General features: G+C 49.5%; 1 protein-coding gene across 5 annotated transcripts; it reads right to left on the bottom strand.

Annotated features, from left to right (window-relative positions):
- Positions 1 to 21252: 21252 nt before the first annotated feature.
- Positions 21253 to 31283, bottom strand: LOC109759622 (uncharacterized). Of its 5 annotated transcripts, none has more exons than XR_012188976.1 (8): positions 31018 to 31283; positions 29710 to 30862; positions 28979 to 29338; positions 28298 to 28891; positions 27865 to 28135; positions 27276 to 27519; positions 22772 to 22918; positions 21253 to 22093 (listed from the first exon to the last, which is right to left on the bottom strand). XR_012188976.1 is itself a non-coding variant. In XM_073503410.1 (7 exons), the coding sequence occupies exons 5-7, from the start codon at positions 27948 to 27950 to the stop codon at positions 23295 to 23297; spliced, it is 408 nt and encodes a 135-aa protein (XP_073359511.1). In that variant the 5' UTR covers positions 27951 to 28135; positions 28298 to 28891; positions 28979 to 29338; positions 29710 to 30862; positions 31018 to 31273; the 3' UTR covers positions 23019 to 23294. The 5 variants fall into 5 exon arrangements, 1 of the variants encoding a protein (XP_073359511.1); XR_012188977.1 differs by having other exon boundaries at positions 21254 to 22093; positions 28382 to 28891; XR_006667172.2 differs by lacking the exon at positions 28298 to 28891 and having other exon boundaries at positions 21258 to 22093; positions 29092 to 29338; positions 31018 to 31282.
- Between the last annotated feature and the right edge of the window lie 40806 nt (positions 31284 to 72089).

Here is a 72089-nt window from a genome sequence, read left to right as displayed (position 1 = left end):
CTATGCACTTATGATTGGAACTATTAGCAAGCATCCACAACTACTAACTTTCATTAAGGTAAAACACAACCATAGCATTAAGATATATTGGTCCCCCTTCAATCCCGTATGCATCAATTTCTATGCTAGGTTGAAGCTTCTGTCACTCTTTCCCTCCAATACATAGTCCTATCAACATACAACTAACCCTATCGTGTGATCCACGCGCGCGCTCATATGATGGGCACCAAAGGATAGCAACATGACCACAAGCAAATTATATCAATCATAGCAATTCACCAATTACCGATCGGACAATGAAAATCTACTCACACATCATAGGATGGCAACACATCATTGGATAATAATATGAAGCATAAAGCACCATGTTCAAGTAGAGGGTACAGCGGGTTGCGGGAGAGTGGACCACTATAGATAGACGGGGGAAGGTGGTGAAGATGTTGGTGAAGATGATGGAGGTGTTGGTGTAGATCGCGGTGATGATGATGGCCCCCGGTGGCACTCCGGTGCCACCGGAAGCGAGAGGGAGAGAGCCCCCCTCCTTCTTCTTCCTTGACCTTCTCCCTAGGTGGGAGAAGGGTTTCCCCTCTGGTCCATGGTCTCTATGGCGTGGGAGGGGCGAGAGCCCCTCGGAGATTGGATATGTCTCTCTGTCTCTCTTTGTTTCTGCGTTCTAGATTCTGGCCTTTCACCGTTTCTTTTATAACCGGAGATCAGTAACTCCGATTGGGCTGAATTTTGGACACGATCTATATCCGGATAGTAGCTTTCTTACGCGAAAGAAGGGCTCCAACCGCCTTACGGGGTGGCCACGAGGGTCCAGGGCGCGACTGACCCCCTGGGGCGCGCCCCCCTGCCTCGTGGCCCCCTCGGGCATCGTCTCGCGTTGATTCTTCTTCCCAAAAATCATAAATATTCCAAAAAAATCTCCTTCAGTTTTTATCCCGTTTGGACTCCGTTCGATATGGGTTTTCTTTGAAACAAAAAACATGCAACAAACAGGAACTGGCACTGGGCACTGGATCAATATGTTAGTCCCAAAAATAGTATAACAAGTTGCCAAAAGTATATGAAAGTTGTAGAATATTGGCATGGAACAATCAAAAATTATAGATACGACGGAGACATATCAGCATCCCCAAGCTTAATTCCTACTCGTCCTCGAGTAGGTAAATGATAAAAAAGATAATTTTTGATGTGGAATGCTACTAGCATAATCTTGATCACATAATCTAATCATGGCATGAATATTAAGACACGAGTGATTCAAAGCAATAGTCTATGATTTGACATTAAGACAATGCATACTAACCAAGCAATTATGTCCTCTCAAAATAACATAGCCAAAGAAAGCTTATCCCTTCAAAATCATATAGTTTGGCCATGCTTCATTTTCATCACACAAAATGCTCCCATCATGCACAACCCCGATGACAAGCCGAGCAATTGGTTCATACTTTTTAACGCGCTTCAGCCTTTTCAACCCTCACGCTATACATGAGCGCAAGCCATGGGCATAGCACTATGGGTGGAATAGAATATGATGATGAAGGTTGTGTGGAGAAGACAAAAAGGAGAAAGTCTCACATTGACGCGACTAATCAACGGGCTATGGAGATGCCCATCAATTGATGTCAATGCGAGGAGTAGGGATTGCCATGCAACGGATGCACTAAGAGCTGTAAGTGTATGAAAGCTCAAACTGGAAACTAAGTGGGTGTGCATCCAACTTGCTTGCTCATGAAGACCTCGGGCATTTGAGGAAGCCCATCATCGGAATATACAAGCCAAGTTCTATAATGAAAATTCCCACTAGTATATGAAAGTGATAACTCAAGAGACTCTCTAATGAAGAACATGGTGCTAATTTGAAGCACAAGTGTGGTAAAAGGATAGTAACATTGCCCCTTCTCTCTTTTTCTCTTTTTTTGTTTTCTCTTTTTTTTCTTTTTTCTTTTTTATGGGCTTCTTTGGCCTCTTTTTTTATTTGGGCTTCTTTGGCCTCTTTTATTTTGATAACCTCACATGGGACAATGTTCTAATAATGATGGTCATCACACTTTTATTTACTTACAACTCGATGTCTAGAGCAAAGTATGACTCTATATGAATGCCTCCGGCGGTGTACCGGGATGTGCAATGATCTAGCGTAGCAATGACATCAAAAAACGGACAAGCCATGAAAACATCATGCTAGCTATCTTACGATCATGCAAAGCAATATGACAATAAATGCTCAAGTCATGTATATGATGATGATGGAAGTTGCATGGCAATATATCTCGGAATGGCTATGGAAATGCCATGATAGGTAGGTATGGTGGCTGTTTTGAGGAAGATATAAGGAGGTTTATGTGTGATAGAGCGTATCGTATCACGGGGTTTGGATGCACCGACGAAGTTTGCCCCAACTCTCGAGGTGAGAAAGGGCAATGCACGGTACCGAAGAGGCTAGCAATGATGGAAGGGTGAGAGTACGTATAATCCATGGACTCAAATTAGTCATAAAGAACTCATATACTTATTGCAAAAGTTTATTATCCCTCGAAGGAAAGTACTACTACGCATGCCCCTAGGGGGATAGATTGGTAGGAAAAGACCATCGCTCGTCCCCGACCGCCACTCATAAAGAAAGCAATCAAAGAACACCCCATGCTTCAAATTTGTCACACAACGTTTACCATACGTGCATGCTACGGGACTTGCAAACCTCAGCACAAGTATTTCTCAATTTCACAATTACTCAACTAGCACGACTCTAATATCACCACCTTTATATCGCAAAACTATTGCAAGGAATCAAACATATCATATTCAGTGATCTACAAGTTTTATGTAGGATTTTATGACTAACCATGTGAATGACTAATTCCTGTCATCTCTCTAAATAGATATAAGTGAAGCAAGAGAGTTTAATTCTTTCTACAAAAGATATGCCCATGCTCTAACAAATATAAGTGAAGCAAAAGAGCATTCTACAAATGACGGTTTTCTATGTGAAGAGAAACAGGCAATCCAAACTTCAAATGATATAAGTGAAGCACATGAAGCATTATATAAAGCCATACTCAAAATATATAAGTGAAGTGCAATGAGCATTCTATAAATCAACCGAGGACTATCTCATACCAGCATGGTGCATAAAAGAAAGGTGAAAACTAAATGCAAAAGACGCTCCAAGATTTGCACATATCGCATGAACAAAACGAATCCAAAAACATACCGATACTTGTTGAAGAAAGATGGGATGCCTTCCGGGGCATCCCCAAGCTTACACTACAAAAAAAAGACACATCCATGACATTTTGGGCTGAACGAAATTTTTTTCTGTCATACATATGACACTTCTATGACGATAATTGTGACAAAACCCGGTATCATCATAGATGTGGTGGGCTCCTACTTCTATGACAAAAAATCATGACAGAAAATGGGCTTTTCGTCCTGGGCGGGCCGGAGACGTAGCTGCATGACATTCTTTGGGCTGTCCATGACGGAAAAAACCGTGGTAGAAGCGAGGGGGAGGAAAATTTCGTGGAGTTCCCGGTTACGGTGGGAGGTCGGGGGCCGAGCGATGCACGTTCCTCTCATACACGTACGCGTGTGTGTGCGAGGCGTTGGCTCTAACTGAACCCGAGCGAGGCATTGGGCTCTAACTGAACCCGAGCGATTGCACTGCAGGCTACGCGTTACTGAACCCGAGCGATCGATCGATGGCTGTTAACTGAACCCGATCGAGCGATTCCTTCGCTACTGCTGCTAACTGAAGCCGATCGATTGGATGAACAGTGAGCGTTGCGGGGGGGGGGTTGGATGAACAGTGAGCGGTGGCGTTGCCTCTGGATGAACAGGACCCCGTGGTGTGGTGGAGGGCTGGATGAACAGTAGACGGTGGAGGGGTGCCCGTGGAGGGGTGGTTGAACAGGACCCCGTGGTGTGGAGGGCTGGATGAACAGTAGACGGTGGAGGGGTGCCCGTGGAGGGGTGGTTGAACAGTAGCCGGTGGAGTAGCGCGCGGTGGAGGCTGGATGAACAGGAGCCCGTGGAGGCTGGATGAGGTCGACGGTAGCCCGTGGAGGCTGGAGGAGGTCGACGGTGGAGATGAACAGTATCCCGTGGAGTCCCGTTTTGCGGTACGCCACACCCCTCCCGATGAATAGGACCCCCGTTTCGACCGTAGGAGGTCCATTTCGTCCATTTTGCGGTACGCCACACCCCTCCCGATCAACAGGACCCCCGTTTCGACCGTAGGAGGTCCGTTTCGTCTGTTTTGCGGTACGCCACACCCCTCCCGATCAACAGGACCCCCGTTTCGACCGTAGGAGGTCCGTTTCCTCCGTTTTGCGGTACGACGCACCCCTCCCGATCAACAGGACCCCCGTTTTGACCATAGAAGGTCCGTTTCCTCCGTTTTGCGGTACGCCACACTCCTCCCGATCAAGAGGACCCCCGTTTCGACCGTAGGAGGTCCGTTTCATCTGTTTTTTGGTACGCCACACCCCTCCCCATGAACACGACGCATTCCGTTGCCTCCCCATGAACACGACGCATTCCGTTGCCTCCCCATGAACACGACGACGACGTTGTTTCTCCGTTCCGACCCAACCATGTACACGAGCCCTCGCTGTACGTATGCGCGAGTAGGCGTTCGAGACCCTGCCCGTATGTATGTACGTGGCCGTATTTTCTTTCTTGCACCCTGGCCGTTGTATGTACGTGTACATGCTACGTGCGCGCCTCTACTACGACACGTACGCGCCTCTACTACAACACGTGCGCGCCTCTACATCGACCAGTATATATGTACGTACACGTTCGCGACCAGAATGACAATGCTACGTATGCTTCGACCAGGTGGGTCCCAACTGTCAGGCACTTCCTTGCCTGCGAAGATGTAGCTGGTGGGTCCCAGCAGTCAGGGGGCGAATCGTTTTGGTTTTTTTGCCCGGACGCACTTCCTTGCGTGCGAAGATGTAGCTGGTGGGTCCCAGCAGTCAGGGGGGCGAATTTTTTTTTGCCCGGACGCACTTCCTTGCGTGCGAAGGTGTAGCTGGTGGGTCCCAGCAGTCAGGGGGGAAACGTTTTTTTTTTCCGCGAAATACGGTGGCCCGTCCGGTGGGTCCCTGCTGTCAGGTGGAGGAATCATTATTTTCCGCGTAATAAGGAGGCACTTCCTTGCTGCCGCCGTGGACCCAGCTGCCAGCCTCTCCACGTACAGTCCACGTTCGATGGAAGTCGTTCCTTGACCACGTTGACCACGCCGCGCCGAGAGCACCAGGGCGGTGGACGACGGCGAGGCCTAGGAAGGGGACGACGCGGAGCCGGTGAAGACGCGACAGTGGATGCCCACGCGGAGAGGAGTATGAGGGTTCACTCGTTCGGCTGCGGTGTGAGGCTGCCGTCGCCGCAGGGCCTGGCCAGCGGTGGGAATAGTAGGGGGCGGTGAGGCCTCCGCGGCAGCACAGCCGGCCACGGGAGGCAGGAGCAGGCGGCACGACCGGCGCTGCTTTGGGCGGCTGGAGCAAGAAGACCAGAGGTTGAAGAAGCACTACGGCCATTGGATGGACATCGTACGGTCACTGGAGCTAGAATCATTCATATTGACTAAGTTGACAAAGCCCTCCGTCCCCGTCAACTTAGTAGGCCCACAAGTCAGCCTCCCACCAAGGTGGGTCCCAGCTAGCAGGGGGAGTATTCATTTTTTGTGCGTAATAAGGAGGCACTTTCGGTGGGTCCGAGCTGACAGCGGGGGGAACGTTTTTTTCGCGAAATACGGTGGCCCGTCCGGTGGGTCCCAGCAGTCAGGGGGGAAACATTTTTTCGTGAAATAAGGTGGCCCGTCCGGTGGGTCCCCGCTGTCAGGTGGAGGAATAATTATTTTGCGCGTAATAAGGAAGCACTTCCTTGCGGCTGCCGTGGACCCAACTGTCAGCCTCTCCACGTACAGTACTCTTCCGATGGAAGTCGGTCATTGACCACGTTGACCACGCCACGCCGAGAGCACCAGGGCGGTGGACGACGGCGAGGCCTAGGAAGGGGACGACGCGGAGCCGGCGAAGACGCAGCAGTGGAAGCCCGCGCGGAGAGGAGTACGAGGGTTCACTGGTTCGGCTGTGGTGTGAGGCTGTCGTCGCCGCAGAATAACAGGGGGTGTGGTGTAACGCCCGGATAATCAAGCTACAGTAATCCCACGCTAATGGTGACACGTCACCACAGTTACTGTTGCTAATCTACCGTTAGGTCCAACCGTTTCAAAATTTAAATTTAAATTAATGTCGACAATAAAAGTTTTTCAAAATTTAAAACAAAAATGTTCGGGAGATGCCAAATAAGGCATAGTTAATTATGGTGTAGTAAACACATTTTTATAAAATGCCTAAATACTTTTAAATGAACTAAAACAGAAAAGAAATAATGAAAGAAAATACAAAGGGGAGAAACAAACTGAAAAAAAAAGAAAAAAAAGAGAAAACCCTCCCCCCACTGGGCCGACTGGCCCAGCTGGCCACCAGGCCGCCCGACCGGCCCACCCCTGCCTCAACCCTCGGGCCGGCCCACCCCGCGCCCCCACTCCCTTATCCCCCCACTCCCCCAGTACCCACCGACACTTCCCCACTCCCCCCACGAAAATATCCCCCCTCTCCCCCGATTTGGATCGAGATCGAGGAGACCATCGTGCCTCGCCGTCGCCCGTCGTCACAGGAGACCACGCCGCCACGCCGGAGCTCCTCCGCCGGCCTGCTTCCTCCTCCCCACCGGCCTACTTCCTCCTCCCCCGCCGGCCTGCTTCCCCCACATCAACGGCCTGCCTCCTCGTCGCCCGGTCGTCGCCGTCAACCACCTCGCGCCCCGCTACCAATCCCCTACGGCCCCAGTGAGCCCCGCCTCGCTCCCTCCCTCTCCCTCGTGCGCTCGCGCTCGTCGCCGCTGTCCCCGCCGATCTCGCTCGCGGTTGACGCGCTCCGGCCGCGTCCGATGCGCGCTCACCACGCCGTGCCCGCGCCCGCACCACGCCCGTCCGCCACCGTCGCCGTCCTCGCCATGCCCATCGCTGCGCGTCCGCGGCCACCCGACTGGACCACGCTCGCCGTGCCTCCCCCGCTCCACACCACCTCGCCTTCGCCCCCGCCGCGCTCGCCCGCGCCCCTCCGCCTCCGCCGACCGCTCCGGCGCCAGGCCGCGCCCACCCCGTGGCCGCTCTCCTAGCCGCTCCCCGCCGCCGCCCTCGCCGGCCATGCGCGCGCTCGCCCCTGCCGCTCCCCGCCGTCCAGCCGCTGCCCCGCGGCGACGCCCGGGTTCGGCGGCCCCCGGGGCTCCTTTCGCCCGCACCCGAATGCCCGTGCCCGTTAAGGCCCATAGGGCCAATGACATGTGGGGCCCAGCCCACAGAACGAATTAAAAAGAAAAAATAATAATAAAAATAATAATAAATTAATTAATAAAAATTAATAAATAAATAAAGAAAGAAAATAAAAATAAAAACAAAAATAATTAATTAAGTTAATTAATCCTGTTTAAATTAATCTAATTAGTTAGTTAATTTAATTAAACATTAGTTAATTAGCTAACAGCCCTGACAGGTGGGACCCACCTGTCAGGTTGACCAGGTCAACGGTCAACGTTGACGGCTGACGTCAGCATGACATCATGCTGATGTCATAAATCCAAATTTCGAATTAAATTAAATAATTAATTAAATTCCAGAAATTATTAAAATCTTTAGAAAATCATATCTTTTAATCCGTAACTCGGATGGAAATACTTTGTACATGAAAGTTGTTCAGAATGACGAGACGAATCCGGATACGTAGCCCGTTCGTCCACCACACATCCCTAACCTATCGAACCTGCAACTTTTCACCTCCGGTTCATCTGTCCGAAGACGCGAAACACCGGGGATACTTTCCCGGATGTTCCCCCCTTCGCCGGTACCACCTACTGTCGCGTTAGGACACACCTAGCACCGCTCATTGTCATGTCACGCATCATCATGCTTATGTTTGCATTGTATTTACTGTTTCTTCCCCCCTCTTCTCTCCGGTAGACTACGAGACCGACACTGCTGCTGCCCAGTTCGACTACGGAGTTGACGACCCCTCCTACTTGCCAGAGCAACCAGGCAAGCCCCCCCTTTGATCACCAGATATCGCCTATTCTCCTCTATACTGCTTGCATCAGAGTAGTGTAGCATGTTACTGCTTTCCTATAATCCTATACTGATGCATAGCCTATCCTTGCTACTACTGTTGTTACCTTTACCTGCAATCCTACATGCTTAGTATAGGATGCTAGTTTTCCATCAGTGGCCCTACATTCTTGTCCGTCTGCTATGCTATACTATCGGGCCGTGATCACCTGGGCGGTGATCACGGGTATATACTTATATACTATATACATGACACATGTGATGACTACAGTCGGGTCGGCTCGTAGGAGTACCCGCAAGTGGATCTTTGTGGCGGAGCGACAGGGCAGGTTCAGACCACCTAGGCGAAAGGTGGGCCTGGCCCTGGACGGCATCCGCGGTTACTTCGACATAACACGCATAACGATTTCTTGGTATTTGATCTGAGTCTGGCCATTTGGTCTAGACGCACTAGCCATCTACGCGGGAGTAGTTATGGGTATCCCGGCGTCGTGGTATCAGCCGAAGCCTTCGTGACGTCAGCGACTGAGTGGCGTGCGCCGGATTGGACTGGAACGCCACTAGGCTAGGTCTGCTTCCGGCCGCGTACGCAACGTGCAGGTGTGCATAGGGCGATGGGCCCAGACCCCTGCGCGCATAGGGTTAGACCGGCGTGCTGACCTCTCTGTTGTGCTTAGGTGGGGCTGCGACGTGTTGATCTTCCGAGGCCGGGTATGACCCAGAAAAGTGTGTCCGGCCAAATGGGATCGAGCGTGTTGGGTTATGTGGTGCACCCCTGCAGGGAAGTTTATCTATTCGAATAGCCGTGTCCCTCGGTAAAAGGACGACCCGGAGTTGTACCTTGACCTTATGACAACTAGAACCGGATACTGAATAAAATACACCCTTCCAAGTGCCAGATACAACCCGGTGATCGCTCTCTAACAGGGCGACGAGGAGGGGATCGCCGGGTAGGATTATGCTATGCGATGCTACTTGGAGGACTTCAATCTACCCTCTTCTACATGCTGCAAGATGGAGATGGCCAGAAGCGTAGTCTTCGACAGGACTAGCTATCCCCCTTTTATTCTGGCATTCTGCAGTTCAGTCCACTGATATGCCCCTTTACACATATACCCATGCATATGTAGTGTAGCTCCTTGCTTGCGAGTACTTTGGATGAGTACTCACGGTTGCTTCTCTCCCTCTTTTCCCCTTTTCCTTTCTATCTGGTTGTCGCAACCAGATGCTGGAGTCCAGGAGCCAGACGCCACCGTCGACGACGACACCTACGACACTGGAGGTGCCTACTACTACGTGCAGCCCACTGACGACGACCAGGAGTAGTTAGGAGGATCCCAGGCAGGAGGCCTGCGCCTCTTTCGATTTGTATCCCAGTTTGTGCTAGCCTTCTTAAGGCAAACTTGTTTAACTTATGTCTGTACTCAAGTATTGTTGTTTCCGCTGACTCGTCTATGATCGAGCACTTGTATTCGGGCCCTCGAGGCCCCTGGCTTGTATTATGATGCTTGTATGACTTATTTATGTTTTAGAGTTGTGTTGTGATATCTTCCCATGAGTCCCTGATCTTGATCGTACACATTTGCGTGCATGATTAGTGTACGGTTAAATCGGGGGCGTCACAAGTTGGTATCAGAGCCGACTGCCTGTAGGAATCCCCCTTTCCACACTCCTTGGCCGAAGTCGAGTCTAGACATTACAAAACTTTTACTAACATGGCTGTGTGGCTTACGGGCCCACGTCGCCATTGGGTGGTACTAGGATCTTTTACTCCTCGACCTTTACTCTGGGACACTGAACTCTCTTCTACTCGGGTTAAACGAATTTACTAACTCTAACACTAGGATCCCGTGACCGCATTCACCCCAAAGTTGGATAAGCCATAGTTGTTTCTTAGAATAGTATTTTGAACAATTCACACACTGTCATTTGACTCCTTTAAAACGTCTTTGCTTTCAGATGGAACCCACGAGGCAGGTCGTGCACCACACGACGGCCATGGGTGCCTCGGGATCACCGGCTGTGCTAGCTGAGATGATGACCTATCTGGGTTATCGCTGGCACCCTGAGTACACCGTCTACGAGGAGTACCAGGACTTTAACCAGGAGCAGTACCGTGCCATCGTCCACCTCTACTCGCGGGAGTATGACTCCACTACTGTGCCGCACACCGCACATGGTGTTGGTGTGACCATCGATATATCTGTCCACGATGCTGCCTATGCTGCTCTGACACGTCTTCGTGGAGAGTATCGGGAGTTGGACACCTCCCCTTTCAGGCACATTGCTATCGCATCTGATGTTGGTGCGGAGGGATACTATACTGCTGCCTACTCCACTGTCACCCGAGAGCCCTTCTACCATCAGAACCTGGTTCTGCATGCTGATGGGCTGGATCGAGCTAACCGAGCTCTTCGCCACGAGATGTACACCACCCGTCAGCACCTTTACCGTGCTCTGACGCTGCTGCACCCCTTTGTCCGATCTGGACAGCTATCGCGTACTGCGATCTACCCAGCCAGGACCGTGATGCCCCACGGTGTCGGTTGGCCAGAGGTGGGAGGCTACTCTCCCGCACTTGGTCCTCTTCTGCCACCTGAGCGTCGGGCTCTACACCTGAGTATCCGCGGCCCCCAGTCTGCTGACGTGGAGGGCTATCCGTTGCCTCACTACCAGCTGTCGGGCTACGATTACCTCCACAGTACCTCTTGGGACTGATGTAGGCTTGCTTGTAGTGTTAGATGCATTCGCCGCGAGCCTGTGTGTCGCCTATGATGTTTTAGTCTATGTACTGAACTCTGTGTACTGAACTCTGTGTACTGAACTCTATGCATGACCCCTTTTGTAAGTTATGCCGACTACTATGTAGTAGCTATCGTGCTCCTTTCATTATGCATGTTTCATCATGAATGATCCTTGTCTTTGCAAATTTCTCAATGCTGAACCCCTGTTATATATTAGCAGGATGGTTAGACCAGGTGATCGTGGTAGTGGTGGCAATGCCCCACCACCACCTGAGTACATGGCTGGTATGATCCAACAGTTCGAACTGAACCGCCAATTCATGGAAAATATGATGGCTCAGTTTCCTCGCCCCAATATGGACCAGCAACCAACCCCGGTAACTCTGCAGGAATTCATGCGCCTCAATCCAACTGTGTACCGCAGCTCAACTCAGCCTCTGGATGCTGATGACTGGCTCCGTGACATCACCTATGAGATGGAGTCTGCCAATGTAGCCCCTGCCAGCTACGTCAACTTTGCTTCCTTCTTTCTGAAGGGACCCGCAGCTCAATGGTGGGACAGCCACAGGCGTACTCTGCCAGCTGGAACAATCATCACCTGGCCAGACTTCCAAGCTGCTTTCCGTGCCCGCTTCATTCCTCAAGGAGTCATGGACCGGAAGAAGCGTGAGTTCCGCAACCTCACCCAAGGCAACAAAACTGTTGAAGCTTATCAGCGGGAGTTTGTGGACTTGTCTCGCTATGCTGAGGAGGACATTGCAACTGATGCACGCAGACAGGAGAAGTTCCGTGATGGCCTTCAAGCTGACATCAAGCTCGCACTTCTAGTGCATGACTTTGCTGATTTCGCCACCTTGGTGAACAAGGCCATCAATGTCGAAACTGGTCTGCAGGAATACCAGAGCTCTCACAGGCGCAACCGTGACACGGGCTCATCTTCGGGCTCGCCCTCACAGAAGCGTAAGATATGGATCCCGAATAGCATGTACCGTCCAAATGCATCTGCCCCAAGGCAGACCTATGCTGCACCTCGTCTGCCTCCACCACCATCTAGGCAGTCAAGACTTCCAGCTCCACCGTCCCAAGCCCCTGTTCCCACTCCCAATAATGGCTTGTGCTTCAGGTGCGGTCAACCAGGACACCGTGCTAGAGAATGCAACCAGAACCAGAATCAACTGGCCCTTCCAGCAACTGGCCGTGGTAACAACCAGCCCCGCAACAACAATGCTAAGTCTTATGGTCGTGCTCATGCCAACCACGTTGATCTCAACGAAGCTCAAGACCAGCCTGCTACTGTGATGGGTACACTCCTCGTAAATTTAGTACCAGCATCCGTTTTATTTGATACAGGTGCATCGCATTCATTCATGTCAGAAGATTTTGCATACAAGCACGACGTTAAATGTGAGGAGATGAACACCTCGGTATTGGTCAAAACCCCCGTGGGACAGTGTCAAACCTCCCTGGTTGGCATCGATGTCCCCGTGGAAATCGAAGGGCTGGAATTCTATGCCTCCCCCATTATCCTGAAGTCGTCTAACATCGACCTCATTTTGGGGATGGATTGGTTGAAAGCGCATACTGCTTCTATAGTTTGCGCCACTAAGACCGTCCATCTACTTCACCCTTCCGATGAAATAGTTGCTTACCAAGCTCATCTGGTGCAAAATGCCGAGGCCATGCTCTATGCATTGAACGCTGCACCACTCGAGGGCATTGAAAACATTCCCGTCGTGCGTGAATTCCTCGACGTCTTTCCTGAAGAACTTCCAGGGATTCCCCCCTGCTAGAGCTGTCGAATTCATCATCGACTTGAAACCAGGCACCACTCCTATAGCCAAGCGACCCTACAAGATGCCGCCGCATGAACTCCTTGAGCTTAAGGAGGAAATCGACAATTCTCTTCGCAAAGGATTCATTCGCCCAAGTTGCTCTCCTTGGGGAGCACCTTCTCTCTTTGTCAAGAAGAAGGATGGGACAAAACGATTAGTTCAAGACTACTGTCCTATAAACCAAGCTACCATTCAGAATAAGTATCCTCTTCCTCGGATCAATGATTTGTATGATCAACTGGCTGGTTCATCGGTGTTCTCTAAGCTCGACTTGAGGCTGGGTTACCACCAGATCCGTGTTCGCGAAGAGGATATCCCAAAGACCGCCTTCGTGACTCGCTATGGTTCATACGAGTACACCGTCATGTCTTTCGGTTTAACCAATGCTCCAGCCACCTTCTCTCGTCTGATGAACTATATATTCATGGATTACCTCGACAAGTTCGTCGTGGTTTATCTGGATGATATCCTGGTATTTTCCAAGAACGAAGAAGAACATGCTGAACATCTTCGACTTGTGCTGGAAAAGCTACGAGAGCATCAACTATATGCCAAGTTCTCCAAATGTGAATTCTGGCTACCCGAAGTAACCTATCTTGGGCATGTCACCACTAAGGATGGTATTGCCGTCAACCCTGAACGAGTCCAGGCTATCCTTGATTGGACTCCTCCCAAGAACGTTAAGCAAGTCAGAAGTTTTCTCGGTCTCGCCAGCTATTGCCGTCGATTCGTCGAGAACTTCTCCAAGATTGCCAGGCCTCTGACTAACCTATTGCATAAGGGCGTCAAGTTCCATTGGACAGACAAATGTCAGGAAAGTTTCCAGGCACTCAAAGACAAGTTGACTTCTGCCCCAGTTCTAGCTCCACCTGATAATAAGAAGGACTTCGTCATTTACTGCGACGCTTCCCGTCAAGGATTAGGCTGTGTCCTAATGCAAGACCGCAAAGTGATTGCTTATGCCTCTCGGCAATTGCGCCCTCACGAAGAGAACTACCCAGTTCACGACCTCGAACTTGCTGCTGTCATTCATGCACTGAAGCAGTGGCGACATTACCTTCTCGGTAATCGCTGCGAGATCTTCACTGACCACCAAAGTCTGAAGTATCTGTTTACTCAGCCATACCTGAACCTCCGTCAGCAGAGATGGATGGAGCTTGTTGCAGACTTTGACTTGGGTATTTCCTATACGCCAGGCAAGGCTAATGTAATGGCTGATGCCTTGAGCCGCAAGTCTTACTGCAACCACCTCCAGGTTCACAAAGTTCAGCCCTCGCTTGTTGAAGAATTCAGGAAGCTGAACCTCCATATTGTTCCTCCGGGTGCACTCGCTCCCCCTCCTAAGGAGTTTGGCAAGGTGAACCTCCACGTTGTTACCCAGGGTTCCCTCAATACCCTAGTTGCTAACCAGATCTCGTGGACAGCATCAAAAGGCTACAGAAGTATGACTCTGAAGCCCACAAGATTAAGCGCTACCTCGCAGAAGGAAAGCCCTCATTCTTCACTATTGCTGAAGATGGCACCTTATACTTCAAGGGCCGCCTAGTGGTGCCATGTGCAAAGAAAAACCTAGATATGACACAGGAAGTTATGAAAGAAGCTCATGATACGCCTCTATGTATCCATCCTGGTAGTACAAAGATGTACCAAGACATCCGTCAGAGATTCTGGTGGTCTAATATGAAGCAAGACATTGCTCGTTATGTCGCTGAGTGTGACGTTTGCCGTCGTATCAAAGCAGAACATCAAATGCCTGCTGGAACTCTGCAACCTATCTCTATTCCTGAATGGAAATGGGACCATGTTGAGATGGACTTCGTCACTGGATTTCCCAAATCACAGAAAGGTAATGATGCTATTCTTGTCGTCATTGACCGGCTTTCCAAAGTTGCACATTTTCTGGCGGTCAAGGAAACGATCACTGCTAGTCAACTGGCAACGCTCTATATGTCCAGGATTGTTTCACTCCACGGTATTCCATTGGTTATCAGCTTAGACCGTGGCAGCTTATTCACTTCAAGATTCTGGGCAAGTTTTCAAGAAGCTATGGGAACTCATCTGTCATTCAGTACTGCATTTCATCCTCAGTCGCAAGGGCAAGTTGAACGCGTCAACCAAGTTCTCGAAGACATGCTTCGAGCTTGTGTTATTTCCTTCAGCAAGAAATGGGAGGAATCTCTCCCGTATGCTGAGTTCTCTTATAATAATAGCTATCAAGCTAGTCTGAAGATGGCCCCCTTCGAAGTGTTATATGGACGAAAGTGCCGAACCCCTCTGAACTGGTCAGAAACTGGGGAACGTCCACTCTTTGGTCCGGATATTATCCAAGATGCCGAAGAACAAGTCCGCATTATTCGTGAGAATCTCAAGACTGCTCAGTCACGTCAGAAGAGTCAGTATGACCGTCATCATAAAGACATGGTCTATCAACCTGGCGAAAAGGCTTATCTTCGAGTCACACCTATGAAGGGTGCTCACCGCTTCGGGATCAAGGGCAAACTAGCTCTTCGCTATATTGGCCCATTCACTATTCTGGAAAGGCGTGGAAAAGTGGCATACCAACTGGAGCTACCGCCGAACCTTTCTCAGGTTCACGATGTGTTCCATGTGTCACAGCTCCGCCGTTGCTTCAAGGACCCAATCCGAGCAGTGGATCATGAAGTGCTCGAATTGCAGCAGGACCTCTCCTATAAGGAGCATCCGGTCCGCATTCTCGACCAAGCTGAACACCGCACACGTCAGAAGGTGATCAAGTTCCTCAAAGTCCAGTGGTTGCACCATTCTGAAGATGAAGCCACTTGGGAACGAGAGGATCGTCTGCGCGAAGAATACCCCGCATTTTTTCCTTCTACCTCCTAAATCTCGGGACGAGATTTCTTGTAGTGGAGGAGATTTGTAACGCCCGGATAATCAAGCTACAGTAATCCCACGCTAATGGTGACACGTCACCACAGTTACTGTTGCTAATCTACCGTTAGGTCCAACCGTTTCAAAATTCAAATTTCAATTAATGTCGACAATAAAAGTTTTTCAAAATTTAAAACAAAAATGTTCGGGAGATGCCAAATAAGGCATAGTTAATTATGGTGTAGTAAACACATTTTTATAAAATGCCTAAATACTTTTAAATGAATTAAAACAGAAAAGAAATAATGAAAGAAAATACAAAGGGGAGAAACAAACTGAAAAAAAGAAAAAAAAAAAGAGAAAACCCTCCCCCCCCACTGGGCCGACTGGCCTAGCTGGCCACCAGGCCGCCCGACCGGCCCACCCCTGCCTCAACCCTCGGGCCGGCCCACCCCCCGCCCCCACTCCCTTATCCCCCCACTCCCCCAGTACCCACCGACACTTCCCCACTCCCCCCACGAAAATATCCCCCCCTCTCCCTCGATTTGGATCGGGATCGAGGAGACCACCGTGCCTCACCATCGCCCGTCGTCGCAGGAGACCACGCCGCCACGCCGGAGCTCCTCCGCCGGCCTGCTTCCTCCTCCCCACCGGCCTACTTCCTCCTCCCCCGCCGGCCTGCTTCCCCCACCTCAACGGCCTGCCTCCTCGTCGCCCGGTCGTCACCGTCAACCACTTCGCGCCCCGCTGCCAATCCCCCTACGGCCCCAGTGAGCCCCGCCTCGCTCCCTCCCTCTCCCTCGTGCGCTCGCGCTCGTCGCCGCGGTCCCCGCCGATCTCGCCCGCGGTTGACGCGCTCCGGCCGCGTCCGATGCGCGCTCACCGCGCCGTGCCCGCGCCCGCACCACGCACGTCCGCCACCGTCGCCGTCCTCGCCATGCCCATCGCTGCGCGTCCGCGGCCACCTGACTGGACCACGCTCGCCGTGCCCCCCCCGCTCCACACCACCTCGCCTTCGCCCCCGCCGCGCTCGCCCGCGCCCCTCCGCCTCCGCCGACCGCTCCGGCGCCAGGCCGCGCCCACCCCGTGGCCGCTCTCCTAGCCGCTCCCCGCCGCCGCCCTCGCCGGCCATGCGCGCGCTCGCCGCTGCCGCTCCCCGCCGTCCAGCCGCTGCCCCGCGGCGACGCCCGGGTTCGGTCGCCCCGGGGCTCCTTTCGCCCGCACCCGAATGCCCGTGCCCGTTAAGGCCCATAGGGCCAATGACATGTGGGGCCCAGCCCACAGAACGAATTAAAAAGAAAAAATAATAAAAATAATAAATTAATTAATAAAAATAAATAAATAAATAAATAAAATAAAATAAAAATAAATTTAATTAACTAATTAAGTTAATTAATCCGGTTTAAATTAATCTAATTAGTTAGTTAATTTAATTAAACAGTAGTTAATTAGCTAACAGCCCTGACAGGTGGGACCCACCTGTCAGGTTGAGCAAGTCAACGGTCAACGTTGACTGCTGACGTCATTATGACATCATGCTGATGTCATAAATCCAAATTTCGAATTAAATTAAATAATTAGTTAAATTCCAGAAATTATTAAAATCTTTAGAAAATCATATCTTTTAATCCGTAACTCGGATGGAAATACTTTGTACATGAAAGTTGCTCAGAACGACGAGACGAATCCGGATACGTAGCCCGTTCGTCCACCACACATCCCTAACCTATCGAACCTGCAACTTTTCACCTCCGGTTCATCTGTCCGAAGACGCGAAACACCGGGGATACTTTCCCGGATGTTTCCCCCTTCGCCGGTACCACCCACTTTCGCGTTAGGACACACCTAGCACCGCTCATTGTCATGTCACGCATCATCATGCTTGTGTTTGCATTGTATTTACTGTTTCTTCCCCCCTCTTCTCTCCGGTAGACTACGAGACCGACACTGCTGCTGCCCAGTTCGACTACGGAGTTGACGACCCCTCCTACTTGCCAGAGCAACCAGGCAAGCCCCCCCTTTGATCATCAGATATCGCCTATTCTCCTCTATACTGCTTGCATTAGAGTAGTGTAGCATGTTACTGCTTTCCTATAATCCTATACTGATGCATAGCCTATCCTTGCTACTACTGTTGTTACCTTTACCTGCAATCCTACATGCTTAGTATAGGATGCTAGTTTTCCATCAGTGGCCCTACATTCTTGTCCGTCTGCTGTGCTATACTATCGGGCCGTGATCACCTGGGCGGTGATCACGGGTATATACTTATATACTATATACATGACACATGTGATGACTACAGTCGGGTCGGCTCGTAGGAGTACCCGCAAGTGGATCTTTGTGGCGGAGCGACAGGGCAGGTTGAGACCACCTAGGCGAAAGGTGGGCCTGGCCCTGGACGGCATCCGCGGTTACTTCGACATAACACGCATAACGAGTTCTTGGTATTTGATCTGAGTCTGGCCATTTGGTCTAGACGCACTAGCCATCTACGCGGGAGTAGTTATGGGTATCCCGGCGTCGTGGTATCAGCCGAAGCCTTCGTGACGTCAGCGACTGAGTGGCGTGCGCCGGATTGGACTGGAACGCCACTAGGCTAGGTCTGCTTCCGGCCGCGTACGCAACGTGCAGGTGTGCATAGGGCGATGGGCCCAGACCCCTGCGCGCATAGGGTTAGACCGGCGTGCTGACCTCTCTGTTGTGCTTAGGTGGGGCTGCGACGTGTTGATCTTCCGAGGCCGGGTATGACCCAGAAAAGTGTGTCCGGCCAAATGGGATCGAGCGTGTTGGGTTATGTGGTGCACCCCTGCAGGGAAGTTTATCTATTCGAATAGCCGTGTCCCTCGGTAAAAGGACGACCCGGAGTTGTACCTTGACATTATGACAACTAGAACCGGATACTGAATAAAATACACCCTTCCAAGTGCCAGATACAACCCGGTGATCGCTCTCTAACAGGGCGACGAGGAGGGGATCGCCGGGTAGGATTATGCTATGCGATGCTACTTGGAGGACTTCAATCTACCCTCTTCTACATGCTGCAAGATGGAGATGGCCAGAAGCGTAGTCTTCGACAGGACTAGCTATCCCCCTTTTATTCTGGCATTCTGCAGTTCAGTCCACTGATATGCCCCTTTACACATATACCCATGCATATGTAGTGTAGCTCCTTGCTTGCGAGTACTTTGGATGAGTACTCACGGTTGCTTCTCTCCCTCTTTTCCCCTTTTCCTTTCTATCTAGTTGTCGCAACCAGATGCTGGAGTCCAGGAGCCAGACGCCACCGTCGACGACGACACCTACGACACTGGAGGTGCCTACTACTACGTGCAGCCCGCTGACAACGACCAGGAGTAGTTAGGAGGATCCCAGGCAGGAGGCCTGCGCCTCTTTCGATTTGTATCCCAGTTTGTGCTAGCCTTCTTAAGGCAAACTTGTTTAACTTATGTCTGTACTCAGATATTGTTGTTTCCACTGACTCGTCTATGATCGAGCACTTGTATTCGGGCCCTCGAGGCCCCTAGCTTGTATTATGATGCTTGTATGACTTATTTATGTTTTAGAGTTGTGTTGTGATATCTTCCCGTGAGTCCCTGATCTTGATCGTACACATTTGCGTGCATGATTAGTGTACGGTCAAATCGGGGGCGTCACATGTGGGTGAGTGGAGGGATGGCCTGGCCAGCGGTGGGAGTAGTATGGGGGCGGTGAGGCCTCCGCGGCAGCACAGCCGGCCACGGGAGGCAGGAGCAGGCGGCACGACCGGCGCTGCTTTGGGCGTCTAGACCAAGAAGACCAGAGGTTGAAGAAGCACTATGGCCGTTGGATGGCAGTCACTGAAGCTAGAATCGTTTATATTGACTAAGTTGACAAAGCCCTTGGTGCGCTCCAACTTAGTAGGCCCACAGGTCAGCCTCCGAAACGGTGCGCCCCAGCTGTCAGGGGGAGGAATCATTTTTTGGGCGACCGAAGCTAAGAATATCCGAGATTGAAGAAGAAGCACGACATCCGTTGGATAGACATCCAACGGCCACTGCTGCTAGAACCATGTGTTGACTATAATAAGTTGACAAAGCCTTGCATACGCGTCAACTTATTTTTTTTAGGGGACGCATCACTTAGTAGGCCCACAAGTGTGTGGCAGAGATCTTATAGCCCATTTGTGTTTTGTAAGAATGTACAACCCATTTTTGAATTCTAATGGAATTTACAACAACCCATTTATAGTTTGTTAAAAGTATAGCCCATTTTCTAGCTAGGACAACGATTAATAATTTCAACCAACCGTTGAAGACAAAATTCAATAAAATTTCCCACATTTTGATGGGATCCGAAATATTTTTATCCCGAAATTTCTAGTCAGATTAAATATAAATTTGTATTTCGTAAAAATCCAACGAAACATTGCGCGCGCAACAATGAAAATTTAAGATTTTAAAAATCCATAAATAATATTTTATAAACTAATTTCGTGTTTGGTGCATTTTTTTATAGTTACTGCCCAGTTTTTATAATTACATCCCATTTATTATTTTTAAAGCCCATTTTCCTGTTAAGCCTAATGCATCCCTCCTAGGAAAGATTTGCAGCCCAGCGGGGCGGAGAATAACAAGTTGACCTTGCCTGGGTATTCCTCAAAAAGACGTATAGCTGGGCTAGCCATTTTCATCTTGAAAAAAATAGTATCTGGGCTGGATATCAGGCCTGGGCTAGATGGGCCACAGCCCGCCCAGTTAATACCCTGCTCTCCTCTGAACAACAACGAAATCATCGCCAAGAAAAACTCTGCAGTGCTCACGCCTCAAAAACACAAATACTGCTCGAGCTGCTTGGTCCCAGCTGTCGGCCGCACCTTGAGCAATTCTCTCGTTTATATTGACTACATAGGTTGACAATGGTGTGGGACCGTGATGTCAGGAAACCAGGAGAAAGCAAAAAAAATAGTTGTACATAATAAGGAGGCACTTGCGTACGTACGGCTATGGCCCTAGTGGGTCCCTAGTGTCATCCAGTCAAAATAAAGTCATCTCCTGAATCCTCATGTTCGTTGACGATGTTAACAATGCTCGGCGCCACGGCGAGCGCAACAACTCGAAGGACAACGGAGAGGGCCTCGCGGGCCCTACGGATGGTCTGATACAGCGCCCGCTGCTCATTCAGGAAGCCAGGATCATCGGACACCTATGAGCACCTTCGAGAAACTGAGACGGCATGAAACGGTAAGGCCGCGCTTGGGAGCGCTGGTTTATTTCAAACCTGTATTAACATACAAGTGTAATTTACTCGTCATCAGAAACAACGCGTAAAATACAGGCGTAATGAAGCTGAGGGCCCGAGGTCTGTAAGTACAACTGGCGGGTTACGCGTGTAATTTGAGAGACCAGTGTATATTTTACGAGCACTGCTATATGGACGACATTACCAGACGATACATGCACGACGTGCATATGATGCCATCCATGGGCAAGGCTGAAACAACAGCTAATGGCTGGATTAGCAATCGTTCGAGTGTCGTTCAGCGTTTTTATCTTGTGTGAAGTACTTCCGATATTTTACTAGTCGAAATCGACCAACCAAGCGCCTTCGCCCGAGACCATCTGCTTTAATTTACAAGCGTCAGTTTTACAAGCGGTTTTGGTTGGAAAACGACGATCCAATCACGGCCTAATATCATGAGTTGGTTGGAAGATCATATGGTTTCACGTCTAACCTACCCGACTTGTCGTATAGGCTATGAATGAAACATCAGATGATGAACTTCTTAAGCACGGAAACAACAGAAGAGGATGATCTTCTTAACAAGCAAATCACTGGCATTAGATCGACATGCAAAACAATACGAAACATTATTCTCAGGAGGCACGGTGAACAGCTCGTGATGCCGCATGCCACAACATTCCAAGCTCAACTTTGCAATCAAACACAAGGCCTGGCATTACATAGACAATATTCAGAACAAACTCTTAACACAGGAATATCTCAGCAGAGTAACTATTTACTTCTAAACTGAACACAGGAATAGGAAAAAACACTCGACGGTGCTCATAGCAAGGGCGTCCCACTCAAAAATATCAAATGCATGTCTTCTGGCTAACATCAATGAGCAAATTTTGACAAGGTTTTTCAATTCCAATATATTAAACTAACGTCTTCTTGCTAACATCAATGATTAAACTTTGACAAGCTTTTCCCATTCAAAATATGTAATGCCTATGATCGCGGAGTCCTGCCGTAGCTTCTTGTACTTGTTTGGGCACTTTTTGCCCAGGGCACTCCACGTGTTGTTAAATTGCCAACGGTCTCTGCAGACTAGTCATGTCACCGGTGTCTAATAATACTCTGTAAAGCTTCTCGGTCATTCCTTCTGTAATGTAGCGCAAACAGTGACTGCTTCTTTCTGCAAAGTGGAACGACCAACTGGACCCAGTAATGCAGCAGTTTGCCTTGGACATATTGGCTCCATTTGTGCAGTTCAACTAAAATCGAAGTCGGAATAAAACCGAGCTTTAATTTTGATATCCCTGTAAGCAACAATAGGTATAAGGGAAACAATTACTGAGAAATAACGGTTGATGACTTGTACTCCCAGAAAAAAAGCATCTACTGATCTACTTTATCTTAATGGGAAACAAAGCAGGAGAGTAGCAATTCTCCATCAGTGTGATTCATTCATATTGACTGAGACATTATCTTAACAATGCCTTGTTTCAACATGTATAAAGAACGACAAAGCAGAAAAGTACCATTCCTAAAACAATGCAACTGATTCATTTTAACAGAGTCATTATCTTAACAATACCTTGGTTAAACATGTAGAAAGAACTACAAAGCAGGATAGTACCATTCCTAACAAGTGTTGCAGTTTGAACTAAGATTCAGTAGTTAATTAATTCTGAGAGTGGCATTGCTTAATTTTACCAGCGGCATTAGATTAACGAAAAGCATAAACAGTTCCAGGGGAGAGTGGGCGCAACAACAGTATGTGCTTCCATCTACTTATAAAGGGGGTGATGCAGAGTTTGTTGTAACAAAGCAACAAGCATCATGTATGGGTTGGTCCCATTTTTGTTCACTACTTAATGGGAAAAGACAGCAATACAATAGCTTCAATTCAACATTTATTTAAAACAGTACCAATACAAGTAGCACAACATCTCAAAGCACACTGCACAATCATGTGGATGAAGGCCTGTACTGACCTTTCATGAGACGGACAAGATAAAATACGAATCTGCCAACACGAATAGGAAATCCAATCTCGTTTTGTGCAGTTGCACTGAAATCAAGCAAAGTGTTTCGCGTAGCGAAGCAAAATGTCGCAATAGCAACAAGTTGAATAGATATCCCTGTTTAAACAGAGGCAAAAAAGGAATCAATTACTGGCTAATAAAGGAGGATGAAACATGCGGCCACAAAAATGGTAATCCCGCCAATCCCTAACAAGTGTTGCAGTTTTGAAATAAGATTCAGTAGTTAATTCTGAGAGTGGCATCAATTACTGGCTTATAAAGAGGGTGATGCTGAATTTGTTGTAACAAAGAAACAAGCATCATGTCTGGGTTGGTCCCATTTTTGTTCACTACTTAATGGGAAAAGACAGCAATACAATAGCTTCAATTCAATATTTATTTAAAACAGTACCAAAACAAGTAGCACAACATCTCAAAGCACACTGCACATCATGTGGTTGAGACCAAGATTTGAAACAACTCGCCACGAAGACTAGAAACAAATCTCGATCTCCTTTTGTGCAGTTCCACCAAAATTAAGCAAAGTCACCGGTGTGACATTCAAGTTGAACTGCACAAAACACTCTTAAAACGTAAGTGTTTCGAGTAGAGAAGCAAAATGTCGCAATAGCAACAAGTTGAATCGATAGCCCTGTTTAACAGAGGCAAAAAAGGAAACAATTACTTGCCGATAAAGGAGGATGAAACAAACGGTGACAGAAAGAAGCATCTAACTTATCTTGGATGGAAAACAAAGTAGGACAGTAGCATTTCTAAAACGGTTGCATTGATTCATATTAACAGAGACATTCTCTTGAAACAACATTCGTTAAAAAATGTAATTTACTTTTAACAGTGTCATTGCTTCAATTGGCGGCATTCTTAGATTAACAACAGCAAAATAGTTGTATCGGACATGCCAGCACCATGTGCGTCCACACGTATAAATGGGTGATGCAGAGTATGTAGCCAAGCAGCATATATGCGCTGGTCCCATATTTGTTCTCTTTGAACCTTCTTCCTATGTGAGGGCAACAAATCTAGTCCTGCACAAACTACCCGACCCCCAGTTTCTTTCCCTTTTCAACAAACAGATCGGTTCCTTACAGATGTGTGTACTGGGTTACCCCCTTTTTCCCTTTTCGACCTACAAAGCGGCTCGATAGCCAGTCTATACTACTTTCCGCCCCTCCTTTCCTCATTGAACCACGTCCTAGATTCTTGCTCCAGCCCACCGCACCCTTCTTTCCTCTTTGAACCAAGACCTAGATTCGACTACAGATCGAAAAAGATCCACATGCAGCTAGAGCAACGACGGTTTCAAAGAAACTTATACCTTAGGGTCGTCGGGATGTGGCAAGGCATGCGGCGGGAGGCCGGATCTGCCCACACTACGTACGGCAGCGAGGAAGAAGGGGTCGGTGGCCCTCCCGCACAGGCGATGGGTGAAAGAGAACAGCGCAGCCGGCAGTGGATTGCCACCCTCGCCGAAGGCGATAGAGTGAACGCTGCACCTCCTCCCATTCCCGATGCGACGGGATACGGACGCCTCCTTCACCAGCTGTGAGGGGGGAGAGAGAGACAAGAGGCCAACGCAGTCTTGTTTAGATCTGGTGAAGAGAGGGTGAGAGACTGTGAATATAGCAAACCCTAGCAAATGAATGCTGAGCCTCCAGCGTGTAACATATATGGAGAGGGTGAGAGAGCGAGACGCGAGAAACTCTATCAAACAAGAGGCTATAATGGAGTAAAAAAATCTCTCCATAGCAGTGGTTTTAAATAGAATACGCGCGTTCCCGGAAAAAGGAAACGAAAACTGGCGGACAATTTTTTAAGGGTCTGTCTAGGACACATCTAGATGTGACATAGTTATGTCACATCTAAGTTGATGTCCACTCTGTTTGTGGTCTATTTTTTTCCTAGTTTTTTTTGTTTCTTGTTGCTACATTATATACTTGTGGGAGCTTAGATGTGATATCCTTAAATAACACTAGCAAGATGCCCGTGCGTTGCACAGAACATCAAGATCTTGTGGGAGAAAAGGATGAACGAGGGAAGGCCTTATCTACAAATGTGGAGAGGAGTGCGGGTAAATTGTCATAGTTTCCTTCCTATCCGTTAGATATAGATCGGACGACCTATATTGCAGGATGGCAGACACACCATCATCACCAACTCTACTTTTTATAAGAGTGGATAGATATGGAATGATGATTTGTTTTTGTGTGTATAAACTTAGAAGGTTTGAACCGAGACAAAGCTAACATGCGAAGTAAATAAACACGTAGGGTCTACATACACAATTTATCTTAGGCACTCCAATGGTACGTCCACTAAACATTCACGCATTTCACATCTTTCTACATCTACGGGAACCTACGAAAGGGTTAACATAAATTGCCTCTCTCTCTCCTCCCTGATTTTGATGGTGGTGGGCCCCTCCCTCCCCCCAATCTACAATCAACAGCTCACACGTTTCACATTATGTTAACTAGTCATCAACCCGTGCATCTGCACGGGCTAGCACTTCTAATATTAAATACGAAAAAGTGGGTACCTATTACATTGGTTGGACAATAATATTAAAATGTTATAATTGATTGTTATTATTGTATTAGTAGACAACATGGTTACGAATTCAGTTGTTGGATGTATCATGTATTTGTTACATTTAAGTTTATAATTATATAATCAAGTTCCCTATTGTAGCATATATGCTCATTTCACTTTGCTGCCTGAAAAACATACATCTTCATTTTTGCCTCCCCTGGGAACATTGGATTGCACCTAGTTTTGTTTAATTATAAAAGAATTTGTTTCTATAGACAACGATGAAACAATGGACATACACGGTTTTCTATCAACATGTGAAACTGTAGCAAAAAATATACATAAGAGATTCTATTCTCTCATACCTTTATGAGACATACATTATTCAGATGTTAAGTTGTTGTCTTAACCAATAAATTCTTACAAAATTTCTTTTATGAATAATAGAGTAGTGAAATTGTGTGATAGATTATTCGGATTAAAGTGGTGCATACCCAAAAATCTTAAAAAATTTATTATATGATTATTCTTTTTTATATACTTTCTATTCCTACTATACACACATATATCATATATGTAATCATGTGTCTATATGAGATCTTCGTGGCGAATGATATATCAAGATTTTTTTGTTACTGTAGTAACTACGGAGTTTTAAAGATGTTTTAACATGTATAATTAGCTATCACTGATAAAGGCCAAAATAAAGACGTGCATAGATGTACTATATACGCAAGTAATAGGTAGTAAAAATCCACGCCATGCGAAAAATATTATGTGAATGGGTCTAATTCAAGAATTGCATGCGTGCTATTCAAAGTAGTATGTCTGCATGCATAATAATAACTAGTAAGCAGCACGTGCAACGCACGTCTTCATCAACGCACGTCTTTTGTTTGCCAGGCCAGGGTGTTGTATCAATGGACATTGTACGAGTAGTTCTCTCCTTGATGAACTGAACCTTGGCACTGTTGACTGTTGTCGCCGAATTGCTTGATAGAAAAACAATTGTTCAATTGTTCTTTAGATTGCACCATTAAATTAGTGGTGCTATTTCACAATTAATTTGCATCCAGTTTCTTGATATTTAATTTGTAGAAGATATGTATTATTCAATTTAGGAAATATACCATATCAAAATATAGCTATATCTACTTAGAAAAAAAAATAGGATATCACCCTACCATGGTAAACAACGGACTACACAGCTAGCAAGTTCTAGGTTGTCATAGGCGAAATATTTCCTTCTTCAAAATTCTCGCAAGGCACCATAAGTGAAATCATGCTGGAAAAACTTGGCTTGAGAGCTCAACTAATTGCGCCTTTGATAAAGTGCAAAACATAGAGATACAAAGGGCAATTTGAGAAACATTATGTCCTTTCTTTGCACACAACTCCATAGTTCTTTTTTAGATCGTAACTCCATAATTTTTTTAGATCATACCTCCATAATCCCATAACAACATAAACACAATTCCCATAGTAGGCAAGTTGTGTATTAAGATACTAAGACTACCACTCAGTTTACCGCCCAGTCTTTTGACAAATTTCAACCAGGGGTTCGCTCTGACAGGCCCATCAGTTTGTCATACGTATGCTGGCATCGACTTGCTTTGTACTCCCTCCATTCCAAAATAGATGACTCAACTTTGTATTAACTTTAGTACAAAGTTAGTATAAAGTTGGGTCATCTATTTTGGAACGGAGGGAGTAGTTAACAGGGCCCAGACTTTGGTTTCTTGATCCCGATGGGTGCCTGTCTGTACGTATTCTACTTCTGGGGGCATGAAACCTTCTCCTTGGGGCAAGGAAGTATAAGCTCAATGCAAATAAACAAAGCTCAGGGTTTGCATATTAAGCTGCAGTGCATTGGGCAACAGACAAGCAATTGGGTATTATTAATTGATGAGACTGTAGTATGTACCTCAGGTGTAGCATGGGCAGAAGAAGTTCCGATAGACGGTGGAGCACGGACAGATAGATTTCCAGCAAAGTCGATGGTGTATAAGCACGCGATGTTGGTAACTTGCGGCACGATTATATTGGGCAAGCAACTTGCGATGTGATCTATTTGCTTCCGGTCGAGGGGTTCCATAGAACCAAGAAACACGCCGGACTTCTCTTTTGGTGTCATATAAATCCCCATACATACTGAAGAAGGAAGTTTCCTAAAGAGAAGTAAGTTTATTTCAGAAAGAATGTGTAGCAAAAGCTGTTCGCTCTTTATAAGCAAGTGGCCAAGTGCAATGTGTGCCTCGGTTCTTCAATACTTGTATGCCACACATGAATATATTGGATGTTTGACTGAAAGTTAAGACTTGCAGGTCAATACATCTCATTAAAATCTCTAAGATTTATGTTATAACCTACTGGTAGATTTTGAGATTAAAGGTGAGATTAAGAGCATATGCCCTTCTGTTTCAATACCACTAAATTGTGTCTCAGTCTTTTGTGGGTAGCATCGAGAGTAAAAGACCAACGAGTGCAAGAATTGGAACATAGAAGAATCTTACCTGGGCATGATGCCATCAGGTTCTATGCCAAGATCGAGGTAGTAGAGCTCCCTCAATCTCTCTTGCCAAGCCCTCCCGTTGACCATCAATAGAACAGTCGCTCTCGCTTGCCCTGCTTTTGAAATCTCCTTCTGCACCGCTGCAGATCAGTTGGCAGCATAGGCCGAGCTCTCCCATCTATCATCACGTTGAGCGCATCTATGCTTACTTCCCTTGTATCATCACAACGGATGCTATAAATTTGCTTGTGTCCTTGTCATAAATCTGAGTTCTGCACAATATGAAAAAGAAAGAAAGTCTGTTAATACAACATAATGATAGTTCCAAGGAAACATGTACTACGCCGAAACTGGCCATGATAGTACGGATGTCATGTGGATGGACGTAATTGTGCAGGAATAACCGGACGAGTACTCGGATATCGAAAACCCACCGGAGAGATCAGTGCACCCTACTTTAAACGTAGTTTCCTGGTGTCGCCACGGTGGTTGATGTTACAGCAGTACCTGAGTCTTACCTCGAACTCCAAAGAACATGGCGCCGCCGACAACGCCCGAGGATGTAGGGAGAGCACGGAGACCGCTCGGCCAAACGGGTTCAATGCCACGTTCAGCAGGAACAGGTACTGCCGGCATTGGGCACGGGCCGAGAAGGCGTTGAAGCCGTCACAAAGCTGGACCTCGACGCACGCCCAGGCCCAAGCTCGGTCATGCACGGCCACCCGTGCGTGTCGGCAAAGTGGTCCAGGAGTGCCGCCGTGGAGCTAGCGAAACCGCAGTCTGCCTGCGGGCAATAGCACGGCGTCGTGAGGGCACGCCTTGAGGTGGTCGGGGTGGTCATAGTAGGCCGGCGTGGCAGTGCAGCCGTGGGCGGCGTTGGCGCACGGCACCCGGATGGACTCTGTTAGCCTCTCCAGTGTGATGTTCCAGCGATAGCTACCGGTCAACCGGATGTGACACACACGGCACCTCCTTGCCGCCACCATCTTGTCGCGGCACCGCAAGGATATGGTATGACCGACGCCACACTGCACCCGAGCAGAAATGATGTTCCAGTGTTATTGGTACACAAACTTGTAATGGATCGGCCTAGGATGGACGACGAGCGTACGCACCTGGAAGACTGGTGGCTTGAGAGGGAGGTAGCTGATGCCGCAGTTGAGGGTATCGTCGCCATCCACTATCATGTTTGCGAGCGCCATGCGCTTCGCCGCCGGCTCCATCGTACCTGGAACCCGAGATTGCCGTCGTTGTTCTTGTTCTTCTTCTCTTGTTTTTTTCCTATGGAAATACTAACATCGTCTCCTCCCTCGTAGGAGGTCTCGGGCCAACACCTTGAATCCGCGGGCACTCCTCGTGATGCCACAAACCCTCGCCGCCGACTGCCTCACACGGATGGCCGTCCCATCCCGCATCCTGACCTTGTACCGCACTGCCGACACCAGCACCACCGATCACCGTTCCAGGCCCCATCGCTGCCATCACAAATTAAATAGGTACATAAATGCTTTCATCGTGAGGTTTATTTGTCATGATAGGTATATGCACGTGTGTTGCACCGGAAGTTGATTTTTTTAAGCAACAGGGGAACATATGGGCACACATCATGATGCAAATCAAATAACAAAAAGGAGATTATGTTTTGGTTATGAACCATAGAACTTCTGACAACTTTGTCCTGAGATATACTAAAGCCAAAGAATATCATAGAGGGAAATCAAATTATCTGAATGACATGATGTTATTTCACAAAATAAGTTAAATTTACATTTAAATTTTAAAATTACCAATTGGTCATCTTTACATGTAAATAAAAAGGTGGGAGTCAATATTACAATACGCTTACCAAAAATGTTCCTCTACAAAAAATTATCATGAAGAATCACCTGCCAAGAATAAAAACTGAGAGCAAGTCTGCAAAATAACAAATTGTTAACAATACATTCAGTAATATAAATCTCACTGTTCTTGCACACCCTTCAGAGCATACCAATTTTTCCCTTCAGAGTATACTCTCGTCTATGAACAGAAAAAGAAAACCATAGAAACTAAGTTCAAGTCTGCAGAATAACACAAAGAATCACTAACAGTTCAGTACCATGTGAATGGAGACATACCATACCATCCTTTTTACCTTCTGACTGCACTTCTATTTGTGAGAATTCCAGTAAGTAGATGGCAATTTAGCAAAATACAACCATTGGAATATGGGAAGCCGTATAAACTGAATTATGTAGATAATATCACATGTGAATTATTGGCCTCTAAGATGGAACAAAACTGAATACTACCCAAAACAACACACAAATCTGACTAACAATTTTAAAATTTCATATCTCTCCTATACTACCTAATAAATTCAAGTTGTATACACCTTTTTCAATTGCACAAAAATCTAATTCAGTTTCTAAAGTCTGCAATACCCCCATAATTCTAAACAGTCTGCAATACCCCCATTACTAACTATAGTTCAGCAAATCCCTGAGGAAGAGTCATTGGTGAGGATGGGCTAACTCCGCTATATACCATAACTATTCTCAACTACCATATCCAGAAAAAGTATTGTCAATTTGTGAGGATACCGAAATTGAGTTACAAATAGAAATAACAAAAGTAGAATGTCAAGCATAAGTAGTCTATTCAGAGGAATCATTCCCAAAAGAAATTCTGAGCTGAACACCAGAGCACAGCGAGTTGTGACAACTCACATCCCAAATGATAGCAGATTTATTTAAACTGCCAGTAGCATCACAATACAGACGTTAAAACCAGTAGCATTATAGGAACACTGTACAGTCAGTTCCTGCATGCATACCTGCCGGTAACCTTGGTACCATCACCGCTCACACTCCTCTGTGTGTCCTTCATCGTCATCTTTCCTTCGTCAAACAAATCCAGCAAACGCACACAATCGAATCACCTAATGCTTCGGCAACTCCAACAGCACGTTGTTGCTCCAAGCAATCAGTGAACACCACGGAGAGGGGCGTACTTGGATCCTAAACTTCAAGCAAACAATTAATTAAGATCCCTTGCACACACACACACACACACACCGAGAGAGAGAGAGAGAGAGAGAGAGAGAGAGAGAGAGAGAGAGAGAGAGAGAGAGAGAGATCAGGGTATCCCAGGGTGAGGGATGAGAGGAGCTGACCTACGGAGTGCGGCGCCAGCAGGTTTGGGGATCGCGAGCAGGCGGCCTCCATCCGCGGCTGCGTGCGTGGGCGAGCAGGGGATCGGCGTTGTTTTCCGGAGGGGATCGGCGGCGGCGGCGATCCAGAACTGACGACGAGGGCGAGATCCGGCGGGGTCTTCTCGAGTCGTCCGCCAGCGGCGAGATCCGACGGGGCCGATGGGGTAGGAGTGGTTCGGGCGTGCGATCGGGCGGCGGCGGAGATCGATCTGCTGTGTCGGGCGGCGGCGGGAGTCGTCGCGCACACACTTCCATGCCGCGAGAGTCGTCGCGCACACACACATAGACATAGACATGCATATCCGTGTTTACGTAAAATTCCATTTCCATCTCCATCTCCAATCATATTTGTCCAACTGGCACATTATTTACGTTGTTAATTATATATGCAGCAATATTAACGTACAACATCTCTTGTTTGCGCACGTCCGGACCGTTGCCACGGCCGGTCCTGACCAACCCGAACCCTCTTCATCACCCGCGCGTGCTTCCCGCCCGAAACGGTCAGTGCCGCATTCATGCCCGGCCAGAGCGGACGCGACCTCTCACTGGCGCCGGCATTAAAGCGGCGCGCCGGCCGAGAGAGCGTCGCCCGCGCCGCTTCCGGGTGCACGCGGCTGCTCCGCGTTCAAAGGTCGCAATAGCCGGCTACAACATGCATGTAAAAAGTTCTTGGGAGTCCGTGCTACAGCTAGCTGTCCTCCCCTAACTCGTCAATCTCTTCCAGTAGTGCTAGTACTCCATGGCGCGATCCATCGACAAGCAGGCGGGAAAGTTATCGTATACTCGGTTTGCGGTGAGTGGCATGCCGAGCGACCGTGTGGGGTCGAGCCGTGGAGGAGGGTGAGACACGAACACGACAGACGTGATTTAAATGTTGGTTTTGCTCGATGGCGCGATCCAACGAAACGAAACGTTGGTTTCTCTCCGTTTCAATTTTTTCTCCGGAAAAACGGAAACTTTCCTATTCATTTTCATTCCTATTCCAAGGTTGCCCCGTTACAACATTCCATCAAATACAAAGGAAAACTAACACGCATGCTGATGCATCTCAATGATTCACAGATCATAGCCAATATTTACTTCACAACTAAAGAAAAAAGTTGTGAGAGCGTGTACGAAAGAAAAACTACTGATGGGGTCACTACGACTTAAACCCTAAACCCTAAACATGATTTAATTTCCTGGTGAGGTAGAATCTATCGAAGGAAAGACGGCTGGCACCCTCGGATCATACAATGCTTTTGTGCAGTTCCACTAAAATCGACCTGAGCATCCCTGATGGCAAAGATATTGAAGAAGTGTGATTAGAATAATAGTACTGGCACTAGTTCATGAGACATAAACTCATCACAAGTAGAAGCCGGTAGAAGTAGAGAAAGATCGACATGGAGATGGAGCTACGGCAGTGGAGCAAGCCGGCTCCAAAAGGAAGATGGACTACCTGGGACGTCGGGCTGTAGCTAGAAGGGCGGTTGGGACGCGGCATCGGCCCATACCGCGGTGACCCCCGATTGGGACGCACCGACTGTGGGTTTTCTCCCTTGCCGATGTCGACCGCGTCTACGCAGAACATTGTTCCCTTCCCCAGCTGCGGGATCAGGCCCGTCGTTCTATGCTTGTGAAGAAAGCAACCTAAGCAAGTAGGCTTGTAGCTTAGGCTCCTTCTAGTGTATATATAGTGGTTTTCTTTTTCTCTCCATATCAACCATTTTATATTGCGTACATGTCATTCAAGAGTGAAATGATGGTTGCTTCTTCCGACTAACTTACTATGTGATTTCACTGCTCCTTAGTGGCCCCTACACGTACTCCCCCTACGTGTATGCAACAGTCACACGTGCACATGGACGCAAAAACGCGCGCGATGCCCTAATGCATGCATGTCCGAGCACACGACGGAACACACACGGTCACGCTCGAGTGCTCAACCTACACGTGCATGCACACACATACTCAGTCAGGGTGAGCTAGTGACCGTATAAACACCGGAAAATATATATATTGAGCGCAATGAGCGTATTATGAAGTCCACTGACCGTATTTTTATAAATATACAGTGACAGACAGTGTATTTATCTCGTTTGAAATTAAGCCATATTAACCGGAGAGGAGGCAGTATGGACTAGCATTACTTTGTTGTGTCCCGTCAACTTGCCTAACAAGGAGAAGGTTGCAGGACGGGAGAAGCTTGCGCGCGGTGGCTCGCAGGACAAGGAGGAACTTTTGACTAATGCAAGCTCTTCCTCGCTCAGGCAGTGGACGTGCAACAGTTAATTCGGTGTCAGATTGCCAGAAGCATACACTATACTACTAGTGCTATTATTGTTCGACTTCCCGAATAGGTGAACAGTCAAGCGCAAAGTTTACTAGTACTACTACTATAGTCTATAAAGGTACGTACTATACTAGTACTAGGAACCGGATGGAGGAGCGTTTGCACTCTTATTATAATTTTAAAATGTGATAAAGCTATCTTCAACACATTTGGTTCTCTTGGAGGGTTCTCGCATGTGATAATGGAAGTTGATTGCATGGAACACTCGCTACAATTCTCGCTTAATTCTGGCTCATATCCTGTTACAAATAGTAGCGCTCGGTAATATTTCCTCTTTGTTTGTTATTCAGCATGTAAACAGGTCAGCAAACCTTGCGGCGCATCTTCGTGCGAACCGTGCTTGCTGCACTTTGAATGTGGCCGAGAGCTGGCTTGATGAAACACCTCGCTTCCTACTTCTTTTTTTGCGGGGTACCTCGCTTCCTAGTGACCAGTGTCTTGGCTGATCGTCCTAAGAATGCTTATATATGAATAAAGCTCTCTCATTTACCCGCAAAAAAGATTAAGCCATATTAACCGGAAAGGAGGGAGTATGGACTAGCACTACTTTTTGGTGTGTCCCATCAACTCACAGAACGAGGAGAAGCTTGCAGGACAAGGTGAAGCTCGCTTACGCCTTTTGACTAATGCAACCTACCCTCGGTGGACATGCATCAGTCCATTCGGTGTCAGATTGTCAGAGGCATACACTGTAGTACCCAACATGCGGAATACCATCATCGTTCGACTTCACGAAGAGGCGAAGAGCCAAGCGCAGTAGTACGAGTAGTACTACTACTAGAACCGCATGGTGGAGCGTCTGTACTCTTATTTTTTTATCTCTGATAAAGTACACTTTATTCCGGAGAAGGGCGGAAAATGGCAGCCAACATGTAATGAATGATATCGATCAACCAACCATGCTCGAATATATCTTGGCCTCCGTGCGAGCCCGTCTGTGTGTTCTCGCTCCTCGTCTCTCTCAAGGAACGGCGGGTTGGATCTTAGCCGTCAATTGAGATCGGTTTGCTCACACTCCTGTTCCACATGTCAGTGATATGCCAAGAGGAGGTGCGTTGACCGACTGGCCAGACGCGTACTTGGTTTTGCACCTTCATACTACTCCTACCTCCGTCACAGTTTACAGGGCACGCTTCATTATGATGCATTTCTCTCAATGCATTTCCACCACCAGAGAGACTTTAGACGCGTTTGGTTTAATGCTCAATTAATTAGGGCGTGGTAACCGCAATCAAGTCCACAATTTTCTCTCCATGTACTGTACTACTACGGAGTGGAGTAAGTGCATGCATGTGTGTACCCGGGGTGGAAGCACTGCATGCATGTGTGTACGCATTATTCCCTCTAGTAATAGACGCCGTGCTATAACTACCAATGCTATTTTTCAAGCCGATCGCTAGTCGCCTTTGTCCCACAGAATTTTTTTCTTTTTTCTGAAGCGCGCTGTATAAACAGTGACGGATGGAGTAGTATGAGCAGATTCAAAGAAGAGCGTATTGATGGTTGCTTCTTCAGAGCAACTTACAGTGGGAAAGGTGGGGCTTATGATTTGACTGCTCATTACTCACTATTAATGCGACGCAACGACCGGGCTGAGTCTCCCATGCGGTTGTGCACTACCCCCTCGGTTCTTAAATATACTCTGGAGTATTTGTCTTTCTAGAGATTTCAACGAGTGACTACTCAAATATTTGTCTTTTTAGATATTTCAAATGGACTGGCACATACGGATGTATATAGACATATTTTAGAGTGTAGATTCACTCATTTTGCTCCGTATGTAGTCACTTGTTGAAATCTCTAGAAAGACGAATATAATATTTAGGAACGGAGGGAGTACACATACGAAGCAAAATGAGTGAATCTACACTCTAAAATATGCCCGTTTGAAATTTGTAAAAAGACAAATATTTATGAACGAAGGAGTATAATTTTGTGCATGGCACATGGACCCGGATGATGAAGAGGCTTCTGGCAATGCTATCAAGCTTCCATCATTTGTTTACATAATTGACGTACTATACAAATAATTTTCCAGCGACATGAAATTGTACAATGGTGTGAGCCTTCAGCTTTTGTTTCGCGTGTCTTGCCATCAGTGCTCTTTCGGAAACAATAAAAAACTAACTTCCTTGCTAATGCATGTCAATTATTAGCAGATCAGAGCTAATAATTACATCACAACTGAAGACAGAGTTGTGAGAAGGTGTTAAATTAAAATTTATCCATGCTTTCATTGGCAGCAACGTCCCCCCAGCTCTGTCTAAATCAACAAGGCATGTTTGGAAAAAAAGTAGCTGTCTGGAGCATGCAACATTCCGATTATTTTGTGCAGTTCCGCTAAAATAGAGCTGAGCGTCCCTGTTCCAAAGATATTAAGTGTGATTACGATAATAGAGGACTGCTGATGAAACAATAAACACACAAATAGAAGCCGGTCACCTTTGTAGTCTCTCTTAAGACTAACTAGTTGGAGAAGATTAGGCTCGGAGTTGGATGAGGAGGATAGAGCAAAACCAATCTCCCTTTGTGCAGTCGCACTGAAATGTAGAGACGTTGCCCGTGTGACATTTTAGTACAACTGCACAAAACACTCTTAAGAAAAAAGTGATTTGTGCAGTTCACCAAAAGGTCGCAATAGCAACGAGTAGAAAGGGAACAATTACTGGCCAATAACAGTTGATGACACATGCGACGACAAAAAAGAAGCATATTCCTTGTCCTAAGGGAAGATAACAACACGGTTGTGTTTGTCTAAAACGGTGTGAGGACGAGAATGCAATATGGAAAGTACGTCGGACGAGCTACGTTTTGGGCAAAGAACTATGGAAGATCCACATGCAGCGACGTGGGAAGACGGGCAGTGGAGCAAGGCCGGAGGGGATACCTGGAGGTCGTCGGGATGTAACTAGGTGAGCGGCGGCGGGCGGAATCTGCGAGCAGGTGGCATAGGCCCTGCCGCGCCGGAGCTTGGTCAGAGAGAACGGCATGTACCGCAGATCGGGACGTGCTGCCTCGGCGCCGTCAAACGGAGAAACGATGCACTTCCTCCCTTTCCCCCGGCGGACGGGATGCGGCCGGATCAGTGACCAACGGTGAGAGAGAGAGAGGCCACCGCACTCACTTTCCCCCGGAGGACGGGATGAGGCCGGATCAGTGACCAACGGTGAGAGAGAGAGAGGCCACCGCTGCCTTGTGTGAGATACTCTGAAGAGCGACAAACCAGGCAGGCAGGCTCCATTGTATATAGTGAGCGGACTACCTTTTTCTCCATAAAAATCGTTTTATATTCTATGTACGTGCCATTGAGCGCTATAACTTTATTTAAAAATAACGCGGCAACGCGTCAAGTCAAACTTTGTTTCGTGCACGCGTGGTACACGACCTCCCTAGGTAAACAACCGCTACAGGCGTTCAAATTAGCACGTGGGCCACCATTTCGTAAAGAAACGAGCTCCACCGTGTACCCGCGCGGGTGTGGCTGGGCACGAAGCGTGAGTACGTGAACGGTGCACCTATTCTCTTCTTGTATACGTACACCACCTACGTGGGGTTGTGTGAGAGAGATACAAACCTAGAGAGATATAGTGTGTGGGTTAGGTTTTTTTGGGGGGGGGGGGTCAATCAAAAAATGTAACATATGCAATGTGTGTGAAATAGAGTCCTGGATATAACATATATATAGAGGGGGCGATCCACGAGAAGAGAGTGGAGGTATCATCGGCTTGAGGTGTCCATAGAATCAAAGAGATGGATGATGTGTGTGTGCGCGCGCGCGATTGATAAAGAGTGCCATCGAATTTGTGTGTGCCCACGTCAAAGATATAGAGTGGCTGGCCTACTGGAACGTTTGATGGGACATGTGCAGTTTGTCTCTGTGGCATGGATACCTACCTGCAGCGCTCGACTATCGGTGTGTGGTGGGGGAAGAGGGAGGCCCAATTAACTATAGAGGTACAATGGCTGGTATATGTGTGGAGGAGGAGAGAGGCCTACCTCATGTATTAAGGAGATCGATCTGCCTCATGTATTAAGGGAGATCGATCGGCATCCATGCATATGTGCAGGAGAGGAATAAGGTTGGGAGAGAGACAGAGCTAGAGTGTTGGAGGGGGTGGTAGTGGAGTTGCTTCTAACAAATGGTGGGATAGGCTTGCTAGACAAACGGAGGGCACGCCCGCAATATCAACAAGAGAGGAGATGGCTGCTTGTTGTCTGTGCACGTGCGTGTGAGAGACGGGTCAGGAGGCATGCACGAATGATGAGGGAGGACGATGTGGCTGTGGTAAGCAGACGTAACTACATAGGAAGATCAATCGCCCTTTGTTAGAGAAAGGAGAGACATAACTTGTGAGGTACGTCGATCGATGGGGGGGTAGTTAAAGTCGATCTAGGTATATGTTGGGAGATCGATCGGTATACATGCATGTGTGTGTTAGAAGCAAATGAGGCACGAGGAGAAGGATAGAGAGAGAGGGATGCATGTAGGAGGTGGTACGAGAGGCATACTATATCGAGGGGGGAGGAGTGTGCGAGTACGAGAACGATGAAAAGAGTGGTGGGAGTGAGGCATGGACGGTGACAAGAGAAGAGGGGAAGCTTGTGTTTGTGCTAGGCACACCTGGCTAGAGAGGCATATCGATCGATGTGAGCCGTAAAGAAGGAGCTGGGGGGCCTACACACACCGTGGGTGAACGACCTAAAGTGAAAAGACGAATTTGCGTGATGGAGCTAGAGAATGCTGAGGGAGGGTGAGAGGGATGCGGGCGTGTGCATGCACAAGAGAAAGTTAGCGCTAGCTACAAAAATAAGAGGATTGTGTGGGTGTAAAAGACGAATAGAGATCATATATACTTCATTATAAAAAGCAAATTCGGATATTTGAAGAATTTATTATAGTGTTTCAAACCGACGCATGTGTGAATATATATAACGGTGATACACATGGTGTGGTTATGAACATGTTATACTACATTTAATATATTTTATCTCTACTCCTATAAAAACAGAGTTGTTGACGATGGTGTGCCTGCCGTCCTGCATTATAGGCCGTCCGATTTATATCTGGCGGATAGCAAGGAAACTATGATGGTTGAAGTTGGCAACAATCATGATTGTAGATTCTTATTGAAATAGAGAAACGAATTCAAATTTAGTTCGAATTGCAGCGGTAGTATAGACATTTGGAATGCACTAAAATGTTGGTATGAGTAGGTTACATGCATTATACAGCAAGCGAAAAAATTAATCGGACATAACATGGATTCATACTCCCTCCTTCCATCTATATAGGGCATAATGAGATTTTTAAGACCGCCTTTGACTATTGACAAGATTAATAGTACATGACATGCACAATGTGAAAATTATATCATTGAAAGAACCTTTCACAAACGAATTTAACGGTGTGCTTTGTGTAAGTTGCATGTCATATATCATTGCTCTAATATTTGGTTAAAGTTAGCATCGAAAAATGCATTAGGCCCTATATAGATGGAAGGAGGGAGTAGCTTTGAATAGCATTTGTATAGTAAAACGGGGCAAGACTCTCTCTTTGTGTGGTGTGAATAGTTTTATTTTTTTTCGTTTTCTTTTTGGTTGAGGGAAGTGCGAATTGATTTGGTACGTACAAGTACAATATTACTACATGTTAGGCTTGTCCCTAAAATTCAACCCGCGTCTTGTTATATCCCGAAAATTCAGATATCGTGCTCCCAAAACTGGCGCCTTCACAACCCGCGCCTTGCTATCCCGAAATTACAACGCGCGCGAAAACTCCCTCCAGCTGCCAAATCCCGACACGCGAAATCCCCCTTCTAACCCTGAGCCGAAAGGGCCGCTAGTTCAAATCGGTGGGGGGTACTTTTGTAACACACCCTACATTTTGGACAAGCGCGTCCCGAAGTCATGCTTCACCCCCTCCCATCGCCCCCTTTTCACCATTCGAAATCCTAGGCCGCCATAACCTCTCCGCTCCAGCCGCGAAACCCCACCCTCCTCCGTCCGCCACGTCACCGCTGCCCAGCCGGAGCCTCTTTCCCGACGACGTCGTCCACCGCAACAGCTCGACGTCCCTCGTCCACCTCCTCGGATGAGGATCCGTCATCCATCTTGCCGTCCCGCCGGTTCAGCCGCCCCGTCCTCCACCTCCAAGGAGCTGCTCTCACGATCGCCTCGTCTATTGCGGCTGCTCCATCCCCACAGCGCCGCCTTAACCTGCTCCACCGGAACCGCAGCATCCTCACCGACTCCTCGGACGAAGCCGAGGCCTACTCGGCGCCACCAAAGAGGTTGTACACTCATCGCATCGCACCTTCTCCTTAACTCGACCTCCCGGCGCCGACGGTGCTCCATCCCGCACCCCCATGGAGCGGCTACCTTGAAGGCGGCGCCGCGGGCGACATCTCCACGACGGCTCTCCCCCAGTGCGAGGCCCCTTTGGCGGCGGCGTCCATACCAGCCGGATCTGCTGCTGCTGCTGCTCCGCCTCTCGCTCGCTCGCTCACGCTGCTGCTGCTGCTCCGGCTCTCGCTCGATCGCTCGCTCGCCCAGTTGCTGCTGCTGCTCTCCCCCTCGCTCGTGTTGTTGCTCTGCTCCGATTAAGCCACACTTCAGTTGACTGAATCGACTTTTGGGTCAGTCGATTTTCAGGGGTTGGGGGGGCTCGCCGGAGTTAAGGAAGAACCACCCGCAGCGGGGACGGGGGCTCGCCGGAGAGGTACCCCACTATCTATCTTAGGGTTCAGGGTGGGGACGGGGGGCCTAGAGGGCTGGCCAAGGCGGCGGTGGCAAGTTGTTTCGGGGCGGCGAGGCGGCGTTGGGGCCGGCGGTTCGGCCGGTGGTGGCTGGCGGCTCAGGGGGTGCAGGTTGAAGATGAACTACAGGCCCTCCCTAAACTACATGTCAAGTGCCTCTCTGCTACCATTGTGTTCAGTTTCGACAGTAGCATTCAGATTCCACAGTAAATTTCAGTTTCGACAGTTAAGTTCAGAGTCAACAGTTTTTACCTCATCTTTTGTAGTCAGGTGGTTTTTGGTGATGTTAATTTTACATCCATTTTACATCATCTATTGGAGATGCTATTAGAATCCCACTTGAGATTGACGATGTCTGTCTTGTGCTGCTTCAGCCTTGACGTCTTACGGCTCACCGGAGCTGCTCCAACGACAGAGCGATCCATCACAACAGAGCAGTGCCCTGGACGCCGTCTACAGATTCCTCAGATCTTCCTCCACACCTCCGACAGCCACCTCTGCCTCAACTACTTCAGCGACCAACCCAATGATGCTGAGGTCGACACGGCTACGGCAAAGAGGTTGTACACTTGTTGCATCACTTATTACTATAAATTCACGTCGATCCATTAGGGCTATTTTGGTTCAACGGAAAAACGTCGATCCACTGGTTGTTACCATCACTCTAAATTTCTGCATGCTCTCCTTACATAATCTCACCATATTTTTTCCGTATGCATGCCCGATATTGTACACAGTCATGCTGAACATGTAGAGAAAAAGAGAAGAGTTTTGCGCGGCAATACAATGTCATGCAGACATCGCTCCATGGTGGGTTCAATGGCAAACCCTCCCCACCCCTCTCCAGATTGTAATCCAGAGGAAGATATCTGTTCTGAGGCGGATTTAGACGCCGCTGACCACTCCTATTTACCCCCCAAGGTGTTTGCTCTACCTTGGCATGATGATGTTAGTCATATCATGCATATGTTACCTTGCAGTGCCTACTTTTGACATCATATATGTCATCTGCTTAGTTTAGACATGTTCTGTAATGCCACCTGTTTAGTTTCTATATCATATATGGGAATTATGCAGTCTCATGTCTTTTAGCCAGCCATAATATATGTGAAATGTGCAATGCCATCCTGTTTAACCAGGCGTCATATATTTGAATGATATCTTGCCCATCCTTTTCTTCATTACATTTCCATTTGTCGACAATGTTTGTACATTAAACTACTCTTCCTGTGAATCAGCCATTTGGGTGGGAGATGGAAAAATCTGGAGTGAAAACAAGGCCTTCAGAGCAGACAGTGCTACCTATCGAAGCAGATCTCTTGTTGGGTCCCGATAGCTCCTCAGAGATGGATTCAGAGACAGATGACCAGTCCTATTCCCCCACTGAGGTGTATGCTCTAACTTGGCACGGTTATACTGCTCATATCATGCATACGGTGTCTTGCATTGCATAGTTTAGACATCATATACACAATATTCAACACCATGTTCTTAGTTCAGACATCATATCGAATGCCCTCTTTTTAGCATATAAATCACATATGTGAATTAAATGATGCGATCCTGATTACTTAGATAACATGTAGGTGAATTATGTCATGCGATCCTATTTAGTTATTCATCATATCTTTGAATTATGTTATGCTATGCTATCCAGTTTAGATAGACATCATATATGTGAAATTATGTCATGCTATCTATTTTAGTTAAACAACATACATGTCAACTATTTCATGCCCTCTTTTTTCCACACTATCTATTGCATCTGTCTCTCATACAATGTCTGTACATTCAACTATGTTTCCTGTTTATCAGCCATTTGAATTGGAGCGGGTGATGCCTGTATCTAGCGGACTAAAAACACGGTCTTCAAATAAAACAGTGCTACCTCTTGGTGGAGATAGCACCCCGGTTGTACATGCACAAGAACCAGCCCTACCATACATAACCCAAACTCTCGCAGATTGTACCCCTACTGCGATGGACAGAGAACCAGCTTCACCCAATCTAACCCCAGCCGATAGTAACCCAGTTCCTGTTGACACAGCACCATCTCCACCACAGAGCTCCCAAACAAGAGCAGTTAGTAAGGCAGCTCCAGTGCCCAAAGGGCCAGTACTATCACGGCAAACCCCAACTCCACCAGTTAGTACGCCTATTCCTGTGGAGGAAGCACAACCAGCTAGTCGTAGTTTAGCATCTATCGCATTTGATGTTGTTAAATCGTATGTGCGTATCTTCCCATCTTGGAAATATTATACTGAAGATGAAGGAAAATGCCAGTTGCAGGTGTTTGTCCAGGAGTTATGTGTAAGTAATGTTATTCATGGCAATTACTTTGCTTCGTCCCATACATCCTACCTCCATGATGGTTATAATACAACAAATTTTCCAATTTTTCTCTATAGAGAAGGACCGATTTGGAAACTCAGGATGAGGTAACCTGTGCTAATACCTCTGCTATCTTCAAGAATGTTTGGTGGCAGTATCGGAATTACCTGAAGAAAACGTACTTCACCGGCAAAGAAACTCATCAAATTCCCTTACGTTCTCCTGAGACACATTTACTCGACGATGACTGGGAACGCCTTGTTCTGTACTGGTCCCGAACCAAGAATGTGGTAAGGTCTATGAGCTCATTTTCTATTTTTAAGTATTATATTCTTGCGTCTTACTGTACTCTGTTCATGTAGAAGAAGTGCCTAAACCTGAAGAACAACTGTTCTAATTTAAGATTCCATTGCTATCATAGTTCAAAAAAGCGCTAGGCGTTAATTGTGTGTTTTGCCACCGCCTTGCGCTTTACTGACCAAAGCGCATGCTTATGCGCAGTTATGCACAGATTATGCGTAGTTATGCGCAATGCGTTTTGCCAACGCCTAGAGCCTAGGCGCGCTTAAGCGCTCGCTTAGGCGCGCCTTTTTTAAATATGATTGCTTTGCTCTTGTATCACTGTATTTACTCATACAAACTTATTTTTAAATTGAAGGATCCAATCGAAACTCCAATGGCACAGCAAGTATGTTCACGCATGTTTCTTTAACAGGTTTGCTCTTATCAATAGCTCTGTTGATTTCAATTTTAATTGTGTATACAGTTGACTTTCATATCATGCACATTACTAGCATCACAACAGAGCCAATAGTGTTGTTGTACATGTAGACCCATGGTACCCATCTGAAATCTTGTTGTGCCGTGTAGTTTCCCACGCTTTGTATTCTTTCACTGCTGCTTTGTCTTGAACTGATATGATTTGAACCGTGTCTCTATTTTGATTTGGCAAGACAATGCAGTGACCATAGGACATAGATATATGTTTGTTTGATGCTTTTATTATGTACTAGTACTTGGCAATAGAATACTTGGTAGTTTAATCCTGTCCACCTTACTAATGAACTGGTTCACCGAAATGAGTTTCATATACTAGTACATGCTAAACTTGTTATGTGTCTGCTTGTTTCTTCTTTTAGAATGCTGACAGAATATTGGGGAAGAGTGCCTTATTAAGCAATGGTAAAGGAAGTAATGCAGATAAGGTTCAGGATAGTGACACATCCTTGTTGGTCTCCAACAAAGCTGATAAAACAGCTAAGGAAGACTATCTTGAAGACAGCAAGACAACCCCAAAGTCCTGTCCTGGTTTAGTGTTCGAGTTACTGGCCACTATCGCTTGCACAAGCTATTCAAACTCACTGTCTGAATCAGTTCGGTTTCTTGAGTCTCAACTACAAGCTGAAAGACATCGATCAGCTGTGCTGCGACAAGAAGCGAAAGGACTGCGGAAGTCCCTGGAGCATTCAGATGCATACTTTCTGGTGCAACAGCAAGCGTTGGAGGATTTTAGCGCCAAACAGGACAAAGCTAATCAGCTTGCTAAGCTTATTGCCAGCATGGTGGATACCTAGGATAACGTTTCTTGAGCTCTTCTGAAGTTGTTTCAGTTATGCTCTTGTTTTGCTGCCGCGTTTATTTGCACTGGTGGCCAATTTTGATGGCCAGTGTATGTAATGTGCTGCTTTGTTCCCTATATTTGCACTGGTGGCGAACTTTGATGCCCAGTGGATGTAATATGTGTAATAGTGGTAATAGGCTAGCGTTAATTGCTTGCTTATTTATTTCCTTATTGTCTTGTTTAGTTGTTTGCTTGTAGTCACTGCAGTTCTTTTTCTGTTTTTTTCTAGTGGCCACAATAGCCTATTTTTGGTAACTAGGCCAAAATAATCATGGCAACACACGGACTGTTGTAACCATGGGCCTCCTGCAGGCCGTATGATCCATGGGCCTTCATCCGGCCATAGGATCCATCGGCCTTCTATACGGGCCTTAGGGTCCATGGGTGTCGGGTGGTTGGTGCGACATATGCCAAGGGATGGCTTATCATTGTGGGAGCCAATAAAATGTCGCCGGTGCCCGGAAACGGGATGAGGCGAAGACATGCACGCCGGCGAATCTTACCCAGGTTCGGGGCTCTCCGAGGAGATAACACCCCTAGTCCTGCTCTGCGGGGTCTCCGCATGATCACTAGATCGATAAAAGGTAGCTACAATCGCTCCTCGAGCTGTTGAGATCAAGGGAGAAGAAGAACAAGGCTAGCTCCTGCTTCTCTCTATCTATGGTGTGTGTGCTATGCTTAGGAGGCAGCTCTATGCTCAGAGGCCAACTGTGCTAAGGTGCCCACCCTTTGCATGGGTGCTCCGGGGGGTTTATATAGGCCTACCCCCCGGGGGTACAATGGTAATCCGATGGGAACTGGTCCCAGCCGTCAGTGTCTACGCTCGCCGGCTTCTCCGCCGGCTGCTGGGCCCCGCCGGCTGGTGGGTCCCGCCGGCTGCCGGCTACTTGGTCGACAGGCCGGCCCCACCGCCTAGGGTCTTGTCGGCGGCTGCTTACTGTAGCCTCGCCTGTGATGACGAGGGCTTTGTCGAGGTAAGCGTGGCTACAGTGGGCCGCCTCGGGGGCTATCACTGTAGCCTTACCTCGTCTTGTCTCCTTAATGGGGCTCCTGCTTCGAGGAAGGGAGTAGCCGGCTTCTGGAGGCCGGCTATGCTCTTGGCCGACTGGGAAAGGCCGGGCCGCCTTCACGCCTCTCTCTGGCTGAAGGGGCCCGCAGTCCTCGGACCGTACAGGAGTGGGTCGTGGATGACGTCGAGGCTAGCATGGCTACAGTGCCAAGCCGCACGGGAGACGGTCGTCCCGTACGGCCTCCTGTAGCCATGCCCGCCTCGGGCTTCGGGGGTAGTGGGCCGCACTGTGGCCACACCCCGTTGTGTCACCGTTATGTGGAAACAGCTTTGGGTGGTTGTGGTCTCGGCCGGCTGCTAGGAGCCGGCGTCCTTCTTGGCCGGCTTCTTGGAGTCGGCCACCCCGTAGTCGTCCTGGGGAGAGGTTGCTCGAGGCTGGGTCGCCTTCCGAGAGTCGGCTTCAGAGGTAGCCGGCCAGGGAAGGCGGCCCAATGCTCGGAGTGCTTGAAGGCCCAAAGGCCTGATAATTTTTCTGAAGAACCAGGGGTAGTCGGTTGGGCTACCCGTGGCTATTTACTCCGACAGTAGTCCCCGAAGCTGATTGGGCTTCGAGGTGGAGTAGGGGTTGAGAAGCTCGATCAGCTTCCTATTTTGACAAGCCGGCAGCTGGGAGCCGGCCTTAGTCAGGTGCGCCGCCCAAGTCGAAATCTTCTGGAGTCGGAGGGCAGGAACCCACAGGCACGTGCACCGGGCCGCGGGCCGGCCACGGGCCGTTGGCGAACCACGTGGCCGGAAAGCCTGCCAGCCCACGCGCGTGACGGGACGTCGCCGCAGGGCGGGGGCCCGCCACGTCCGCGCCCCGGCCCAGGCGCGGATCCTTTATATCCCGAAACCGCCCGCACGTTCCGTGCGGCAGTTTTGGCTTGCATTTATGCGCTATAATCGCGAGACGTGGGGGGAGTGGGCGCAGTTAATCCCACGTCTCCCCCCCACGTCCGGCCTCTTCGGCCTCGTGAGGCTATAAGTAGGGGGAGGTGGAGGGCGGCAGGCCCTCGCACGCTCCTCCTACTCCCACCGTCTTCTTCCCTCGCTCGTTCTCGCGACAGCGCCTCGCCACTGCGCTCTTCCACCGCACGCTCCTCCGTCGCCGTGCTAGCTCTCGCCATGCCTCCTGCCATAGAGCAACTTGGCGGGGATTGGGACGGCTCCATCGTCCATGACGACCACATCGACTTCCTCCGCGACACGCGGCGGCTGCCCAGCGCGGACAAAGTGGAGGTCCGCCTTGCGCCGGCGAAGGAAATCTCGCCGAGGCCGCAGGAGGGCGAGCGGGTGGTCTTCCGCTCGCACTTCCTGCGTAGCTTCGGCCTGCCAGTGAGCGCCTTCTTTCGCTCCTGGCTCGAATTCTACCAGCTCCAGCCGCACCATCTCACCCCCAATGCGGTGGTGCTGCTGTCGGCCTTCGTCACCCTGTGCGAGGGCTATCTCGGCGTCCTCCCCACCCTTGAGCTCTGGGGGGAGCTTTTCCAGTCAAAGCTGGGCACGCGCAGCAGGGGTGTGCCGGCTCATACCGGCGACTTCATCGCGTCGCGGAGATCAGGCGCCGACAACCCCTTCCCCGTCATCACGCTGATCCAATCGGTGAAGAAGTGGCAGAAGTCGTACTTCTACGTGCGGAACATCGCTCCACGGGGCGACTACATCAACCTGCCGGCTTACGTAGCTGGCCCACCGGCGGGCAGGCTGCCCCAGTGGTCCTTCCGGGCTGTGACGCTGTCGCAGGCAGGAAACGCCGCCATCGCCCGACTGCGGGTGATGGTCCAGTCGGAGGGCCTGACGGGGCCCGACCTCCTGGCCGCGTTCGTCACGCGCCGGGTTCTTCCGCTCCAGAGCCGGCCTCATCTGATCTGTCAAATGAGCGGCCAGCTCGATCCGAGCCGAATGTGCACCAAGGAGATGCCGCAGCACGAGGTCGCCTACATGGTGAACTACCTCGCCAACTGCCAACTCTCTGAAGAGTGGCAATTCGGCAAGGAGCCATATAGCCGTGCCAATCCTCCGCCTACGGTACGCTCCCCTTGTCTCCTTTTCTCTCTCTCTCTCTCTCAGCCTCGTTGCCGAGTTCCTCTGGGCCGACTCTAACTTAGTCGGCTTGCTCTTCGACAGAGCCCTCTGCTTCGGCCGGCCAGCGGGTCAGACGCGGAGCGTCGCTTCGTCCCCGACCGGACCGAACATGACCTGGAGGACCCCGACCTGGGGGCGGTCCATATGGACGACGCCACCGAGCCGGCGGGTGGCCAAGCCGGCGGCGAAGCAGGCGGCTCCGGGTTCACTTCTACCTTCAACGACTGGCCGGACGAGGATGAAGCCGAAGCCGTCCCGCGCCGCCAGCCGGCATCCGGACGCGGCGCGGGCTCCTCCGGCGCGCACCCTGCTCGGGGTGGAGGCCAGAAGCGTCGCGCCGCCCAGGGCTTGTTCGGCAGCCGAACGAAGAAGCCCAGGGCGGGGCGGCAGCCACCAGGCGGGAAGAGGCGGCCGCGAAGGCGGCTCGCTTCCGCAAAGTGGTGAAGCAGCCACAGACTGTGTCGGCGTAAGCTCTCTTTCTCGGTGTACTCTCTTTCTTTCTTTTCTTCGGTGGTTCTTGACCTCTCGTCTTTTTCTTCGACGATCAGAGCTCCGTTGTCACTTGAGCGGGCGGCCGCCGGCTCCATCGTCGAGTCGCCAGGGGGCTCTGGGAGCACCACCCGCCGCGTGGACCCCCGCGCCGCCCTCCAGGAGGCGACGGAAAGGAATGCGCGGGAGGTGCGGGAGGAGCAGGAGGCACGGAAGGCAGCCGCCGCCTAGGCGGCTCGGGAGGAAGAGGCGGCGAAGGAACTCGCCGAGGCCGCAGCCAAGGCCCAGGCAGAGGCTGAGGCCGCGGCGGCGGCAGGGGAGGCTTTGATGGTCACCCCCCTGCGCGCCATGGCGCTTGGGGACGTGGAGCCCTCGCCAGGGGGAGCCAGCGGCTCCCAGCCGGGGCTGGGAGGAAGCGGCGATGACGTCGTCATTTTGGAGAAGGGGCCGGAGCCGACCCAGCCAACTAGGGCGGCCCAAGGCGGCCGGCCTGATTTGCCGCCTGCACAGTCGACGGAGGGCGAGCCGGCCACGGGGGCTGAGGTGGCGGTCCGGGTTTCGCCAAGCCGGCGTGCGGGGAAAGCCGCGTCGGAGCCGCAGAAGGCTGCGTCGGAGCCACAGCCGGCCGTGGGCTCCAGCTCGTCGGCCCGAGACGCGGAGGCGGCCAGCGCTACCTCGGGGTGGACGCCAGGCGGAGGGACAGCCGTAGTGAACGTGGCTGCACAAGACGTCCGGACCCGGCTCCAAAGCCAAGGCGCGGCGTTGAGGCAGTTCACCGACGAATTCCTCACAACGCGGGCAGCCATCCGGGTTAGTATTCCCATCTTGTTTCTTGATCTTGATTTCTTCTGTGGGGGCGCGTCAGCGCACCCACTGGGTGTAGTCCCCGAGTTCCGAGTCGGCTGCTGAGCAGGCGGCTTGGAACTTCTTGGAGGATTTGCCTTTGCTGTTTTTGTTCTCACTTCGGTCTTCTGTCCATCTTGCAGGACTACCAAAACCTTCGAGCGGCCGCCTTCAACTCCCAGGCTCGGGAGCTGACTCAGAAGACCGCCGACCTTACTGAGAGCCGAGGTATGTGACTTGATCTTTATCTCATGTGGGGGCGCGTCAGCGCACCCACTGGGTGTAGTCCCCGAGATTCGGGCCGACTGCTGAGCAGTCGGCTCGGATCTTCCTTGACGATTTCTTATTGTTCTTCTTCTTCTTCCGTTCCTGCAGCGGCCAACGCCGGTCTGCGGGCACAGTTGGGGGAGTCCCAGACTGCTCTTCGTGCCAAGGATGCCGAGCTCGCCGCCTTGGTGCAGGAGCGCGACCGCCTGGTCAAGAAGCTCGCCGACCAGGAGGAAGGCCACAAGGCGGCGCTGAAGGCTGCGCAGGATCGCGAAGCCACCCTCCAGGCCGAGTTCGATACGGAGGCGGCCGGCTGGGCAGAGGCCAGGCAGACTCTGATCTCCGGCTATGGCCAGATCGAGGATCTGGTTGACGGTAAGTCGTCTACCCCTTCGTCCTTTCTTGCCATCTGCCACTTTGGCTTGTTTTTCTGATTTTGGTGTTCTTCTCTTCCTTTCTTCTTCTTCGCGCAGAGTATTTCCCTGGCTACTCAACTGCCGCCAACCAGGCCATCGAGGCCCGTCGCCAAGCGAAGAGGCAAGCCGGCTTCGAGATCTCGCCAACCGCCGGCCGCTCGCTGGGTCACAGGTCTTGGCCGCCCTCTGGCCCGGCCAAGTGATCCCACGCACCCCCAGTCGGACCGCCGACTGGCTGGAGGTGGCAGTCGGTCGCTTCGAGGCTTGGAAGGCGTCGGCGGCTCGCTCCAGTGCCAGGCGGGCGCTGGAGTTCGTCAAGGCCTGGTATCCCGGCCTGAACCTGGACCAGCTGGCTACCTGGCGGCAGCAAGCCGACACGGAGCTGGAGCCGGCGCGGCCGGCCATCATTCGGCGGGCTTCGGCGATCGCCGACTACACCGACACCAACGTTTTCACCCCCGAGGTGGACGACAATGGAGTCGCCCAGCCGGAAGAGTGGTTCGGGCTGGACCCGGCGCACGGTGAGGACTCGGCGGAGGAGATCGACTCCAGCGACGAGGGCGAAGAGGAGGAGGAGGAGGAGGGTGAAGACGCCGAGCCGGCTGCTGGAGTAGCCGGCCAGCCTCAGCCTGACCGCGCCTCCAGCACTACGTCGCGCGCGAGTGCGTCTCCTACCGCAGGAGGTGGTCAAGCCGGGGCCAGCTAGGCGGCCACTTCTTCAGCCGGCGAGGCCGCCTTCACCGACCTACTCGGCCTTCATGTCGCGCCCTAGTCTTCTTTCTTTTGTTTTCCTGTCTTGTTACTTTTGAACAATGTTTGGTTAAGTCTGCACAATTCCACCCACTGGGTGTATTCAAACTTAAGTCTGTTGCCGGCCTGTTGGCGGCTTTTATGTATATAAGTTATGCAATCGGCCTTTCCTTGTACTTTTTGCTTTTTGTCCTTGTGCTTTTTCCTTTGCCGCCCTCCCTTGGTTGCCGCCTCCCCAGTCAAACAATTGCTCTGCAATCTGTAGCCGGGGAGTGCCTGGCCGATTGGGGAGGGGGAAGTACTTTAGCTCTGCCGGACTTAAGCTAAGTTTTTTAGGAAGCCGGCCAGCCGGCTGCTTTGACAGCCGACAGGCATATTTGGAGGCCGTCTCTTTGCTATATAGGTTAGTTGTTCCTTAGCCATTTTTCATGTGGGCGTCCTTTCTGTCTTCTCTCTTGCTAGTCGGGCAGTCAGTTCTTTGAGCTGCGACTTTCAACAAGAGAGGACTTGGGAGCCGGCGCACTACTTTGCTGACTTCAGGAAGAACTTTCAATATAGCTCAAGGCGGCCAGTCCCCGGGCTGACTAGTAGAACCCGGTGCCGGACAAGAATTCGAAATGTAATAATACATTCAAGGATATGACACTCGTCAGTCATAGATAAATAAAAAGGCAGTCCCCGAGTACTGTTCGGGGGGCCTGTTGGTTTGTACTTAATACAAAAAGGGTAGCGTGATACATACTGCTTTTCAGCTGAAAAATCGTCTTAGGAGGTTTGCGTTCCATGGTCGCTCCGACTCCTTGCCGGAGTCGTCTCTCTTGCGTGCTCTTGGTTTTTGCGCGTCGATCAAGTAGTAGGAGTCGTTGCCGAGTGCCTTGCTGACGACGAAAGGGCCTTCCCAAGGGGCCGAGAGCTTGTGTTGGCCGGCTGTTCGCTGGATCAGCCGGAGCACAAGGTCGCCCTCTTGGAAGGATCTTGGCTTGACCTTGCGGTTGTAGTAGCGGCGTAGCCCTTGCTGGTAGATGGCGGACCGGCTGAGGGCTAACAGCCGGCCTTCTTCTAGTAGGTCGACGCCGTCTTCTCTTGCTTCTTTGGCTTCCTCCTCCGTGTACATGGTGATCCGAGGCGAGTCGAACTCGATGTCTGTTGGGATGACAGCCTCGGCACCGTACACAAGGAAGAATGGAGTGAAGCCGGTTGACTTGTTGGGTGTAGTGCGCAGACTCCAGAGGACAGCCGACAGCTCTTCGAGCCAGCAGCCGGCCGATCGCTCCAGTGGTACAACCAGTCGGGGCTTGATGCCGGAGAGGATGAGTCCATTTGCTCGCTCGACCTGGCCGTTTGACTGCGGGTGGGCAACGGACGCTAAGTCTAGTCGGATGCCCTGCGTCGCGCAGAAACGTGCCAGTGCGCCTTTGGCGAAGTTCGTGCCGTTGTCGGTGATGATGCTGTGCGGCACGCCGTACCGAGTAGTGATGTCGGTGATGAATGTCACAACAGTCGGCCCGTTCAGTTTCTTAATCGGCTTGGCTTCGATCCACTTTGTGAACTTGTCCACAGCAACGAGTAGATGTGTCATGCCACCGCGGGCTGTCTTGAAAGGGCCCACCATGTCCAATCCCCAGACGGCGAAAGGCCAGGTGAGGGGAATGGTCTTGAGTGCAGAAGCCGGCAGGTGTTGCTTGGAACTAAAAACTTGGCATCCTCTGCAGCTCTTGACTATTTCTTTAGCATCCTCCAAGGCAGTCGGCCAGAAGAAACCGTGGCGGAAAGCTTTGGCCATGAGGGATCTTGAGGCTGCGTGATGGCCGCATTCGCCTTGGTGGATGTCTTTGAGGATTGCCACTCCTTTTTCTGGCTCGACACAACGCTGGAAGACTCCAGTGACGCTGCGCTTCACAAGCTCTCTGTTGATTATTGTATATGCTGCGGCTCGTCGTTGCACTAATCTTGCTGAGATCTCGTCAGCCGGCAGCTCTCTGCTGACTAGGAACTTGAGGATGGGCTGGGCCCATGAGGGAGCTGTGACTTCTTCTTCTGTTAATGTGGCCACCATGACTCGGGTGGGTGGGTTGGGCGCTGAATTGGAGTCGGCCACCGCTTCTTGTGTCGTTGCAGTCCCCGGGCCGGGTGCGACTACGGCAGTCCCCGGGCCAGTCGTCGAACTCCCCGTGCCGCCTGCGGGATTTTTCGAGTCGGATCCGGCTGTTTCCGGTGCAGGCGGCACGAAGATGGAATCCGACTCTGGAGACGGCTTGATGGACGGCTTGAGGAGGCGCTGGAGGGAGACGCCAGTCGGTATGGCTTGTCGGGTGGAGCCGATCCGTGCTAGGGCATCTGCTTGGTCGTTGTCGGCCCTTGGCACGTGAAGGAACTCGCACCCTTCGAAGTATCCGCTCATCTGCTGGATGAGGAAACGGTAGCTCGCCATGTTCGCGTCCTTGGCGTCCCAGTCGCCAGATGATTGCTGGACCACCAAGTCTGAGTCGCCGTAGCACAGGATCCGGCGTAAGCCGAGTTCTTTGGCTAGCCGGAGCCCATGTACGAGCGCCTCGTACTCGGCCACGTTGTTGGAGGCGGTGAAGTGGATCTGCAGCGCGTACTTGAGCTTGTCGCCTTTGGGAGAGGTGAGGACGATGCCGGCTCCCAAGCCGGTGCACATCTTGGACCCGTCAAATTGCATCCGCCAATGGGTAGAGTCGGGAGCCGGCGGTAAGTACTGGGTCTCGGCCCAGTCGACGAGGAAATTGGCCAATGCTTGCGACTTGATGGCGGTGCGGGGCTGATAGAAAATTGTGTAGGGCGCCAAGGCAATGGCCCATTTGGCCACCCGGCCGGATGCATCCCGGCTGCCTATGATCTCAGCGAGCGGGGCAGTGCACACAACCGTGATGGGGTGCTCTTGGAAGTAGGGCTTCAATTTCTTGGCAGCGAAGTACACCCCATAGCACATCTTCTGGTAATGCTAGTTTTGCTTTGAGCTGGGCAGTACTTCGCTGAGATAATAGACCGGCCTCTGGACTAGCTGGGCTCGGCCTTCCTCCGGGCGCTGGACCACAACAACAGTGCTGACGACTCGGCTTGTCGCGGCGATGTAGAGGAGCATGGGCTCCTTCTCAGTCGGCGCAGCCAGGACAGGCGGAGTGGTCAACATTTTCTTCAACTCATGGAAGGCTTGGTCGGCTTGATCATTCCACTCAAAGTGAGTGGATTTCTTCATGAGTCGGTACAGAGGGAGAGCCTTCTCTCCTAGTCGGCTGATAAAACGGTTCAGGGAGGCTAAGCAGCCAGTGAACTTCTGCACATCTCGCAGCTTGGTGGGAATCTCCATCCTCTCGATGGCCTTGATCTTGACAGGGTTGCACTCAATGCCGCGTTCGGAGACCAGGAAGCCCAGCAGCTGGCCGGCTGGCACTCCGAACACGCACTTCTCGGGGTTGAGCTTGATCTGGAATCGGCGCAAGTTGGCAAATGTTTCTTTCAGGTCTTCCAGCAAGGTACCGCGCTTCTCTATCTTCACCACAATGTCGTCTACGTAGACGTGGGCATTTCTGCCGAGTTGTTTCAAGAGACATTTCTGCATGCAACGCTGAAAAGTGGCACCGGCATTTCTCAAGCCGAATGTCATTGTCAGGTAGCAGAAAGCTCCAAAGGGTGTGATGAAGGCAGTCTTCAGGCGGTCAGCCGGGTCCAACTTGATCTGATGATACCCTGAGTATGCATCCAAAAAACTTAACAGCTCGCATCCGGCTGTGGAGTCTATCACTTGGTCAATCCGTGGCAAAGCAAATGGATCTTTTGGGCAGGCCTTGTTCAAACTCGTGTAGTCTATACACATACGCCACTTGTTATTCTTCTTCAGAACCAGAACTGGGTTGGCAAGCCATCCTGGAAAGAATACTTCCATGATAAAGCCGGCGGCAAGGAGCCGGGCTATCTCTTCTCCCACAATTCTTCGCTTCTCTTCTGATAGTCGGCGGAGGGGTTGCTTGACCGGCTTCGCATCAGCTCGGACATGCAGTTTGTGCTCGGCGGAATCCTTCGGGACACCCGGCATGTCCTTTGGGGACCATGCAAAGATGTCTCGATTCTCACGGAGGAAGTCGACGAGCTCGCCTTTCTATTTACTGTCCAAGTTCACCCCAATCACGGCGAACTTCTCCGGGTGCTCCGGGTCTAGAGGTATCTTCTTCGTCTCTTTGGCAGGCTGGAAGGGGCCCTGCGCATCACAATCCTTGGGGTTGGGCGACAAGGCCGGCTGCTTGCCGGCCATGGCCACAACCCGTTCCAACATCTTCTTCTCTTCTGCCACCACGAGGGACTCGGCCAGCCGGCTGCTGGCCATGGCACACTCGATGGACTTCTTGTAGTTGCCGGCTACCGTGATGATCCCCTTCGAGCTCGGCATCTTCATCTTCAGGTAGGCGTAGTGGGGCACAGCCATGAACTTGGCCAAAGCAGGTCGGCCAAGTAGTGCATGATAGGGGCTCTCCAAATCCACCACCTCGAACCATATTGCTTCCCGGCGAAAATGATCTTTGTCTCCGAAGAGAACATCCATTTTGATCTTGCCGATTGGAGAGCAAGATAGGCCGGGTACGATACCATGGAAGACGGTGCGGCTCGGCATGAGCTGCTTTGCTTTGATGTTCAGCTTCTCCATGGTATCGCGGTACAGTATGTTGATACTGCTTCCGCCGTCTATAAGGACGCAGGAAAATCTGGCAGCTCGCCTCTCCGTCGCGAGGGTGACGTCCAAGACCATCGCATAGGAGCCAGGCGAAGGCATCACCTCTGGGTGGTCGGCCTGGCTCCAGCTGATTGGCTTTTCTGACCAGTGCATGAACTCGGCGGTGCTAGAGGCGACTGCGTTTACTTCTTGGTGCTGCCGGCGTCGGCTGCGCTTGTCGTCGGCTTGACTAGTGAAGACGACGTAGGCGGCGTGCTCTTCGGGGAATTCGTCTTGGATGGCGCCGACTGCCGGCCGAGCCGCCGGCTGCTGGGGGGCTGGAGGCGGCGGCCGGGAGGCGGAGGCGGCACCATCCCTTCGCCCTTGGTGATGCGGGTGAGCCAGTGGCATTTCCGGGTTGTGTGGTTGGACGGCTTCGCGCCGTTGTGGAACTTGCAAGGGGCGTCGAGTGCTTGTTCGTAGGAGAAAGACGGCTGCCAAGGCGGCCGGCCACCCTTCTTCTTGGGAGCGGGCCGCTCTTCGGGCTGCTCGTCTTCAATCGTGGCCACCTGCCGACTGGAGGAAGTCGGCATGGGGCCCTTGCGCTTGTGGTCGTTCTGTTAGGGGCGCCGGTTAGGGTCGCCAGCCGGCGTCTTGGGAGCCGGAGCAATTACTTTCCCCGAGGTGTCTACTCGCAGCTCAGTCTTCATCGAGGAGTAGGCGGTGGCGTATTTGTCGGCGATGACCAGCAACTCATCGAGGGTAGCCGGCTCGTCGCAGAGGAGTCGGTGCTTGAGGAGGGTGCCCTCTCGGCACCCGGCGGTGAAGTACTTGATGGCTTGGACCTCATGCACTCCCTCGCAGGAGTTGCGGAGCTCGGCCCATCGCGTGAGGTAGTCGCGGGTCGACTCGTTGGGCCCCTGGACGCAGAGGGAGAGCTGGCGAGGCTTGGGAGGCCGCTTGTAGGTGCTGGTGAAGTTGCGGACGAAAACTTCGGTGAAGTCCAGCCAACTGTTGATACTGTAGGGCTTGAGGCTGTTGAGCCATGTGCACGCCGTGCCTTGCAGCATCAGGGGGACATACTTCACGGCGACGCGCCGATTGCCGTTGGCTATGCTGATGGCCGTGGAGTAGTCGATGAGCCAATCTTCCGGCTTCACTGAGCCGTTATACTTGGGCGTGTCTCTGGGGAGCGAGAACCCTTTGGGGAAGGGCTCGTCGCGGATGCGGGGGCCAAAGCATGGCGGGCCGACATCGTCTTCTTCTTCTAACGCCAAGGATCGGGCAAGGTGGTCGATCCTGTGGCGGGCGTCACTCTCGCCGACTCCTTCTCGGCGGCCGAGTCGGTCGCCGAGAGTCGGATGTGTGATGAGCGGCGGAGTGAGGCGTCTTTCTCTTCGAGGCGGGGGAGGGGCAGGTTTCCTTGGTGCTCTACTGCTCGAGGGCGGCCCTCCGCGTCGCGCTCGATGGTGATGCGAGTCCGGCTGCGGCTGGCAGCCGGCTCCTTGTCTTTCTTCCGGCGCGCGCCGCTCGCAGTCGGCGAGCGGGACGTCGCGGCGTGTTCCCGGTGCGGGGGATGACTATCAGCACGGGCGCCGGCTTCGTGCCGTTCTGCAGCCACGTCGATCAGCTGCTGGATCCGTGTTGTCATGTAAGGGAGCTCATCGGCTCCCAGCCCATTGAGCTCCTCTGCAGCCGCCTGAGCGGCTCGCAGATTCTCGAGCGGGGTGGCGTAGATGGGGCGATCTGCGCCCAGCATGCTGGCAACGGCTGCGCCGCGCTTCTGGACGAAGCCGGCTCGGCTCGGGCCGCTAGGCGGTGGCGTGCCGAAGGCGGCGCGGTCGACTTCGTGCTGGTGGGCCTCGGTGAGGCATCTCATCGAGGCTATCTTCTTGCCCTCCGCGATGAGGGCAAGGCGGCGTGCCTCCAGGGTCTCGGCATCGGCATCGGCCGGGATGGGGACGGAGAGGTCGTGCATCGCCGCTTGCTGAGCGTCGCGGGCATCCTCGCCCGAGTTGGAGACGTGGCTGATGACCAGCACTATGGTGACAGCGCTGCTGCCGCTGTCAGCTCGAGGGAGGGGGTCGTCGAAGACCACCACGTCGGAGGGGTAGGCGTCGAGCGACGCGGTGTCGGAGTCGATGAGCATCGGGTCGGTGGAGCCGACCGACTCCACATCTGCAGTAGGCTCGCTGGAGACGTGAAGCTGGTCGAGGAGGCTGACGAGGCGGCTCTCGGGGTAGTCGGTGCCTGCGTCGGACGCAGGCTCGTCGGAGATGCGAGTCTCGCCGAGCAAGTCGGCGAGGCAGCTCACTGCGCAGGCGTCGTCGACGCCTTGCAGTGCGTCAAGGCAAACGCCGTCGGGCGCAGCAGGCTGGCTGTGCTCGCGGGGGAGGAAGAGGGTTCCCGTCCAGAACAGGTCTCCGGACGACGGTGCACCTGGCCCCACGGTGGGCGCCAAATGTCGGGTGGTTGGTGCGACATATGCCAAGGGATGGCTTATCATTGTGGGAGCCAATAAAACGTCGCCGGTGCCCGGAAACGGGATGAGGCGAAGACATGCACGCCGGCGAATCTTACCCAGGTTCGGGGCTCTCCGAGGAGATAACACCCCTAGTTCTGCTCTGCGGGGTCTTCGCATGATCACTAGATCGATAAAAGGTAGCTACAATCGCTCCTCGAGCTGTTGAGATCAAGGGAGAAGAAGAACAAGGCTAGCTCTTGCTTCTCTCTATCTATGGTGTGTGCTATGCTTAGGAGGCAGCTCTATGCTCAGAGGCCAACTGTGCTAAGGTGCCCACCCTTTACATGGGTGCTCCGGGGGGTTTATATAGGCCTACCCCCCGGGGGTACAATGGTAATCCGACTGGGAACTGGTCCCAGCCGTCAGTGTCTACGCTCGCCGGCTTGTCCGCCGGCTACTGGGCCCCGCCGGCTGCCGGCTACTTGGTCGACAGGCCGGCCCCACCGCCTAGGGTCTTGTCGGCGGCTGCTTACTGTAGCCTCGCCTGTGATGACGAGGGCTTTGTCGAGGTAAGCGTGGCTACAGTGGGCCGCCTCAGGGGCTATCACTGTAGCCTTACCTCGTCTTGTCTCCTTAATGGGGCTCCTGCTTCGAGGAAGGGAGTAGCCGGCTTCTGGAGGCCGGCTATGCTCTTGGCCGACTGGGAAAGGCCGGGCCGCCTTCACGCCTCTCTCTGGCTGAAGGGGCCCGCAGTCCTCGGACCGTACATGAGTGGGTCGTGGATGACGTCGAGGCTAGCATGGCTACAGTGCCAAGCCGCACGGGAGACGGCCGTCCCGTACGGCCTCCTGTAGCCATGCCCGCCTCGGGCTTCGGGGGTAGTGGGCCGCACTATGGCCACACACCGTTGTGTCGCCGTTATGTGGAAACAGCTTTGGGTGGTTGCGGTCTCGGCCGGCTGCTAGGAGCCGGCGTCCTTCTTGGCCGGCTTCTTGGAGTCGGCCACCCTGTAGTCGACCTGGGGAGAGGTTGCTCGAGGCTGGGTCGCCTTCCGGGAGTCGGCTTCAGAGGTAGCCGGCCAGGGAAGGCGGCCCAATGCTCGGAGTGCTTGAAGGCCCAAAGGCCTGATAATTTTTCTGAAGAACCAGGGGTAGTCGGTTGGGCTACCCGTGGCTATTTACTCCGACAATGGGCCTTCTACGGGCCGTAGGGTCCATGGGCCTTCTACGGGCCGTACGATCCATGGGCCTTCTACGGGCCGTACTATCCATGGGCCTCATACGGGCCATAGGATCCATGGGCCTTCTACGGGGTGTATCATCGTTTCGCCAATCATGGGTTGTACTATCCGTGGACCATAACGGGCCGTTAATAGGCCGTATTTGATAACTCTATGAAAACAGCCCAACGGGTTTTTTTGACATGAAAACGGCCCAACGTATTAACGGTCCGCAAACGGGCCGACTGTAACGACGGGCTGAATTTGGCCCACAAGCAGAAAATGACAGTAACGGGCCGTATGTAACCGAATGCTACAAATGAGCCCAAGAATCAACGGGCCCTGAGAAGGCCGAAAGATAACTTGGGCTGGAAATGGCCCAATGGAATAACAGGCCGTTAATGGGTATAAAGTGATACACTATTCATTACGGGCCAGTTTCACCACGGGCCGTTAATGGGCCAAGAGTTACAAAGGTCCTCATATGGGCCGAAAGAAGTCATGGGCCACACATGGGACGGAAGTTAAAATGGGCTGAATCATATTGGACGGCCCAGATGACGCTACTGGGCCTAATTCGGATAGGGCGTAACGGGCCCTGGGTTAGCGGGTTGTAAATGGGCTATATGCGAACAGGTCGTTAACAGGCTTTCCGTGGGCCGGCCCGCCACCTTTTGACCAAGTCAAACGGGCCGGCCTTTTCACAGGAATGGGCATCTGTTGGGCCGTGCCACGTGTCACCGTATCATAGGCGCCTTTGGTCCAATGAGCGGATGACATCTGTCCCAACTGTGAGCCGACACGTGTTTCCTCCAGCCAATGATGATTTTACACGTGGAAAATCCCCATTGGTCGGGGCTGTTAACAGGTTATCGGATCCAAAACCCGACCCGATAGCTTAACGGCGTTCCGTTACGGTGGATGCCACGTGTCGGTCACCCTTGACGAAAGCACTTCTGTGACGCGCGATTTATCGTCATGGAAGTGGACACTTCCGTGATGATAATTTTGGTAATGTCATGGAACACTTCTACGACAGCACGGGTATGACTATCTTGATTCTGTCATAAATTTGTCATGGATGTACATGCATGACAAAAAACGCGACCTACTGTGAAAAACATGTATCATCACGGAAGTGTATTTTTTTGTAGTGTTAGACGCTTGAGTCTCCTTGAATATTTACTTGGGGTGCCTTGGGAATCCCAAAGCTTGATCTCTTGTCTCTCCTCCTTCTCCTCATATCGAGACCTGCTCGATCTTCGAATATAATAAAGCAAATCACTACTCTAAGTACTGTTGCAAACCAATTCATATTTTCTTTTTGCATTATAGCTACTGTAATATAACTTTTCCATGGCTTAATCCACTGATAGGAATCGATAGTTTCATCAAAACAAGCAAACTATGCATCAAAAACAGAATTTGTCTTAAATAGCACAGTCTGTAGTAATCTGAACATTCACCATACTTCTGGTACTCCAAAACTTCTTCCAAAATTAGGAAAAATAAAAAATTTGTATAGAAATACATTCCAAAAAGTTTTAGAACCGTTTGACGTTCCAGTAAAAAAATGAAAAATCGCGCACTACAGCCAAAGTTTCTGTCCTGCACCGTACAAACCAACAAGCATTGTAAACATCCTAAAGGCAAACCTTGGCACATTATTTTTATAATACAATGGAATTGTACAAGGGGATAATTATGTTTTGTTGAAAAGTTTCTGTAATCAAGATTCACAAAGTTTCCGTGAGCATGAACATAGTTCAAGGCTAGCTCCCACTTTAACAATGCTCGTCTTTCTCACTTTCGCCTTTCTTTTTGAAAAAGTTTTAGGTTCCCCTTTTTATTTTATTTTATTTTATTTACTTTATAAAAGCACTCAACAGAAATAAATGACTCTCTAAAACTTCTGGGTTGTCTCCCTGACAGCGCTTTCTTTAAAGCCATTAAGCTAGGCATATAGTGCTCAAGTAATGGATCCACCCGGATCCCAAGGTATATCAAAGCCAATTTTAATTAGCAATGATTTGGCATTTAGTAGTGAGCACAAAGTAACATAATTCAAGCAATGACGAAGTCTAACTCTCTTCCTATGCATCGGCATGTCATAAAAGAACAATTCATGCACATACAGTAAAGGCCAATGCATAGTATAAATAGTTTCTTGCAATTTTATCATGTGGGAAACATGGAGAGGTGGAGATATAGTTCCTCTCTCATAATAATTGCAAGTAGGAGCAGGAAGCACATCCATATTATATCTATCAAAATCATCATGTGTAGCGGTAAAAGGCAACCCATCGATATAATCCTTAATAAGTGCAAACTTCTCCGATATAGTGTAGTCGGGAGAATTCAAAAAGATAATAGGACTATCATGCGTGGGTGCAATAACAACAATTTCATGTTTAACATAAGGAACTATAGCAAGTTCATCTCCATAAGCATAATTCATATTGGCATCTTGGCCACAAGCATAGCAAGCATCATCAAAAAGGGATATTTCAAAAGAATCAACGGGATCATAACAATCATCATAGCAATCATCCTTCGGTAAGCACGAAGGGAAGTTAAACAATGTATGAGTTGAAGAGTTACTCTCATTAGAAGGTGGGCACGGGTGATCAATCCGCTCTTCCTCCTTTTGTTCTTCGCTCTCCTCCTCATCTTTTTCATCCAACGAGCTCACAATGTCATTAATTTCTTCTTCCATAGACTCCTGCAAAATATTAGTCTCTTCTTGGACAGCGGAGGAGTCCTCAATGTATGTTTTAACATAGGCATTAGAAGCATAATTATCATAACAATATTCAAGTATGGCAAAATTTTCGGATTTGTAAAGAGTAGCATCATACTTTTCAATCAAAGAAGCAATTTCATAAGCACCCTTAAAAGCAACAAATTCTTCAATTTGTTGAACATCATAGTAATTATAATGTAGCGACCAGACCTCAAATGGTCTGTGCTGCTGTGCACCAGTGTCATCCCTGGATCAGTAATGCTGACACGCACAGTACAAATGGAGGATTTATAACAGAGTAGCAATCACACACTTATTACATTGAGTATCTCCAAAGAGATTAAGTATGATAAATATGGCTTAAGGCCATCTAAAAATGATAACAGCGGAAGACTTGGAAGATAAGTGAGTCCATCAACTCCAGCGGCATCACTGAGTATAAGACCACGACCTAAGGTACCTTACTCGTCGTCTGAAAAGTCTGCAACATGAAACGTTGCAGCCCGAAAACGGGTCAGCACATGGAATATGCTGGCAATGTAACACATAGAGAATAATGAACAATAACAATGCTATACTACATGCATAAATGGCTGGTGGAAAGCTCTACGGTTAAGTTTTTGCGAAAAGCCAATTTTTCCCTACTTCAATGGAATAAATTTTTTATTTAACTATCATGGTGGTTGTGAAACATTGAGATGGTTGACAGCATCTCAATCCCAATTAGAAAGTCATCATTAACCCAACAAAATTAATTAAAAGTAACATGGTGATGAGATTCAAATGATAATCCAGGTACTAGATACTCAATTTGTCCATAACCGGGGACACGACTAACGATGATTAGTTTGTACACTCTGCAGAGGTTTGCGCACTTTTCCCCACAAGACTCGATCGCCTCCGCTTGATTCTCGCACTGCATGATGTTTGAGAAACGGATGACCGAGACACAGTCTTTCAGGAACAATCACTCTTTACTCCGGGTGGACCGGTACACCTACTTTCCCCTACATCTGCTAGCCCACCTCTTCAAGAGATCATGTAACCTACTCAACTATGCTAGAGCCCATAATAGCTTGTGGCTGCACACGGAAGTTTCTAGCATGAATAATCTTATGATCCCTTTGAGCCTGGGTGGCGGTCCTTATACAAACAGACAACACTGGATTCTCCAGGTGCCTCAATCCACCCAGATGTGAGTTTTAGTTGCCACCTTAGGTAAACCATTATTAACAATCTCACATCTGTCATGAATATCTCTCAAAACCAATCCACATCTACGAGCATAGCATGGCAATAATAATAGCAACGTAGAAGTAACTCCCAAGGGTTTGATAAAAGAACAGGTAATAGGTACTACCTCAACTACTTCCCAATTCAAAGTGTTACTTGCCTTGCTGATGATCCGCGAAACCTAGCGATTCGAAGTAACAAGCGGCACACTCCGGGTACTCTATCGCAAACAAACAAGCAGACAATCAGTACTCATCTAATGCACAGGTAAAACTCGAATGAAAAATCCAACCAGAAAGTTCAACTTAAGAACTCCGGTTTGCAAAAAGAATCAACTCGAACGAAGCAACGAAAGTCAAACAGCGAAAGAAACAAGCTTTGTTTACTAATCTGGATCTAGGTCAAATTTTACAGTAGCAAAAACTTGTTTGAGTAGGTTAAACGGAAAGAGAATTTCGAGACCAAACTCTAGGCGCTTGAATCGCCTGATTCCGATAAACGAGCGAAAAGTTAAACAGAAACGAAGATTCGATCAGAAATCATGATCTGAGATAATGGCGGAAAAATCCGACGAAAAAGAAAAACAGACGAACGGTTAAAGAACGGACGTTCGTTAACAGAGAAAATCCGACGAACGCGTTCGTTAAAACGAACGAGTCGGTGAACGCTCACAAAATAACAAAACCGAAGAAATAAACCGATCTAGGGTTTTTTTAAACGAACGGTTTTTTTTAAACAAAACCGGCAAAACGTCGGCGAGGTAGTACCTCGTCGGGGCGGGCTCCGGCGGGGCTCGGCTGGCTCCGGCGAGGGGCGGCGGGGTGCGGCGGGGCTCGGGGCAGCGGGCGGGCTCCGGCGGCGGCTCGGGCGAGCGGGGCGGCGGCGCTAGGCGGCGGCGGCTCGGGCGAGCGGGGCGGCGGCGCTAGGCGGCGGCGACGCGGGCTCTCGGCGGCGTGCGGCTCGGGCGGGCTCGGGTGAGAGGGAGGGCGGCGGCGGCGGGGCTATTTATGAGGGGGGCTGGTGGCGTGGGGGAGGGGGCAAGGCAGCGGCGGCTCCCGTGCTCGAGGCGGACTCGGCACGGCGGCGGCGCTGGCGGCTGCGCGAGGGAGACGGCGGGGTGGGCCAGCGGCTCGGCTGGGCTTCGGCCCGGTCGGGCGCGGCGCGGTTTTCTTTTTCTTTTCTTTTTTTAAAACGTTCCGCCGAAAAATTTGTAGAAAAATAAATAAAATCCAAAAAAAGATAAAACAAATTTTCCCCGTCTAGTTAGAATATTTAGAACAGGGTGAACATTTTTTTGACACAAAATAAAATTTTGAAAACGTGCAATATTTTTTTAATGCAATAAAAATTGCAAATAAAATCCGAATAAATTCCAATAAATGATTTTAACACTTTTCCTCCAATATTTCAATTGTTTTGGAGAAGTCATATTTTCTCCTCTCATTTATTTTTAATGAAATATTTTTCCGGAGAGAAAATAATTAAAACCAAAATCCTTGTTTTATTATTTGATGGAAATCAAATATGAAAATTCGAGAAAATCCCCAACTCTCTCCGAGGGTCCTTGAGTTGCTTAGGATTTATCGAGGATTTTGTCAAAATGCAATAAAATATGATATGCAATGATGATCTATGTATAACATACCAAATTGAAAATTTGGGATGTTACAAACCTGCCCCCCTTAAGATGAATCTCGCCCCCGAGATTCGGGTTGGCTAGAAAACAGGTGGGAGTGGTCCTTCCGTAGATCTTCCTCTCGCTCCCAGGTGGCTTCATCTTCCGTGTGGTGACTCCACTGGACTTTGCAAAACTTGATAACCTTACTGCGGGTAACTCGGCTGGCATACTCAAGAATCTTAACTGGTTTCTCCTCATAGGTCAAATCACTTTCCAGCTGAATTGCTTCTAGTGGCACAGTATCTCTCAGTGGTATTTCAGCCATCTCTGCGTGGCACTTCTTCAATTGGGAGACGTGAAATACATCATGAACTCCAGACAATCCTTCGGGCAATTCCAGCTTGTAGGCAACCTCTCCCATACGTTCCACAACTCTGTATGGTCCGATAAAACGGGGCGCTAACTTTCCCTTAACTCCAAAGCGCTTCACTCCTCGAAGTGGTGATACTCGAAGATAAACTCGGTCTCCGACTTCGTGAACTGTCTCCTTTCATTTGGAATCAGCATAACTCTTCTGCCTGGACTGGGCTACCTTGAGCCTATCGCGAATCAACCTTACTTTCTGTTCAGACTCCTTAATCAAATCTGGTCCAAACAACTGACGGTCTCCAACTTCGTCCCATAACAACGGTGTTCTACACCTCCTTCCGTACAAGGCTTTAAAAGGGGCCATCTTCAAACTGGTCTGATAACTGTTGTTATAAGAAAACTCCGCATATGGCAAGTTGTCGTCCCAACTAGATCCATAATCTAGTGCACAAGCTCTCAACATGTCCTCCAAAATCTGGTTGACTCTCTCGGTCTGTCCATCTGTCTGTGGGTGAAAAGCTGTACTAAATTCTAGCCTGGTTCCCAATGTTTCATGTAACTGCTTCCAAAACTTCGAGGTAAATTGGGTTCCTCTGTCTGATACAATGGTCCTCGGAACTCCATGCAAACATACGATCCTGGTCATGTATATCTTTGCCAACTTAGCACTGGTGTAAGTGGTCTTCACTGGAATGAAATGAGCCACTTTCGTCAAACGGTCGACTACAACCCATATTGAGTCATAGCCTGAACGAGTCCTGGGTAATCCTGTGATAAAATCCATGCCTATTTTATCCCACTTCCATTCGGGTATCGGCAATGGTTGTAGCAATCCTGCTGGTTTCTGATGCTCTGCCTTCACTCTCTGACACACATCACAAACTGCTACGTACTCTGCAATATCCTTCTTCATTCCGGTCCACCAGAAAGTATTCTTCAGATCCAAATACATCTTGGTATTCCCTGGGTGAATCGAGTACGGTGAATCATGGGCTTCTTGCAAAATCAGCTTCCTGATCTCCGGATCATTTGGCACATATACGCGGTCCTCAAACCATAAGGTATCGTGCTCATCCTCACGAAATCCCTTGGCTTTTCCTCTGCTCATCTTCTCCTTTATCTCTTCAATCTCCTTGTCTGTCTTCTGAGCTTCTCTGATCCTTTCCATCAAGGTAGACTGAATCTCCAATGTCGCTAAATAGCCTCTTGGGACTATCTCCAAACATAGCTCGCGAAGGTCCTCGGCTAACTCCTGGGGTAACTCTCCTGTCATGAGTGTGTTGACATGACTCTTGCGGCTCAACGCGTCTGCTACTACGTTAGCCTTTCCTGGATGATAATGCAATCTCATATCATAATCCTTAATGAGCTCCAACCATCTCCTCTGTCTGAGATTTAACTCCTTCTGCGTGAAAATATACTTCAAACTCTTGTGATCCGTGTACACCTCACAATGGTTTCCGATGAGAAAATGTCTCCATGTCTTCAATGCATGCACCACGGCTGCTAATTCCAAATCATGCGTAGCATAATTCTTCTCATGGGGTTTAAGTTGTCGTGAAGCATATGACACAACTCTTCCTTCCTGCATAAGCACTGCTCCAAGTCCTCGACGAGAAGCGTCGCAATAAACTTCATAATCCTTGCGTTGATCTGGCAGAATCAACACTGGTGACGTAACCAATCATTTCTTCAACTCTTGGAAACTAGCTTCACATTCCTCAGTCCAATTGAATTTGGTTTCCTTCTTCAATAGCTCAGTCATGGGCTTAGCAATGTTCGAGAAATTCTCGATGAATCTCCGGTAGTATCCTGCAAGTCCAAGAAAACTCCGGATTTCTCCAACTGTCGTGGGTGATTCCCAACTTGTCACTGTGTCAACCTTGGCAGGGTCTACTGCTATTCCTTCTCCCGAAATAACATGTCCAAGGAATCCAACTTCCTTCAGCCAAAATTCACACTTGCTGAACTTGGCGTATAACTGATGTTCTCTGAGCTTCTCAAGTACGAATCGCAAATGCTCCTCATGCTCTTCCTCATTCTTGGAAAAGACCAAAATATCGTCAATGAACACCACGATGAACTTATCCAAAAACTCCATAAACACTTTGTTCATCAGGTTCATAAAATAGGCAGGTGCGTTAGTCAGACCAAATGACATAACGGTATACTCATACAATCCATATCTGGTGGTAAAAGCCGTCTTAGGTATATCCTGCTCTCGAATCTTTAACTGATGGTATCCTGATCGTAGATCGATCTTGGAAAATACTTTAGCTCCTTGTAGGCGGTCAAACAAATCATTGATCATCGGCAGTGGGTACTTGTTTTTGATGGTTACTTCATTCAATCCACGATAATCAACAACCATCCTCAGCGATCCATCTTTCTTCTCCACTAGAAGTACTGGTGATCCCCAAGGTGACGAACTTGGGCGAATATAGCCTTTATCCAGTAACTCCTTGATCTGCTTCTTAATATCCTCCAAATCTTTTGCGGGCATCCCGTACGGTCTCTTAGATATTGGCCCTGTGCCTGGCAAAAGTTCAATCAAGAACTCAATGTCTCTATCTGGCGGCATGCCTGGCAACTCTTCTGGAAATACATCCGGATAATCCTTCACCACTGGTACTTCCTCCTGTACAACTCCTGATAAGGAATTTACTTGAGTCCTCTTCGGCATATGCCGGGATACATACTTGATCCTTTTTCCTTCCGGGGTGGTAAGCAAAATCGTCTTACTGGCACAATCGATGTTTCCTCCATACAACGATAGCCAATCCATTCCCAAAATCACATCCAAACCTTGCGACTCCAAAACTATGAGGTCTGAGGGGAAAACATGCCTACCAATGGCCAATGGTATCTGAAAACATCCTTGGCTTGCCATATACTCTGCTCCTGGCGAGGTTACTAACATAGGGGTTTTGAGAACTTGGGTGGACAGCTTAAACTTATTCACAAATCCCCTTGATATGTATGAATGCGATGCACCAGTATCGAAAAGAACGGTTGCAGTAAATGACTTAACCAAAAACTTACCTATTACTGCATCAGGCTGAGCCTCAACCTCCTCCACGCTCACGTGGTTCACATGTCATTTGTTGAACGGGTTCGGCTTCTTCCCAGAGCTTCCATTGCCATTTCCATTTTGGGCTTCAGGACAATCAGTTGCATAATGTCCAGTCTTCTGGCACTTGAAACAAGTAACATGACTTAGATCCCTCTTGGCTGGGGTAGATGGGTTGGTACGGTTCTGTCCGTTGCTTCCTCCATTCCCATTACCATTCTTGGAGCCATTATGGTTGTGCGAACTACCTCCTCCATGGGTATGCTGAAACTGTCCTCCCGGTTTCGGGGCAAATCGTGGCTTCTGCTGAGCTCCAGAATTGTACTTCCCTTGTCCATACTTCCTCTTACGGTTTTCAATCTGCTGTTGCTTCCCTTCAATCATGAGAGCTCTATCTACCAGCTCCTGGTAGTTGTTGAAAGTTGCTACCATCAACTGCATACTCAGTTCATCATTCAGTCCTTCCAAAAATTTCTCCTGCTTGGCAACATCTGTAGCAACGTCATCTGGTGCATAACGTGCTAACTTACTGAAATCCTCCACATACTGGCCTACGGTGCGTACTCCTTGGCGTAGGTTGCGAAACTCCCGCTTCTTCATAGCCATAGCTCCTGCTGAAACATGAGCTGTACGGAAAGCTTGCTGAAACTGGTCCCATGTGACAGTGTCAATAGGGTGCGTGGCTGTATAATTCTCCCACCATGATGCTGCGGGTCCATCAAGCTGGTGTGCGGCAAAATGCACTCTTTCCGCATCTGTGCATCCTGCAGTGGTCAACTCCCTTCCAACTTTGCGGAGCCAATCATCCGCAACAATCGGCTCGGTGCTACTGGAAAACACCGGCGGGTTTAGCCTCAAGAAACGGGCTAAGTGATCAACAGGTGGTGGTGGCGGTGGGTTGTTGTTGTTGTTGCCTTGGTTCTGCACTAACACTTGCATCAGGGCATTCTGTTGCTGAATCAACTGGGTGATCTCTGGTGGGAAAACAAATCCGGTGTCGCGTCTCGGAGGCATCTGATAGGTTAGAAAAGATGAGAGTTAAGAATAGAATGAGGTCTAGAGAGAAAACACTACCCATATGCTCATGAGACAAATACAATCAATATCACTCAATCAATTCAAACAAGGCATAACAATCGATCTAACTAGCGTTACAAAGTGCTTGAACTATACTATTAAATGGGGGAAAACTACTACTGATATGGTGGTCTACTAGAAATTCTGATCCGTTGAAGACTCCATGATGTCTGCTCCAGCTTCGTCAACAAAGTCATCTTCACTTGGTTCTGAGTCAGTGTTGTCGATGATGATGTAGTTATCCGGACAAGTGCATTCGTCATCCTTTGCTTTTGGCACTGGATTTCCCATGAATACTCCAATCTTCTTCTCCAGGTCGTCATTCTTCCCTACTAATGCGATGATTTCCTCCATATAATCCTCGCGTGTAGCCTTAAGTTCTTCCTCCAGCTCCTTGATCTTCGTCAATGCCTTCTTCAGTTCTTCCTTGTCTGAGCACATCTGGTTCTCCTGGCGACGAATATGTTGGTTTTGCTCCTAGATGAAAGCTGCGATTGATCCATCCTTCTTGGTTCTGATCATCTCCCATTGCGCGTCTCAGCGTCCACAAATCTGATAAATTGTATCCTTAAGCTCCTGGTGGTAGACTTCTCCAATGCGTCCCATAGCGATGTGAGCGGCCATGCTCTTCCCTAAACTCCAGGTTGGTGCTTCGAAAACCAATCTTATGGGTTCAGTAACTGGCACAAACGTCCTTCCTGGAATGTGAACTTGAATCTTCCAGCTCTCCTCTTCGGGTAATGTGGCGTTGTAGGTTCCGGTGATACTTGGTATTCCTATGTTCAAATACTTAGTGACTTCCTTCAAGTGTCGGCCAAAAGGCGTGTCTTCATCTGGTTGCATGAACTTGCTCCTTGCATCCGCCATTCCTAAAAGAGTAGAAAAAGGAGAGGGGTCAGAAATGAGAAGAGAGAAGTGTTCTAGGGCTTAAGCTTAGTGGTCGTGTCCTACAGTCAGCGTGTGCTCTGATACCACCTTTGTAGCGGCCAGACCTCAAATGGTCTGTGCTGCTGTGCACCAGTGTCATCCCTGGATCAGTAATGCTGACACGCACAGTACAAATGGAGGATTTATAACAGAGTAGCAATCACACACTTATTACATCGAGTATCTCCAAAGAGATTAAGTATGATAAATATGGCTTAAGGCCATCTAAAAACGATAACAGCGGAAGACTTGGAAGATAAGTGAGTCCATCAAGTCCAGCGGCATCACTGAGTATAAGACCACGACCTAAGGCACCTTACTCGTCGTCTGAAAAGTCTGCAACATGAAACGTTGCAGCCCGAAAACGGGTCAGCACATGGAATATGCTGGCAATGTAACACATAGAGAATAATGAACAATAACAATGCTATACTACATGCATAAATGGCTGGTGGAAAGCTCTACGGTTAAGTTTTTGCGAAAAGCCAATTTTTCCCTACTTCAATGGAATAATTTTTTTACTTAACTATCATGGTGGTTGTGAAACATTGAGATGGTTGACAGCATCTCAATCCCAATTAAAAAGTCATCATTAACCCAACAAAATTAATTAAAAGTAACATGGTGATGAGATTCAAATGATAATCCAGGTACTAGATACTCAATTTGTCCATAACCGGGGACACGACTAACCATGATTAGTTTGTACACTCTGCAGAGGTTTGTGCACTTTTCCCCACAAGACTCGATCGCCTCCGCTTGATTCTCGCACTGCATGATGTTTGAGAAACGGATGACCGAGACACAGTCTTTCAGGAACAATCACTCTTTACTCCGGGTGGACCGGTACACCTACTTTCCCCTACATCTGCTAGCCCACCTCTTCAAGAGATCATGTAACCTACTCAACTATGCTAGAGCCCATAATAGCTTGTGGCTGCACACGGAAGTTTCTAGCATGAATAATCTTATGATCCCTTTGAGCCTGGGTGGCGGTCCTTATACAAACAGACAACACTGGATTATCCAGCTGCCTCAATCCACCCAGATGTGAGTTTTAGTTGCCACCTTAGGTAAACCATTATTAACAATCTCACATCTGTCATGAATATCTCTCAAAACCAATCCACGTCTACGAGCATAGCATGGCAATAATAATAGCAACGTAGAAGTAACTCCCAAGGGTTTGATAAAAGAACAGGTAATAGGTACTACCTCAACTACTTCCCAATTCCCACAGTTTAATTAGATCCTAATCATGCAATAGTTTGAGGAGTAGATCTAATGCAATAAAACTGGGTATGAAAAGTATGATCAAAGTGTTACTTGCCTTGCTGATGATCCGCGAAACCTAGCGATTCGAAGTAACAAGCGGCACACTCCGGGTACTCTATCGCAAACAAACAAGTAGACAATCAGTACTCATCTAATGCACAGGTAAAACTCGAATGAAAAATCCAACCAGAAAGTTCAACTTAAGAACTCCGGTTTGCAAAAAGAATCAACTCGAACGAAGCAACGAAAGTCAAACGGCGAAAGAAACAAGCTTTGTTTACTAATCTGGATCTAGGTAAAATTTTACAGTAGCAAAAACTTGTTTGAGTAGGTTAAACGGAAAGAGAATTTCGAGACGAAACTCTAGGCGCTTGAATCGCCTGATTCCGATAAACGAGCGAAAAGTTAAACAGAAACGAAGATTCGATCAGAAATCGAGATCTGAGATAATCGCGGAAAAATCCGATGAAAAAGAAAAAGGACGAACGGTTAAAGAACGGACGTTCGTTAACAGAGAAAATCCGATGAACGCGTTCGTTAAAACGAACGAGTCGGTGAACGCTCACAAAATAACAAAACCGAAGAAATAAACCGATCTAGGGTTTTTTTTAAAACGAACGGTTTTTTTTAAACAAAACCGGCAAAACGTCGGCGAGGTAGTACCTCGTCGGGGCGGGCTCCGGTGGGGCTCAGCTGGCTCCGGCGAGGGGCGGCGGGGTGCGGCGGGGCTAGGGGCGGCGGGCGGGCTCCGGCGGCGGCTCGGGCGAGCGGGGCGGTGGCGCTAGGCAGCGGCGGCGCGGGCTCTCGGCGGCGGCGGCTCGGGCGGGCTCGGGTGAGAGGGAGGGCGGCGATGGCGGGGCTATTTATGAGGGGGGGCTGGAGGCGTGGGGGAGGGGGCAAGGCAGCGGCGGCTCCCGTGCTCGAGGCGGACTCGGCGCGGCGGCGGCGCTGGCGGCTGCGCGAGGGAGACGGCGGGGTGGGCCGGCGGCTCGGCTGGGCTTCGGCCCGGTCGGGTGCGGCGCGGTTTTTTTTAAACGTTCCGCCGAAAAATTTGTAGAAAAATAAATAAAAATCCAAAAAAAAGATAAAACAAATTTTCCCCGTCTAGTTAGAATATTTAGAACAGGGTGAACATTTTTTGACACAAAATAAAATTTTGAAAACGTGCAATATTTTTTTAATGCAATAAAAATTGCAAATAAAATCCGAATAAATTCCAATAAATGATTTTAACACTTTTCCTCCAATATTTCAATTGTTTTGGAGAAGTCATATTTTCTCCTCTCATTTATTTTTAATGAAATATTTTTCCGGAGAGAAAATAATTAAAACCAAAATCCTCGTTTTATTATTTGATGGAAATCAAATATGAAAATTCGAGAAAATCCCCAACTCTCTCCGAGGGTCCTTGAGTTGCTTAGGATTT

This window comes from Aegilops tauschii, chromosome 7 (genome assembly GCF_002575655.3).
Source record: "Aegilops tauschii subsp. strangulata cultivar AL8/78 chromosome 7, Aet v6.0, whole genome shotgun sequence".
Lineage (NCBI taxonomy): Eukaryota > Viridiplantae > Streptophyta > Magnoliopsida > Poales > Poaceae > Aegilops > Aegilops tauschii.
The sequence above is the reverse complement of the archived record's forward strand: the minus strand, read 5'-3'. Positions and strand labels throughout refer to the sequence as shown.

Bases quoted from the DNA above. Each gene is read 5' to 3' on its own strand.
- LOC109759622 (XM_073503410.1), bottom strand. From the start codon at position 27,950: ATGGTCAACGGGAGGGCTTGGCAAGAGAGATTGAGGGAGCTCTACTAC. The intron at 27,520-27,864 runs GTAAGATTCTTC...ACTTCTCTTTAG, and splicing joins CCTGATGGCATCATGCCCAG to GAAACTTCCTTCTTCAGTAT. The intron at 23,373-27,275 runs GTACATACTACA...TGTTTTGTGCAG, and splicing joins CTGCCCATGCTACACCTGAG to TTCAACTTGAATGTCACACC.